Source organism: Lotus japonicus, chromosome 1, assembly GCF_012489685.1.
Source record: "Lotus japonicus ecotype B-129 chromosome 1, LjGifu_v1.2".
NCBI classification, from domain to species: domain Eukaryota; kingdom Viridiplantae; phylum Streptophyta; class Magnoliopsida; order Fabales; family Fabaceae; genus Lotus; species Lotus japonicus.
This window is the reverse complement of record NC_080041.1, coordinates 99,483,110-99,544,057: the sequence shown is the minus strand read 5'-3', so window position 1 is coordinate 99,544,057 and position 60,948 is coordinate 99,483,110. Positions and strand designations below refer to the sequence as shown.

Sequence of the window (60,948 nt, the reverse complement as noted above, 5' to 3'; positions counted from 1 at the left end):
TGTTTGTTTTTCCATTGGTTGACTTGCTCGCTCCTTTAACTTGGACAATCTCATTTACTCGTCGCTTTTTGTTTTGTTTGTCACTAATAGTGAATTTCAGCACACATCTTGTCGAGGACCAAGGTCGTTGATTTCTACGCACAACCGAAATTAGCGGAATTAGGAAACACTTGGTCAAGAACCAAGGTGATTATTTTTGACGCTCAACCGGAGTTGGCAGAATTAGGACACACGTGGTGGAGGACCAATGTGGTTAGCTAGCGGAATTTTCTGAAACAAAGAAGGCAGAGATACACTGTAAATTTTCTTTATGGGCCTTGTTAAAAACTCCCCCTAATAATCAAATAACTAATAATATGATTAAGTTCAATCCTCTTAATCAAAAAACAAATAATATGATTAAGGTCTATCCTCTTAATCAAATAATAAAGAATAGGATTAAGGTCAATCCCTTTAATCAAATAATAAGGAATATGTGGTTCGTTCCCTCAACCGATGTGGAGTCCGATCTTTGGACCGTCTCACTTCAAGTCATATATGTAGGCAAAAGCTAACAAGCAGAAATGTGTACTTACCCTGATACATGTCTAGCTAAGGTTCATTGTCTCTATTGTTTTTTTTTTTCTTTCTTTCTTCATTGTTGCTCCACTCAAGCTTCTGCAACTCACCTTACCGTTGCTACCGCGCCAGCTGCCCTTTCGTCGGTCAATTTTTCGTCACACCGGCGCCAGAACACTCCACCGTCAATCTACGATTCTTCTCCTTCCAGGTTCGTTGTTTTACTTCTTCTATTTCTTTTGTTTTTTTTTTTCGTTTTCCTTTTTTTTTTCTTTTCCATTTCCTCCATTTTTTCTTTTTTTCAAAGTTGATGGCGTCAAGAAACCATCCTCATGTGCTGCTGTTGAGCCCAATTTTTGTTCCCTTTGCATTTAGTTTCAAAATCTCTTTGTGATCCATGAACAAACACATGGAATAGAAAACATGAAATTGACTTACATTTCCCTTAGGAAGACTTCGGGCTTGGAGCAGCTAGAGGATTAGTGCGCAGTCGGGGGATGATTATTCCTTATCGGAGAGTAGTGGTGGGACGTGGTCGGATGAGGATTCGGGATTCAACTTCGATTCATCGGCCTAAGATCGTGACTGTCACTAAAAGAGCATGATCGCTGGCCTCCACCCTCTTTGTATCATCGTATTTATGTACTTTCTCTTTTGATGCTTTTACCTTATGCTTTCTTTCACGGTTTGTAATGAAAGTTGACTTGATGGCCAATCCATTAGAGACTTATGGTATTTCATGTATGTTTGTTTTTTCCATTGGTTGACTTGCTCGCTCCTTTAACTTGGACAATCTCAAGTACTAGTCGCTTTTTGTTTTGTTTGCCGCTGGTGGTGAATTTCAGCACGTACCTAGTCGAGGACCAAGGTTGTTGATTTCTACGCACATCTGGAATTAGAGAAATTAGGACACACTTGGTCAAGAACAAAAGTGATTAGTTTCGACGCTCAATCGGAGTTGGCAAAATTAAGACACACGTGGTCGAGGATCAAAGTGGTTAGCTAGTGAAATTTCTTGAAACAACAAAGGCAGAGACACACTGTTAATTTTATTTATGAGGCTCGTTAAAAACTCCCCCCCCCCCCCTATGGGCAAACAACCGTGCCTAGCATGTTAGTATTGATGAAGGTGAAGTAGTTTAGCACAACTACCACAACCTTAACTTATCTTCACCTAGACAAAATAATTGAGGAAGTTAGAAGCAAAGGTGGAGGCTTGGAATTTTCTGATATGCAATTTGTTATTTGATTTTTCACAATTTTAAATGGTGTTGAGATGATGAGTTTTTCTTCTTCTGTTAAATGTTTAAATTGACTTAGAGTAAACCAGTTTGTATTGTAATATGATTATTTGTAATACTCAGTTGTATTGCTCTTAGTTAGGTTTTGGTCAACCCTCAACGTTGTAATTGCCGCTATGGCTTCGCATTGGCATGATACCTTAATCTTACAAGCAACCTCAATTGACAAAAACATAAACAAAATTAGAACTCAAAAATATTAGCCTTTATTTTCTCAATCCATCTTAGCACAATTAAACCTCTCACTCAGTCTCCCTTACATGCCCCCAATAGAGCAAACTATTTAAAATGTATTTTATGTACATTAAAGATATGAGTATGCATATACATCCATAAGTATCGAAGTTAACAACGCCATTGAACAAAAAACAATTTTGTAACACTTGTAAATAAAAAACCCTCATTTTTCAAAGAATTGATTGAACAAGGTTGCATGCCTAAAATGCAACAGTGATTACCGATCATTAGATTTGGCACCCCAACCATTAGAAATGTCACCCCACTTACGGAAACTCAGTTTCCGAAATATTTCGGAAATAAGGTTTCCGAAGCACTTTTTTACTCAAAAGTGTGGTTTTTTACTCAAAAGTGTGGTGTTAGATGTATTTTGAACTAAAAATCACGAATTAATTTCGGAATCTAAGATTCCGAAATAATTCGGAACTTGAAAATCCGAAAATTAGGGGTGTGAAATCTAATGGTTGGGGTGGCAAATCTAGCTCTCGTGATTACCTTTGATTACTTATATTTCAAAAAATGTATACTCAGTATCTAGGAAGACGGTATGAACCAGATGTTTTGCTATCTGTTGTTGTAAGAGGAACAGTTGAGAACTCAGAACCAGTTTGTTCACCATGCTGAAAATATCCACGAGGGAAAGGGCTCACGTTCTGATTAGTAGGTGAACTAATCGATGCTGATCCAGTACTAAACCGCTGATTGGAAAGTTGTGGAGAAGCAGAATTAATATTTGGACTCTTATCAAGTGAAGGTGAATCATCCATGGGTTCACGCGTGCTTCCTGCCAGCTCCCTCTTCTCTCTTTCTTCCGTTTCCTTGAGAAGAAAATCAACCCAAAGATCTGCAAAGGACTGCAAGGTGGAAAAGTACCGTTCAAATCTAAATTCATGACGTGAAAACTCAATGTCAAAGCAATTGTGTTGAATGTAACAACATCTAGCATAAACATTGAACATGTTCCATGTACAGATACTACAACTGGTTTTCATTTCGGCTCAAATCCCCTCAAAATAAACCTAATAACTATGCCAATAACAGGAAAGAAAAAGGCAATAATGAAATAACAGATGAGAGGAAATAACCTGGTTATCAGATCCCGCATTTGCAGCTGATTCATTTGAACTTCCTCCCAAGATACCTCCAACCAGGCGACCAGGCAACCCAAAAACACCACGGACAACACCTTTTCCTGGACCTTGTTGAGCATGACCTATCCTTTCCTTGTCCTCATTTGAGAATCCCAGCATGCGAACCATTAGATCCAAAACCTGTCCCCAATATCACAGCTTAATGAAAATGATCAATTTGAACAGACAACACATGCACCAGATCAAATGACTCAACTTAACACTGGCAGTACAAGTTAAGGGAAGCAACCACAACATAGAAGAGTAAACATGTGCAAATGGAGAACATAATTTTACAGCCTTCTCCCTTTAATATAATCCTAAAACATCAACTAACAAGGCAACTTCTTAAAATCCTAACCCAGCATGGTGATCCTGTTTTCACATAGTTGAGGACCTCTTCATGAATCTAATAACTACATTTACTTGAACTGAATCTAGCACTCATAAATTCAACAAGCAAATAGTTCAAAAACTGAGTCCATAAATCCACCTCCCCCTACCATGCACACAAAGTTATGGTCATTACATGTGAAATAAAAGAAAAATAATACTTCATCCACCACTCATATTCCACCCACATCCAGAGAGAGATATGTGATATGATAGGAAATCCAGAGAGAGAGATAGGAAAGAAAGTGGATGGAAAGGAGATGCAAGTGAAAGTGAATGTGAATTAAACAAAACCCATAAACGAAAGGGGTTCAGTCCTAAAAATGCATCTAAGGCTGAAACAATTAGAAGACTTCCATACCTCCTTGCTGTGGTTTCTCTGGAAATAAGTTACAAGTAGCTTTATCACAATGCGCCTGGCAAAAATACAATTGAAATCAGTAAAATAATTAAAAACCCCAAATAAAAGCAGCAATAAGCATAATTACAAAAAATAGCATCATGTCTAAATTTAATCCAACTTCATAATTGTGGACTGCAATTATATACAATTAGGAAACTAAAGATACAAAAAAATAATTGTAAACAGAGTCTATTCAAGGATGTCTTTTTTGTTATAAACTTATAATCTAATCAGAGCTGGAAATTATGGGAGCGCCCAAATCACATGACCAAGCTGATATTGCAAGGAAATTGTACTTTGAAGAAAATATGCCAACCTGTCAACGAGAAAATCAGAATCCACTGACATTCTATTTAACCGTGTCATGTTTTGTTCAAGAGCTCGCCTCAATCTAGAGTTTTCTTCCTCGAGCTTGCTTACTCTACTTCTCCACTCAGATTGTACCTTCTCAGATTGAGAAAGCTTGGCGAAGATTTCTTCTTTTTCACTCCTAAATACATCTGCTCTGCCATCTGCATCCTGGCAATAACATAACCATTTAATTCGCACGTTACTTAAATGAGACCAAGAGGTTAAGTTCTCATCCTTTTGAGTTGGGAAAAAATATGCTAGCAATATACTTGAGCAAAATTTTGAGGAATAATGGGGGATAATATAAGATGCATTAGGCTTTAAGTATGAAGGTGAAGTAAGTTTAAAGAGGAGTACAAGAAAAACCAAATACTTGTGTTACAATCAGCTGAGATCATCATAATCTTGTGTTATAATTGAGTAATTGACATAAAGGAACCAATGCTGTTCAGTTAAAATTTTAAATAAAGTATAAGTTGTCTACATATTCAACAGTGAGAGAGAGATTTATACTTTCAACAGTTGAGAAAGCTTAGCTGTTTCTTCCCTTGCACGAGCCAACTCTCCTTCTAAATATTCCTTCAGAAAACAAATTTATAGTGGATATCAGCTTACTCCAAGAATGTAATAATAGATAGACACATACAAAAACAACGACGGTAAAAAGGTGAGGGGGAATGTTAACAGTACAATAATGTTAATCAATTTGTCAAAAAAAAAAAATTAAGAACCTTAGCTTCAATTTCGGCATAATACTGTCCAAGAGCTGTCTGTAGATTTAAAAGTTCAGTGTTCTTAGCATCTATTGTGTTCATACAGTTCGTAAGCTTCTTGTTCAGGTCATCAATGATTTCCCTGGACTTAAGAATTTCATTGCTGTTTTCCATCTTCAGTTTCTCCTGATTTGCAGTTGACTGCTTCAGAGCTCTCTCAAGATTTGAAATTTGATCCTTTAAATAATTATTTCTATCACGTAGTTCTTCAATGATTTTGGTATCCTCATCCATTTTTTCTGATTCTTCAGATTCCTAGACAAAAAAGCAGCAAGATTGAACACCATTAAGTTCACTGCAAAAAGATTAATATACTAAATTCATCTGCAATGTTAGCAATTCTGGTTCATTCACCTTTCACCGACAATTTCATTCTTAAACTTTAACAGACAAGTAAGGGGTCAAAATATTACATAACTACATAAGTCATAAACAATAATTTATGAGATATAAAAGATTAAGATAATTGTTACATTGTTTGTCTCTTAAATATCATGATCAATCATCATTAATTCTACTTCAAAAAATAAAGTAAACATAACACCTTTTCTAACAAATGTTGTTTAAGGCGGGTCAATTCTTGTACTGCTTTGTCCTTCTCCCGCTGTGTTTCCTTCAAATCTTTACTTAGCTTTTGTAAGGATATTTCCATCTCTTCTTTCCCTGGAAAACTTTTGGAAGGATCTGACATCTGTTTCCAAAAGCCCATTCCCCAATCCAGATAAGTGATAAGAAAATAAGACAACCATAATAGCATGACAAATGCATAACCTGTAAAGTGAAAATTGCTATAAAGCTTGGACTCACATCACTGATACTACTTGATTCCTTGTTCTGAATCTGAGAAGCACTAGGTGACATTTTTTGAGAAAAAGACATCCTACTTGCTTTCAGTGCAGCCTCAAGTTCATTCTTTTCCATCTAATAACAATATAAAGAAACAATAATTATATGGTAGAAACTTTTTGTATTACAATGGAATAAAGTAAAACATAAATTTACCAAACCTTGAGAGCGGTGTTTTCCTTCTCTAAAGTTTCAATTAGTCTTTTTGAGCTATCCACAGCATCACCTGCTGCTTCATCTTCCCGTCGAGTCAACTCTAATTGCAAACGTTTTATTTCTGATACTTTCTCATTCAAATCATTGTGTAATTTCTTCATCTCGTTTGTTGTCTTCCAAGCAATAATGCAATAAATGTATGAGGTTAGATAAACAAAAACTATAACCCAACTCATCAATCAGTACAACAAAACCAGTATCCATATTCCTAGAAAGATGTAATCTATCACTCAATGATGCAATTGAGATTTTGAAGCATTGGAAAAAGCTACCTATGTGCTTAGTCCTATAGTTCTCATGAATCCAGGCAATATTTTAGAAATAATAATATAAAACCATTCATGTGACACTTACCCAACAGCCTAAGCTTTTGAGATAATTGGTTGTTTGACAGTTTTTATAGAAAGTTGCAAGTGTCTAGTGAGTAATATACACTTATTTCAAATTTTCAATTCATAATGTATGCATATTTATCATATTTTCATGTCAAATCTCTTTTATGTTGTAAACCATAAATTTGAGTGTAATAAAGGAAAGGTATTGCAGTCATGAACATTAAATTTGTATCTATACTTATATTAACTTACTTTGTCCCTTTCCAACTTTAATAATTTAAGCTCCTCCTGTGTAGACTTGTTCAATTTCTGTTCCTCTGGCATTGAAGAAAGAACTACACTGTTAGCAGTTTCTATTTAAACACACAGAATTATATCATGAAGATATTCAAAATGCAGAATAAAGACCATGGAAATTTAGCTGAATGCTTGCCAATTTATCTCGTTCTTGCTCCAGTTCTAACTTCAATTTTTGTATCTCATGAGCATGTTGTACTTGTACTGCTGCGGTGAGACTATTTTTTCCCTCTGCCAAATCTGCTAGCTCCTAGAAGGCATTCATACATCTGTTGTCAAGTTCACTCATCACTAAAAATAAACATAATTCTTATAAACCAGGTCAAATCAAGATGACCAGACAAAGAAAAGAACTTTTTAAATTATATAGATTTAGAAAAATGAAGTCAAGAATATTTTTATTTTTTCAAAAAGGTGCACATTATGTTAAGGACTCCATGAAAAGTGAACACAGACATAAGAGTAAGACTAAATAACAAATATCACTTGATAAAAACCCAACATAGGCAATGAATATAAATGAACACCACCTAATGGTCAGCCTTCCTATGTTAGTTCATTAATTAAGAATAGCCAAAAAAACTAAGGTGTCGTTACATGTTACCTTGTCCTTTGCTTGTGAGTTTGAATTAGATACCATCGGACTTTGAATTGCATCAGAATCCAGAGAAGACATGGTTCCGTTGTTTATAGCATAACGATTTTTCGTTGGAGTTGTGATCCTATGTTGTCGATTCGATGATTGGTCCTGCAGAAATATTTGTAAGTAATAAACAAGAATCCTTAGTTATCTGTCAAGAACAGAAGACACTCAGCATTGAACTTCTAACTATATCACACAAGAATATAGCACTTATATACCTTTCACAAGCCTAATGAGTAATGAGTAACCTAAAGCGAGAGAGCATGTAGATTACAGAAATTGCTTTTTATTTTTCCTTCACATAAATAAAGAATCTAGTATGCAATGAGAATAGGACATTTCCACCACATTCTCTTTAGTTATTAATTTATTATTACTATAAGCTCACTCTTTTCCCCAATCTGACAAAAAAAGAACCTTTACATACATCTCCATTCCTTACTCTTATCATTATTATCATCATTATTATTATTATCTATAGAGAAAAAATTTATTAGCAAAAAGAGAAAAAGAATTACAAGGAAATTGAAGAGAAAAAAGGGACCCACCAATACCATCACCCAAAAAAAAACAATAACAACAAAAGCCTTTTCCAACTAGGTGACGCTGGCTATATGGATCAAACAATGCAGTTGAGTGTTGTCAAAAACTACAGGACGATCAAATTAGGGTTTTTTTTTTTAATGAAAAATTAAAACAACAAAGAAAAATAGAAAACGCCTAAGAATTGAGGATGAGCTAGGCCTAGTTCATCCCTAAAAGCTAGTTCAAGGGGAAGGATTGCCCAAGTTTATATAAAAAGTACTTTGGTCATATACCTAGCTAATGTTGGGTCTTAACACACCCCCACACCCAAGATCATACATATGGAGCATGAAAATTAGACATCTATAAGCGGCCTAGCCCTAATATCAAGTCTAAGATAGACTCTAATACCATATTAGAACTGAGAATGGGGTGAGCACCTAAGCCTACTATCCCATAAGCTCTTTGGGTTTGGAAAGGGTGGACTGTCCAAGTGTTTGTAAGCAGTACTTAGGCCATATACCTGATCTGAGATCTTAATAACATCAACAAAGTTAAACTGCCAAAACTTCTTTCAATTATTTAGCACAAAATCTTTAGTTTCACTACATGTATGCAACCATGTCTTCTCACTCATTATAAAACTGAATGAGATAAGACATACAATACAAACAGATATTATGTTTTTTTTATTCCTAACTCATTAGTTCAATTGGTCAGAAGAATTTAAGTTACTTATTAATTAGTGGGCTGAACAGGTCAAATATAAAATAACCTAAAGTTAAAGAAATAGCTGTGAGATCTTTTAGGTCAAAACTCAAAACAGCTTTCCAACATCTATATTTTTTCTACAAAAAGACACTGGTAAGAAAAAAATTACCATTGCTGTGCATAGAAACCACAACAACAATTCTATCTCACAATTTATAAGAGTAAATCCCTAGATGAAGATTTAAGCTTTACACTAAATGCATCATATAAGAGAATAAATAGTATATTCTCAAACAAACCTTTCAACACTTTTCTCCCCCCAAAACTTTGGCAATAATTATAATGAATGAATGTGCTCCATAGCAAGTTAGCAACAGGGCAAAAGCCAAACATTGACAAAAGACCATTTTAATGTGGTTACTAGTTATATTAGATCACCACCAACAGTTCAAGAAACATCTTGACCATACAATGAGAAATATATAATCGGTACGAACAACAACAATTAACTGCCACAAGAACATGAATATTAAATATTGGTCTACCCATGTGGCAAAAGTCAAAATTGATAACTAACAGTTTACAAGGTAATTGAATTTTTTCCAATCAGAAAATGTGAAGCACAAGTTATGAAAAGCCATATAGGTACTAAGACATAATAGACATCCTCATCCTCATCATCACTATTGAAATTTCATACAAAAATCATTCAGTACAAGAGACCCAATGTAATGGAAGACTTAAAGAACAAGTTAAAAATTTCAGTAACATTCAATAAATTATCCACAAAATTAGAATATAGGATTACCTTGACTTTGTAAGTGCCATTGGCGGATGCTGGACTTGTAGCCTCCATATTCTGTTTTAATGAGCCATTTTCTTTATTCAATCTATTGATCTGATCCTGTGAAGTTGAAATGGTTGTATAATTAAACTTATAAGGCTGCTAACAATAAAAATCAAATTAATATGCAAGTCGTGAATCCACCGTCTAAGAGACCTCTTCCTAACTCCTAAGATAGATCACAGAAAATATATACTCCTATAAGGTCCATGTGATTATGTAACAGAGTATTAATTGATCCATGTAGCAAACCCACCAAGTAAAGTCAAGATTATAAATATAAGGTTCATAAAGAGCTCAAAAAGCAAAAGCTACATTGAACAAACAGCAGTGCTTCAATGGTGTAACAAAAAATCTTAGCTAGATGTAACAAGATACACATGCAATAGACAAATACACGTATAAATAGATTGGCTAATGGCACCAAATAACTGAATCTGAAATAATTGATTATTAAGTAGCTCCAACATAAAAAACAACAGAAGAAAATTCAGTATATTACTAGGACGTGTATGTAGCCTTACCTCTTTTTCTTTTAGTAGAGCTGCATAATTAATTGATAGTGCTTTAATTTCTGCCTCTGATGCTTGAAGTCTCTTGATTTCTGCCTTATATTGTTCTATCTACAAGAAATACTACGAAATTAAAAGAAGTCTTTAACCAGCCTACCTAATATATTCAACTAGAGGATTCAGGGGGGAAATATAAGGCATAAACACTAAACACATTACAATTACATGCACATGCACTTGGTACAAAAAAAATCTCTAAATTTGCACATGAATGTGCTAATGTGGTAGAATGAGAATGTTATGGAAAAATAAAAATAAAAAGTAAATCGTTACTTCAAAAATATGGATAAAACAGAAAACTATGCTTCCGGGGAAAAATATAAAAGGTAAAATTTGGGACCATGTAATCCTTAGTATGCAACTTAGCTACTATAACAGGCATGAACTCAAATATTAGTCATGGACTACAAGTCTACAACTAAAGCCAGCAGCAACCAATGCTCCTACCTCAATTCTCTGTTAATGTGAAGCTAATTGAGCCTCTGATCTTGATGATATGAGTTCCACGTCTAGAACCTGCCTATTTTGGGGACCAAATTTGGCCTTTTGCAGGTTTAGAATTTAAGCAGTTACTGCTTAAAATTCTACAGGAGCTGAATATCGCAGCCTATCTCAAAGAACTGTTATGGCTCCAAACTCTCCTAGTCGAACTACATGTGCCTACATCACTGCCTTCTCTATTAATTATTGTAAATCATATTGGCTGAGATATTAATTATTAATATCTCAAAAGAGATCCATTTCAATCTTTTCAAAAGAGATCAGAACCAAGTTGTGGAGTGAAACATTGTATACTGGTCACTCATCATCAATTCATTACCATTCCATCTAACGAACAAAATCAGTTGAATACACTTAGGAAAATGCACAACAAAAGAACATGCCGAGAAAATAGAACTACGAAAAAATAAGCACGGGTCAAGTATCATTGTCCATACACATGAAATCATATGAATACGAACAAAGACAGAGCCATCCAGTGTATAACTTATTGCGTGTTCAGCACACGCTAACGTTATTCAAAGTTACACATTGTATCTTACACGCGGTTCTAAGATGGAACGCAAGCAGTAGGTACACGTGTTACCAAACAAGCTATTAATGGTTGTCACTAAAGACTCATTTAAGCTGAAATCTATACGTTATAACATACGGAAAGCTAGTTGCACACGGAAATTTCCTCACATACTTTACATATTAATAAGAAAAGATCAAAAGAGACATAGCCCTATGGTGTATAAATAAAAGAGTACTATAAACTCGAATTCAAGCTGAACCTAATAGGTGGCCGCAACATCGAGAAATGTAGTTGCACAAACAAAATTTTGCATACGTCACACGAGCATGTTTGCCTTTTATCATCCCTCTTTCCAATGCAACTAAACCCAAGTTAACCCGGAGACACGAAGTCAACAAAATTCCCTTTCTCAACCTCAGCATATACAAGGAATGCGATAATTTTCGCGAGTGAAACTAACATTTCCAGAGCTAATTGTGTTAACAAGTACTCATTGATGTTTCATTCTAAATTGTAGTTTCGAATCATCAATTCAACACAATGTCCCAAACAAGCATCACTCACATTCATCATAAATCAAACCCAATGATTTCTTACTCTCCCTTTTCCACTCCCAATTCAAATCCGAAATCTACACAATTCATCAACAACTAATTGAAAAATTCACAAACTGGTATCGAATTTCAGGGAAGCATAGCATACCTCAGAAGCATAGGGAGGATCCGTTGTTGATGTCCCGTTCGACGCCGGCGACCTAGGTATCGATCTGGCACGCGTGTGGCCGTAGGAATTCCGGCGATCGGAGACGGGTGTAGACTCGCCGTGAGCGGGGCTTCCGTACGGCGGGATTCCGACGCCATCATCGTCTTCGTCGTCGAAGTGAACATCGAGGGCGATCTTGTTGAGATTCTCCTTCAAATTGGCAATGGTGCCCCACATGATTCACAGAAACTGAGTCAGAAGGAGAATTGAATCGGTGAGTCTCTGACTCGGTGAGGTTGCATCCACTGCAATTTCGATTAGATCTCACCTTCGAATCTATGTATGCGTTGCAAATTTGCAATTTTTTTCAGTTCGTTTTTTGTTTTTGTTTTTGTTTTTTTTTTTTTTGAGAAAATTGATAGATGGTGATGATAAGCTATGATATATTGATTTTTTTTTTTTTGAAATCTATGATATATTGATAATCTGACTTATTAATGAAAAAATTAATTTTAAGCCACGTACGTGTAGGCAAGTTATTTGAAGATGAGTGCCGACACATCACACAACGTGGTGTTTTCTTTTTTATTTTTATTTTGAAAATAATTATGAAAAAATAAAGAATCTAATATTCTAATGGTTAAAAAATTTTAGGAGATGGAACAATGGTTGATAAGTAATAAGAAGATTAAGCAAATTAAAGGATGAGAAAATTATAAAAAAGAAAAGTTAAAGGAAATCAAACAAGAAAATTGTAAAGATAAGAAATAATTTTATATTTGTTTAAATTGACAAAAAAAAAAGAGGGTGGGTTTTTTATTATCTTTTGGCTAAAGGTAGAAAATAACATAAAAGAGAATGTGTTATATAAATTATCAAAATGTCCGTAGACATTAATGGGAGAATAGAATATGTGTGAATATATTTAATTATAAAAATACTCGGTTGATATTTTTTAATATGTAATACTTAATTGTATGTGATTATTTAAGTTAAAAATATTATAAATAGAGTTTAATTTTTGATGCACCGACGGTGTAAAATTTTTTTACACTGTCAACCAATCAGATTTCAAGGATGTAAGAAAATCTTTCTTTTCATTTAATTTCATTAATTGACGTGGCACATCCTTGAAATCTGATTGGTTGACGGTGTAAAAAAACTTTACACCGTCGGTGCATCAAACTTTTTCTCTTATAAATATATGTCTTGATGTTACCGGAGAAAGAGTTATATGTCGGCACAGGCCTTCCTGGACTTGGCATGGACTTGTACAACACCGAACTTGTGTTTTTAAAAACGTTCACACAAAATGAAGCCAACATCAGAGAGAAGTAGTGTGGTACAAACGTTGGGCTGCAAGCCACATGTTAATGTGGGGCATAGGAGATGGCTATTTTATTTTCAATCTTAAATATACTATAAATTTTCATAAGTGTAGTGTTGGTATATGAACTGAGTTGCAATATTATGTGAAAAATATTGTTCGTTATGTATATATAGCATTGATTCGTAAATTCAATAAAAAAATTTCTAAGGGTTACATGTCACTTAAGTAGTCACCCTCTCTCGATGAGCTCTTCTTTCTGACATGCGTGAGGAAGTCTGAAAAATGGATGGATAGACGATCTGAGACTACATATATTTAAGTATTTGATGAGTTATCATATTTTTATTTATCATTATGATAAGTATAAGTATGCATGTTTAATTTTTAACTAACTTGTTTGTGTTTTTCTAATATTAGGCTCAATACAATGAGAGATTGGCATAGATGAAGTCATGAAAGGTTCAAGATGAAAACTCATGACTAGTTACACAACATAGGAAACTTCTCCATCAATGTTAGGTCCAATGTAACCTTACTTGCAGGAAAGTCTCAGGCTTTTGGCTACAATGACATCGTTGGTGGATCGATCAAGAAACTTTAGCGCGGGAATTTCAAGCTAACGAATCTTAAAATGCACGCCTCAACAAGGCATTAGCTTTGTCGTAACATACAACTTTTGTAGACACCAAATGGTTGTAGTTGCAGAGGCTGCAATCGCATAAGTCGTTTCGAAGGTGGATGGGTTTCTGATTACGGGTGGATCTTTAGTTTCTTTAATGTTAAGTTATTTCATAAAGCATTTAGAATGAACGACCTATAGAAGGTTGAGTTATAGTTAGTATGCATTGTATAGGTTTGTAAAAATAAATTGAAAAAAACACATATAGGATGCATTGTATAGGTTTGTAAAAATAAATCGTTTCGAAGGTGGATGGATTTCTGACTACGGGTGGATCTTTAGTTTCTTCAATGTTGAGTTATTTCATAAAGCATTTAGAATGAACGACCTATAGAAGGTTGAGTTATAGCTAGTATGCATTGTATAGGTTTGTAAAAATAAATTGAAATAAACACATATATGATGCATTGTATAGGTTTGTAAAAATAAATTGTAACAAAACACTTATAGGACAATGCTAACATGGTTACAGTCTTGTTTAATGACGGTCATACTAACGCAAATGTATTAGGTTAAAATATACTAGGATAGAGCCCGTTTCCCGTGCGATGCACGGGTAATTTTTTTACCAAATCAATTGTTAATTATAGTTATTGAGTATTTGATATATATATATATATATATATATATAATACAATGATATACTCCCTCCGTTCCTATTTATCTGTACAGGAAGAGAAGGTTCACACAAATTAAGGAAATCAATTAATTGTGTTGATTTTCATAAAAGCATTATTTGTTTTCCTATATAAACCTTTAGAATGTATTTAATCTTTCTTCATTTATTGTTTCTGTAAAGACATTTCTTGGAAAAATATCAATTAATGCTCTCTTGAAACTCTAAGTGGACAGATATATAGGAACACAATTTTTTCTTCAAAGTGGACAGTTAATAAGGAACGGATGGAGTATTTACTAAAACATACAATTTTAGTTAGCGAAACACTTATATGGAAAAAGGAAAATGGGAGAAATTTGGGGGAAAATGAATTTTTTACTTTATTTTTTGATTTACATGAGAAAATGGAAAATGAGTTGCGATAATATTGAGGTAGATTGATCCTTCCTTGAGGTTTAATTGATTGAACTGAGCTTCTAACAGGATCATGAAGATTGAAATGGTTTGGTTGATTCTGAGGATGTTCTGAACCATCAAGAAAGTCCTATGATGAGATGTTAAGGTTGGTGTCCAGTTTTCAAAAAAAAAAAGGTTGGTGTCCAGATCACCATGGAGGAATATTTGGTGTCAGGCATATGAGAACCCACTTTTTTTTTCAATAATGTTAGTAAATTAATCTCTCATCAGGGTTCGAACCTTGGACCCTGAACCCTTCATCTCACTCAACCCTTATGTCCCCTAATTTTTACCACTTGAGCTAACCTTCAAAGACATATGAGATGTATTCACTTGAATTAATGGAATAAATAGTACTTAATTAGGGAAGAATATGACACAGAATAAAAGGAAGATAGAGGTAGGGTAAAAGACAAATATTCAATTTCATTCACAAAGAGGCACCTATAAAGCCATGGGATCTAATGCCATACCAACCCCAAAGAGAATGTGATCTTGATCTTTTGAAGAAATATCAAGCTGCCTTATATTAAATCAAATAGCAGATTATATATAGGAACTTTTCAGGGGGAACACAAAATCTACAACATTACAAAAAGTGACAACAATAGCATACTCACTTCAAGCAAATGTCATGTAAACTCAAAACATCTCACATGACACATTAACATGTGAGATATTAGAATGACATATACAATAGACTCCATCTGTTTCTTTTGTTAATGTTCCTCTAACGGTCTCTCACTCATACAAGTATAGAAAGTTTTTACAGTAAACTCCACAGTTTTCATCATTCATTGCAATAGGCCAATAGCAGGAGAAATTCATGCTCAATCCGCAACATTCAATCTCAACCGGCAACATAAAACATCAATTCTTCAACCCATAAATCAAAATTAAGAGATCATATTCCCCACATCAACTCTGCTACCTCGCCTTCAAACATAGAATTGAATTACAACACCATCCTTCACTCCCCAACAACAGAATGATATTCTTCAGAGGCTCACACCATTGAATTATCAATACAATTAAGAGACATGTCAGCTTCCTTTAACCATCTCCTGAATTAAGAAACAAAATATGCAGCACTGTAAATATTTTATCTCAGCTCCAGTGAGCATGCCAATAACATCTAATAGAAAATTAAATTATTGTTAAATAAAGTTACTACCAATCGTGGGTAGTCTAATACTCTAATCTAATTAAATACACTCACTTGCAAATGGTTTTTGCCTTCAACATTGGTCAGGCCTTCCACTTGCATCAGTTCTATTATCTGTTAAGGATAGGCCACTGCAATACAAAACAAACCAATTAGGCACACAAAGGCTAAATCATGAATCGAGAAGAAAAACTTATTCAATAAAAACACACCACAGCTCAGATTAAGGATTTAAAAATCTGGTCTTTTACGGGATGAAATAAACAACATGCAGAGGAAATAAACAACACATCACAGCTCTTGCTAATCCTGTAGATCAGTGTGGAGTACACTCAAACTCTCAAATATATGTAATCAGTTTCAGGAGAAATCAACACTTAATTAGGTTCATTCATTGACATAATGAAAGAAATCTTGAGGAATATGTAAGCAGGTATGTCACCGTGGATCACAACATGATAAAAACGTGTGAACTCCCAAACGAAAAAAAAGACATTATGAAAAAAGAGCTTACCCTATGGCATCAAGACAAACTCTGCCCCTCCTTGAAAGAGTTCAATCCATGACTGCTACCAAGTAAGTTTTCATCTTAGTCTCAATTCCAACACCCTATTGACAAAGAAAGAGAGATATTGTAGCAACATAGAGAGGAAAAAAATCAGTAGGTCAAAGCATAGGACATAAAAATTAATAAAACAAAGAAGAAGAAAATCCTCAAAATCATGAAATATACAGCTAGCAGTAACATGAACGTCTAAATTAAATACATAAGCACATCAAGATAATAACATTCTTTCATTAATCATCATGTAGCTAGAGAATTACTGCCATCAACATTAAACTTGCCTAAAACATATGTAATTTTTTTGCTTGAACCAAATTTATACACCTAGTGTTTTATGTACAGGGAAGAGCTTTTATAAATGACTCCCTTCTATATATATACCATCACTTTTAACTGGTTTTTAAGGGGCTCCTACTTATTCATTTATCTTCACTCATTGCAAATAATCTATAGTGACTTCATCCTTCTGAACCATATAGACAAAGTGAAGTTTGACACACAAAAATCTAACATGCCAGTGTCTCTTAAATTTTTGGTGATCTTAATCACATAATTCATATCATGTCACAAAGGCAAAGAAAAGACTAAAGGTAATCCACTGAACATCGAGGGTGAGAATTGTGATTAGGCAAAAGTTTATGAGACACATGTGATCCAGTCACTCGAATGGATGGCAAAAATGAGGATCAATGGGTTTACCAGCTTGAATGAAAAAAATTGAGATAAATATGTAAGCATGACAGCGTGCTCTCACATGAACATGTCTAAACCTCCTAAGTCTCCTTTAGCTAATTTCTCAATTTAGTTTATAAGACACATCATGAAATTGAAAATTATCATACTTATATCATTCAAAAGGGTTTCAACCTTATATACATATTGCACAAAGATTCAACTCCTACTCTATTTCTTCGTGGCAATGTCTCTTAAAGATTTAACCTTCATAACATTTTGTTATCCAATACACTTTCAAGCTTATGATTTTTCCTCCTTTGACCCTAACATAGTTGGGTACAAACACACCAAATTATTCACTTACAAATATAAGAAAACCATCACACCATGAAAGATACCATCACAAGGATCTGTCCTTGAAGATTTTAGTGTTCCGCTCCAACTATAGGCTTCAAGTATAGTACCCCACACACCATCACAGGGCTTTGGTTCTTAGCTAAGTTAATTAATTTAATATTTAAATTATAGCACACACTCATGCTGTGAAATAATTGAATAATGGTTATAGGCTATTAAGTTTGGGGTAAATTTCAAGCTAATATCTTCGAATCCAATCCAATAAAAACATAATTAGAAAAAGCAAGGAAGAAGGAAATCTATAAAGAAAACAAATGGGCCACAAAAAAAACTCAACAACCAAATCAATAAACTATCAAAGCATCATAACATAGATCATCATAAACTATAAAAACAGACAAAAGAAAAGGGGGAAAAACTTGACTTGAAGAAAAGGGTATACTAATAAGGTGCTTAAAAATCAAGGAAAGCTTGTCTGCCATTTATTTGCTCTTCAAATTAGCAGAGATGTCATGTTTCTTGCATAGAGCTTGTAGTCTCTTCCTCCTCATGGCATAAAAGTCCATATCTTCCATCAATTTTTGAACGAAACAAACACCAACCTTGTGCATAGCAACTGTATATGAAGGATTGAGGGTTGGTTTCTCCTTGAAAGTCCATCTCTGTTTAATTGTTTTAAGTTGTAATAAGAAAAAGTTAAAAGTTGTGATAATGAAATGAGGAAGTAATCCAAATATATGAAGAGAATAGTACTTACCTGGCCCTGTAGAATCAAAGAAGTTGTTGCGTTCATTAAAAATCTTCCTAGAAACATTACTTATTGCAACACACACACACAAGCATCCCCTATTTATACAGCAAAACATAGCCACTGAAACAAACCAAGACAATTCAGCCATTGTTATAACTCAAAACAATGAATTCAAAAAAAGGATCAACTCCAGTTTTAGGAACTTCTACCACTCACAAAGCACAAACCAACACAACAAAGACCCTATTTATAAGGATATACGTGCAACAGCTTACATACAATAAATAATTGAAATTGAAAATGAAAATAAAGATCAAATCAACGAAAAGTACACATCACTTACCAAACAATCAAGTGAATACTGATAAAGATGAATCAAAAAAATCAAAGAAAATCAGTATCATTTAAAGAGATTTAGACCGATTACTGACCCAAGGATTGCTCACCCGCGATTTGCTCCTTGGAAATGCTTTCAGATCTAGAAAAAGAGAGAAGGATGAGCAAACAACAGTAGATGAAGGGAGCTGTCGAAATATGGCTGGTTCCTCCATTTCCGGCGAGCGAAATCTCCTTGAGCACGGAACGGCAAGCGTCAGCGATGATGCAATCGAAGGAAGTAGAGACGCGAGATGACGACAGTAGATGGGAAACTATGAGCTGTGGAAGAGAAATCAAGAAAAGAGAAGAAGATGAATGGTACGGTGGAGTGGGTAGAATGGCAGAGGAAACACGTGATTGCCAGCTAGGGTTTGTCATTGATGGGGAGAAACAGTGCCAAAGTAAGAAACGAAGTCGTTTGGCATATTTCGGTTGAAAAAAAAAAGGCAAGGTCAGCAAAGTAGGACACGTGGCGAGCTACGATTGGAGGTCTTGTAGGAATAGTAAAAACCAAACCCATGAATAAGAAGTAGTAGATTATAAATTTATCTTTAATTTATCTCTTTATGTAAAATGAGTGAGTTACGTCGATTTAGAATTAATTAAATTAACGGTTAAGCATAACATCACCTCACGACCGAGTCTGATAGTTAAACTCAAACTAGTTAACAATACCCTGACGTACAGGCAAAATTACATACGTGACCTTCTAATGTCTATTTTCCCAATAAAACACATCCCAACACAGTAAGGAAAAAATAAATTAAATTTTAACACATTAAGCTTAAACGTGGATCAACATCAATTATGACTTAAATTTTCCAAAACATGTGGTGTAAAAGAGTCATGAAAGCGAGCTTCCGTTCAAAACCGTGACTTGAAATCTATATATATTAAAGTAGTAACATTCCAAGCATGTCATTATCAAAAACCTCAGCTCCTGAATATTTTGTAATATTTTATTCCCTTCTAGCTGCACCACAACTCGACACGTGTCCCATTAGAATTATTATATTCAGATTTATTCCTCCATCATTCATTCTCCCTCTTCTCCCACTATCTCCATTAATTTTATCTCCCCCATTACCTCGGCCTAATCATAAAATTATTCTGAGTGTTTAATGTTGGTCAAATTTTTATGTGCAATTAACATTAATTTAGATTCCTTTACTCTCTCTTTTTCCTCCCTTATCTGATATTATTGAAAAACCGTTTATGTATCTGGTCCCTTTTTCCTTAATATTTGAAATTTTTTAAATCATTTAGCCTCCATTGAATGGATTTCTCCATTCCTTATTTTTATTTATTCCGCCCCACTAAGGAATTAATTGTTTCTATTTTCTACGTGCATTTAACTTTAATTTCATTCCTTTTCTCTCCCTTTTTTATTCCCTTTCTCACATTATTTTTTGACGTTTTTATATATGAACCATACTTCCTTATTATAAAAAAAAAATTCAAATTCTGAAGGCTCCATTGATTGGCTCAACATTCCCTTCTCCATTCCCTATCTTTTTTTTCACGCCCCATTAATGGATATTGGGACTTTGTGTTTTGTTTTTCTCTATTTGTGCCCAATAATAGTTTGTTCACCCCCCCCCTTATTTTGTTGTTTCTAATTCTTTTTTTGAAATGAAAATCCAAAGGTTTCAACCCATGTAGAGTCTTCTATATAAGTAGTTGTGTTGCGATGCCCCCATACACAATCCCTTCTAAATTAAGTGTTTATCTTCTTCATAATTTGTTCTTCATTCCCTCCTGAAATGTCTCTCAAAGTTGATGATGTGTCCAAGATTGATGCTTTCAAAGAAACTTGGGCCATTGTTGTGAAGGTTGTACGGTTGTGGTTAACTCCTAGCTACTCTGGATCTAAGCTTCCTTCATCGTTGGAAATGGTTTTGATGGACTCCAATGTTACATTGTTGCCCAATATTCCTCAATTTTCTTGGGTTTATGTTTTGAGAATCCTTTTTTTATTGTTCTTTTTTTATTTTGTTTAGGGCTGCAAAATACATGCTTCAATCCGGCGTACTTTAGTCTACCGATTCAAGAATCAGTTGGTTGAGGGTCGTGTATACCAGATATCATTTTTTGGTGTTTGTGAGAACGGTGGTGATTTCAGGACGACCTCTTATCCATACAAGGTTAATTTTCAAATGCATACCAGTGTTAGGCTTATGGCTAACACCCCCATCACAGGAAAGCCTTTTTTCTTCATGCCTCTGTCTGATGTTGTCTTCAAGGATCCTGATACCTCATTCCTCATAGGTAGATTTTATTTTATTTATTTATTTTGTTCTATTTTGGTATTCAATATTTTTATTTTTCCTTCCGGTTTATTATTTATTCGTTTGATTATATTTTTTTTTTGAACAAATTGTGATTGTGTGATATTTTATTTGAATGAAATCTTCCTTTTGTTTAATAGTTCTATCAATCTCTAAATTATTCACCCCTCTATTTGATTCTGGCTCTTTTTTTTTTTGATCTTTTTACGTAATTTTAAATATCTTTTTATTTTCTGTTAATATATTGATATATAGATTCGTTATTTTTTTTTGTTATTATGTTTTATTTAGTTGTTTATTCATTATATAAACGTTGTTATGACTCTCTAAAAATTTCATTTTTTTCAGATGTTATAGGTATCTTGACTGGCTCCTCTGGGGAGCAGGAGTTTGAGAAGCATGGTAAAGTGCAAAAGAGGATCACACTAGAAATTGAACAGGAAGGGTATGTGTAAATCTGTATCAAAATATGCTGCAATATTTTTATGTGGTGTTTCTTGATTTGGTTTTTTCTTTGATTTCATACTTCTTTGTATCATGCACATTGTAAGTAGAGAGATGTATATTTGAATGTCTTATTTAAACTATTTTCCAATTGTTTGCAGATTCAATAAACTAAGAATGAGGATGGGTCAACGAGCAACAAGTGGAATGCATAAGGATCCTATTTTTCTTTTTAGTGCTTCTATAAATTTATGTAACCTCCCCCCATTGTTAGATTAAATTGGGATTTCATTGTTGTGCAAACAAATCAAATTTAATTTCAATTGTTATCTATGGTTTTGTAGCAGTTAATCGGTTCAATTTCATATAAAATAAATTAACGTAAAAAATTTAGAAAAATCTTTCGCCGTGCAGCGCACGGATAAAAACACTAGTATTATTGTGAAGTATGTATTTAGTACTATATAACTTTTTGTGTAGGGCAAACAAAGTACAATCAAAGGGAAAAATAAATAGCTAGTGACTCAAGATACAAAGCTGAAAATGAGATGCAGGGTGTATCTGTTTTATTGTTCTCTAATTAAGCCCATGTTGTGGTGGTTGAGCTAGCTAGGCAAACATGTCAGTGATGGTTGGGAGCTTGATCTCTCCCTTCTGAGAAAGAGGAATGGTGAAGTTGCCAATGACTGGGAGGTCAATGACAAGACCAATATCCAAATGATAGTCTATGTCCCAATCAGCACCAATGTCCTTTGCTATGCTCAGCAATATGCTGTGAGCTACCTTCACCGGCACTTCCAGCAGTGTTGTGTCACTTGCCTTCAGTGAACCTGGGTCTGGTATGGTGCCTGATGCTATCTCCCTGATTAATTACCAGGTCCAAACAAAAAATATGATTAGGCATATGAAAATCAAATTCAAAAGTATTATTTATTGAAATTGAAATTCTTTAAGACATGAGTAAAGATAACCAAATCACCAACAAGGTTTTGTTAAGGAGTAGGCAAGCTAACAAATTCAAATCCCACGAAAGTAATAAATTAAGATATAGAGTGTTCATGGAACTCGAACTTGATTATCAAACACTTGAGACACTGATTCAAGATTCAATGATATTTTGGGTAATATCAAGTATCAAAGATTTAACCGTAATTAAACCAAAACGATAATTGATCGAATAATATTTTTTAAAAATACATTTATAATTACATACGATGAAAATAACACAGGATATATAACTTTTTAACCTTCAATAGTAAAAGAAATCAAATTTTTAATCTTCAATACATAAATTTTTAACCTTTTATTTTAGGAATGTGTGTGCATAAATGAAACTCGGAAAAGTACAAGAAAATGACTGAACCCATTTATATCGATTTTTATTCGGTTCTAATTGGTTTTACTGATTTTGGACCGATTATGATAAATTATTTGCCATATCGGTTACGAGAGAGTGAATTGAACCAATCAGGATCTTGACTCCTGGTCGGGCCAATCAATTTGGTTCAATTCTTCTAACACTAGTTAAGAGTAAATGTTACACTATTTCCAACTACAACATTGATTCATAGACCACCAGACCAAATAGTGCATACATCAGAACACTTTTTTTTTTCTAATTTTTTTTTTCTTATCACATCACATCATATATCACATTTATCACTTATCTCTTTTTATCTTCTTATCACTTATCTCAAACGGTATAGACCATTAGAGAAATATAGGAAGAGTGAAGAGATAAATAATAAATGTGATATATGATGTGATGTAATAAGAAGAATGAGATATAGAGGAAAAAAAAAACTATTCCAAAATGTGTGCACTATTTGATGGTTGGTTTATGAATCATTGGTCTTTGAACTAAATTAGTCTTGCCATCGGCACTGATAGGTGCACCGTCAAAGAAGAAGAAAAAAAAACAACCAAATAAACAAATTAGTAAAAACAGATCCTGCATAGTTAACCCAACAACTATAATCCATGATCCATGAGTTGCAAATTGCAATTAAAAAATGAACCCAATCAATCAGCAATGCATGATCATCGAGACAATTCACCAAAACAATATATCAAAATCAAACACAAGAATCTGAAATCAAAACCAACACATATAAATAGATGATCAACGTTAAAAATAACAAGAAGAAAGAAGAGATCGAGAAAAGGAAGCAACCTGCCAGCACTTTTGAGGGTGTAGTTGATCTCACAGATAGGAATCGGTGTTGAATAAGGGTTGGAAACAGAGATCTTAGCCAGGTACTCAACACACTCGCGACTCACCTTCTTGAAGTCAACGTCTGTAACACTGGCCTCAGGCATAGGCATGTTGGCCACTTTCTCAGCAACAAAGGCTTTGGCTTTATCCAACAACTGCGACATTTTCAACACTGCAAATATCAGACTCACTCCACTGATAACGCTTAATGACACCAAACCCAGTCTCATATTTATTTATAGTTAGAAATCAGGAAATCGAAAAGACGCGCACGCGCAGGGAAAGCGGTGAGGACACGTGAATGACACGTGGCGCCGCCTCCGCGTTCGGAGAATTGTCTGGTCTGGTGTCGTTTTGGTTCGGAGAATGAGATGAGATTAGATCCGATGATGATAAATGATAATAAGACACTCATCATTATGGTCGCTGTCGGTGTCGTTTTCTTCGGTTTGGTGACGTGTAGATGAAGCACCGTCCCAGTGAGTTTGACATATGATTCTCTATTCTTCTATTACTATTCTTTATTTCATTGAGAAGTATATGTCGGGGAAAAAAAATAATTTATTAGCTTAGGAAAGAAGGAATATGAATAAAGAATAGTGTATACTCAGGTGGTGTAGAATATTAATTAGAGGATATATGAAGGGATGAGAGAGACTAATAGGTGAAAGGTGTTCTAAGGTGTTTATACTATTTGGTGGTTTATAAATTATTGTTGAAGGAACATTAGATGTTTGAAAAATTGATGATTGGTAAATTAGAATCAATTATGGGGAAATTGTTTGTAAGTAGTTTATGAATTTTAGAATTGATTGTGGTAAAAGAAAAGTTCATCTGAACATATTAATTATTTCATTTGTAATTACCGTAAACAACTTGTGAGACTGATTGTGGACTACAAGGGCTTGTGCATGAGATAAAGAAAAGAGAAAAGAAAATGTAATTGAAAAAAAAAAAATTCGATGCTTTTTTCTCTTCTTTGATACAATAGAAAACATGGAGAGAAGAGAAAATGTATGGTGGGGTATTTTCTCCCGTGATGTGAAGAGAACATGTGAGGAGATGAGTATTTTGTGTGATTTAAAAAAATAAAATAAAAATGTATTTAAAATACATAATGATAACTATTTTATAATATTTCTAAAATTATAGTTTGTTTTGATAGAAATCTAATTAACATATTTAATTTTTAATTAAAGATATTTGTGTCATTTACATACATTCTTTTTTTCTTTTCTCTTACTTTTCTTTTCAATCTCTTACTTTTCTTTTCAATTTTTTTGTCAACGAAACAATTCAAAAATCATTTCATTGTCTACTCACTTTTCTTTTCTCTATACCAAATAATTCCTAAGTGATGATTAGAGGCAATCAGGCCTCCATTTGATATATGATTCCTTGCCGACTCAGCTATCGAGTTGTGTTATGTTATTTGAATTAAAACTACTACTATTCATATATACCTCCACAGCGCAATTTAATTGGTCAAATATAAAAATTAAATACAAAAAAATTTCCATCCGAGGCAAAATCCTAATTATGTAATGTTTTCTTATCATTAAGAAATTTCTCTTAAACTTGATATGCCGATTAACTTTGTGTTTTGGATCTGGGAAATCATATTAATGTTTGCTTGAAAATTTGATAAGTTTGGAGAAGTGATTCTATCAAAAATTAGACTTAGCGTTTGTGAGGAAAGATGTGACTCTAACATTATTAAACACGAATCTAATTAAACATGTTATTAGAATGACAATTTCAAGATTGAATGACATTTTTCATGTGAGATTAGCTTAGGGCTATAATCCGCTTCTATTGGGCTAGAGATGAGGCCGGTATAAAAGATTAAGAACTAGCAACGGAATTAATATTTGGAGAATGAATGATTGAAAGCAGAGAAATATGTATGGAAGAAGAATAAGCTAGGTAGAAGAAACTAATGAAAAAAAGATGATTATAGTTTGCTGAGAAAACTGACCTCCATTATTGTTGATGAACGTTGATGAGTAGAGAAGAGAAAGTTAAACTTGAAAATGAAGATAGAATGTGAATGAATTATGAAGCTAAACGTGCTGATCCTTGTAATAAAGGTCAAACAATACCTTTTGACTTTTCCCTCAATTTAAGGGAGCCAAAATAACCACAAAAAGATTTTCTAGTGGCTCTTCGTTTACAAGTTGCAAGTGTACGTTCCATTGGCATTGGTTCAGTTGGCAATTTGTATTTGTGATTCAAAATTATTCTTAGTTAATGGCATTAATATATCACATTTAATTTTTTTTAAAAGGCAATGATTGATTAATGAATCACATTCACATTCACTCAGAAGAAGAAAAGCCATCGGAAAAGGAGGAAATAGGAAAAGATGTTTGAGAAATAAGAATAATAGATTCATATCCAACAATTTAACAAACAGTGTAAAGCCAAAGAAAACAAAACGTGGAATCCAGCTTCGCTTTCGGATTGATATGCGGTGTTGCAATAATTGATAAAAGGTTGAAAATAGTAGGGGTTATCAGAGATGAGATTCCGATAATAGAACAAGAGCCATTGGATACACAAATAAGTGTGTTGTGTATACGCGTGAAAATAACACATAAAAATAAATGTATTGAAAGAGCAATTTGAGACTTGAATAATGTCATCATTGTCATGTTTTATGGATTTTAAAGTTTAATGGTTTGCTAACAATGATACTTTACTTGGGACATCGCAATGACATTTAGTTTTTGAATTTGTGGAGAAAGTTGTTAAATGCAAACTATGGGGTGAGAGTGTAGGCGTGTTTGGTGATGAAGAGACTGTTAAAAAGGGGTGCAGCTGGTGAAGGGATGTTGGAAGGCCGTCAATTACTCATTCAATTGATAATTTCCTCAGGTTAGAAAGGGATAATAATTGATGGTGAGAAATATATATTCAGAAGAAACACACGAATCAAATCACCATTATTTAATTATCTGCGTTAATTCTGTCTAATTTTAATTTTGTAACTACCGACTCTGTTTGCATTTCACCATTATGGTCTTCATCGTTTGTAAAGGCTTAATAGTGCTCAAGTGCTTCTAGACGTGACATCATGCTTTTGAACGATCCACCCCGAACTTGATACATCTTTCAAAGGCTCCTAGATATGGTAACTTGGCTTAACTTTAACAATTTGGAATTTCATCTTGTGGTCATTTTCATGCTTAGGAAATTAAAGAGTCTTTTGAACCTTGAATTATAAAATTTCTAATGTGACTTCGAACTGACCCAACACCTCATCTGAAGTGGTACTTTCCACTAATTTCCTCAAATCACTTCTACCAACATTGTTCAAATGCTACCATTGACTCTTTCAGGCATGGCCTCGAAATGGCTTCTCGAACCTTCTCCCTCTTAGTAAGGTTTTTTTTTTTACTTAATCAAATTTGAAATCATAGCATTAAAAGTTAGCATGCATCGTAACATGTGCCAAAAAATATCATACATACCATGGAGTCATAAGCAACAAACAAACCCATTAGGCACTAGAGTGACAATGAAAAACTCTCATTCATTGAACACTCGAGTAAACAACAATAATGAACACTCTTTTTTTTTTGTCAAAGATACTCAGATTAAACATTCAATGAGTTGCCCAGCTGCACTTACATCATATGAGACTAAATCCTAGAGAGAAACAACAATTAAAATAGAAAAGAATATTATGCACAAGCATGCCTTCTCAAGCCAATAGATCCAGCTCAAACATGATGAAAAACCCTAAAATCCATACAAAACCCCTAAAACTACCAATGTTCACTAGAGAGCCAATTAACTTGTGAGCAAATAGTTTGTTTCTTCCTTTTTAGTCAGCGCTTCATATTTAACAAATCGTTTGGGTCTTCCAGAGTTGCAATCTAGGCAGCTATCTGGGAAGCCAATATCACAACTTTAGCAACACTATAGAGGTCAATAAGCAGCATAAGAAAGTTGTGGAGGAGGATAAATGCGACAACGAGGTAGAAGAGACAAAGGCATAGGTGGACTCGAATTCAATAACGAAGGTATAATAGAAGTGGAAAGGGTCATAGTCATGTAGGAGTAGTTATTGGGGCGAAAGCAAAGGCGGAGGCATCAATAGAGATGACATGTTACAACAACGAATATGAGATGGCACAACCACAAAGATGGTAGGGTACAATGCAGAGATGACAAGGTGGAGTGGTAGAGACGACAGAGCACAATTGTATAGACAACCAAGGTAAAGGTGAGGGCGATATGGTGGAGAAAGTCAGTGGTGGCCAAGAAAAAGATAAGAAGCCTAGACTAAAAGAAGAAAACCCCCACTTATTTGGATAGCTAAACCATCTAATGTGGAGGAAAACCCGACTATTGTGGGTGAAAACGCCTTACAAGGAGAAGGAGAAGCTTCTCTAAAGGAGGGGGAGGCGGCACCATCACTAAAGTTTCTCTCTTGTTCTCGCTTTACTTTGGCAGAAAGAGGAGAGCAATAAGTGTTTTGAATTGTTTAAGGTATACATTCTCTAACCCTATTTTCTACTTCACGATTTAGGCCCCCATAAACTTGAGCATTAAAGTGATATTTGTTGGACCCCTATCAGAGAAACCTCAGAGCGCTAGCAAGTTCGCCGACTTTTCCGCTCAAAGATCAACTTTATCAATCCTCATCCATAGAGACATTGTATCTTTACCCTCAAACACTCTTGTGATTAATTGAGCGTCTTGAGATAATCAATTTATTTGGCTTTATCTTATCTTCTATATGAATCTTCTTGATTGTAATGGTCGTGCATGTCTCATATCGTCATTATATTAAATGATGAAGGTACAATAAGGCTATGAAGAAGTCATATGTTGCCTAAGATGTTGAAATAAGAGAGAGACTAATGTTATATATTGGACTCAAGTTATTTGTTTGAAGACAATGAGTAGCACTTTAAGCTTATATTTGATTTTCTTAGTTTAAATAATTACTTTGTGATAGTGTGAGTGTACCGGTATTGAGATGGAATTGAGAGAAGTGCATGTGCAAGTGCACCTAGGAAATGAGATAGAAGTCTGTATGTTATAAAAGAATTCCAACAATGTGTATTATATGTTGTCGATTTATACAATGGTCCTTTTTTTTTCTTCGGCTTTAGAGTTTCCGAGTTATACTCTTGATTTTTTTGTGTTTATTATTTTCTTCCACAGACTTATTTCCGAACACAGCTTGAAGTCCAAAAGACACTTGCGTGAGAGGACCTGTTATAGTAATAACCGTAAACTAAAATCCTTTTCACTTAGTTTTTAATTAATGTGTTGAAGCAAAGCTTGCACAATTGGATCAAGAAATCTGATCCTGAATGCTAACTCAAGTGCTAAGAGCTGGTGGACGTATGAGGTTGAGAGGGTGAGATCCATAGATCAATTTCTAGAGGGCTATAATTTATCTTTCCGATAAACAAGAAAAAATCAAATCAAGAAATCTAAAGAAAACAATGCTGGAAATCAAAACATTACAGACACATGTATACAAATTGTACGTACAGGGATTTTATTACACACACAAATGACCATATATGGACATGATCTTGGTTCACATACAAAGTCAAATTCACATACACACCAACATAAAACACACCAATATATATAGTGGAGATATAGAGTATACAATGACATAGACAAGCAAAGAGCATTTAAATAAGTTAATTTATGTATCTGTGTTATATATATATGTATGTAATGTGCATTATAGCAGAAAAGCAATATGACATTACAAGCTAGCAAGGAACTGTATTTGCTTGAGGAGAGGGGTTAGGGTTTCCATGAGCTTCTCGCATGGATGGTTGTGAATTCCCTCGTAAGTTGTCACCACAATGCTTGTGTCTTTGGATAGCCTTTGCACTTGTTTCTTCACATTGCATGTGTGATGGGTGCAACGGTAGTAGCTTCTTTAATCATTTTAGCAATGCAAGATGTGAAAAAAGAAAAATTCAGTACTTATCTCATAAATTTAACCAAATATACAAATTAATTCAAAGATCTCATGTTAATTTTGTTGTATGTTTTCATATAAAAGTTGGTTCTAATTTTTTTTTCTACTTATATATACACTAATTAAGTTTCTCCGAAACTTTTATAAAAGAGTTTAATGGTAATGCATCGTCAGTGTAAACATTTTTTACACAGACATTCAATGATAGGTTGCCAAATTAGAAAATAATTTTTTATTAAAATAAAAAGGATCATAAATGCATTTGAATAAGTATCATTTAGATATTGGACGTCTGCGTAAAAATGTTATACACCGGTAGTACACAACCATTAAACTCTTTATAAAATATCAAATAATATCCCTTAGTTTTGTAATATTTGTTTTGAAAAATCATCTAATTAAATGTGTAATTCATATAATGAAATATTCAATGACAAAGTTTTAAGTGAGTTTAAAAGTGCTAATTTGAGCTTATATCTTATTGCATAAACGTTTTATATAGGTGTTTGAAAGAGCTTAAGTAAACTTATGATTTACCTTTAAGTTTGTTTTGAACTTATTTTTATATGCTACTCAGATACGTTCACGGATAAACGCTTTTATATATCTACCTGTAACTTATTTTAGGTATATTTGAATAAACTTCTCAAACTAATTTATGAATTCGTGTTTATATATAAACTCTTATATATATATATATATATATATATATATATATCGCTATAAGCATTTTAATTAAGTTGTTTAACGTACTTGCGCATACATCCACCATAGTTTAACAAGCGTTGAAAAAATAGTTGAACAACGCAGGTTTGTAACCACCACAAACCTGTATGTCCTAATGACAACTTTTCATGAATGTAATCTTTTTCCTAAGGTTTATTTTTTTGACAAGCATCTTTTTCCTTAAGGTTATGTAAGCATTTAGAGGCTCCAGCTTATGGCAATGACCCTAAAAAACACAAAGAAGCAGGAGGTTTCATGATAATATAAGCAACCCGAATGGAATTGCCACTTTTTTGTACATAGATATGTCATTCCCTGCATTTCATCGTAGTAAGGCTTGATGATCCCTTCAATCAAGACACCGAGTATCATTTTCTTCCTAGTTGTAGTATCATTATGTGTTTTCCCAATCCAAGTTAAAGTGTATGAGTGCTATCATTATTTTGTGAGCTCCATAGGCATTATATATCCATGTTCCATATAAAATTACATCATCACCAAGTCCAAGTGCATATGCATGAATATATGCAGAACATAAAAGGAAACCACACGATCAACCCATCATTGCACACACATACCTGGGATACGTGCTATTCTTCACAGCTTTCTGCCCATACTTCCTCCAGCGATACCCATCATCCAAAATATCATCAACGCTTCTCGTCTGAAACGCAAACCTCGGGACCTTTGTCGTCTTCTTCACCCTCCCAACTTTGATCCTTTTCTCCTTCCCTCCCTTCTCACCCTCATGATGATAATCTTGAGCACCTCCACTTTCATTCATCATCAAAAAATCGGACGAAGAACCGCACGGGTCGATCCCCGTAGTTTCCTTATTAGCATGATAATCCCCATCAAGCAACAAGGAGGAACTGCTTTGGCCACAAAAAAGGTTGCCCCAATCAATGTCAGAAAAACCTTGATTATGATCTTGAGGGGACATATTGAAGAGAAAAGGATTAGTCGTAGTAGTAAAAGTGTTGTTTTGGGGTGGTGGTAATAGTAATAATGGTGGTGGTGGTGGGTTTTGGCTCTCCATTGGGTCACCCATGTTGTGATGATGAGAATAATGGAGTTAATGGTCAATGGAGTTTGAAGAGAGAAAATGAGGATGTTGTAGGGTTGAATTTTATAAAGGAGAAAGATGGTGGAGGGTAGAAGAGTTTGGCAACCTTAATTATTCACATAGACACACATGACACATGTGTGTGTGTATGTGTGTAGTGAGAGCATGCATTGATGATAACGAAATGTGAATTGCATATGGGGCACGTTTCCTTTGTATGATCTTATAGGACAGGTGAGCTGAAAGTAGTTGAATTTAGTTGAGTTTTATGTTTGGGTGCAAGATAGAAGATACTGAACGAACCATTAATTCCTATACCATTAATATTAGAATATATCATTGTTCAGGATATAGTATATAGTATATACATTCTGCCCTCTACTTTTATCTCAAACGCGTTGAAATAATGTTACTGTTTACCTTCATTAAAAAAATGTTACTGTTTACCTACCAATAAAAACTTGCACAAAGTAACAGTTTGCTTGCGTCAAATGTTTCACATTCGTAACCAAAAAATGCTCGACAGAGTTGGTAATTAAATAGTTGGATTCTTTAAACATGCTAATAAGGTTTGATAATTAACCGTGTGCAAAGAAATTCATTTCTGTAAAAGGCAAAACCTACTCTGGGGATCTCTATGTCTCGGAAGGGATTAGTCTATTGCTTACAGGTCGCATCACATATACCCTTAGTTAAAAAAAAGGTTTCACTTAATTTTGTAATCTTTATGCAATTTCACTATCAAATTTTCAAAACATAAAATGGGCTTATATTAATAAGGTGTTAGTCCAATGGTAAGTAAGTTAGACACTCATAAATTTTGTAATCTTTATGCAAATTCACTATCAAATTTTCAAAACATAAAATGGGCTTATATTAATAAGGTGTTAGTCCAGTAGTAACTAAGTTAGACACTCATAAAGATGAGAGCACAAATTTAAATTCTAGTAGCGACACTTGTTGGAAGGGAAATGCAACCATTTACCGAACATTTGGCGACATCTGTCAAAGACAAAAAAATGGTAATGATACATCGCCTAATAGTTGACATGAAATAAAGATGAATAATCACCAATTTTGGTTGAGTTTTTTTTTTTTTTTAAAGTTTCAGTTTTATTTAATTTAATTTACTAATCAAACCATGTGTACACCTGATGTCGCTCATAGTACCCGAAGAGTTTTTTTTCTTCTTAAATTGATCTGACGATTTCAACCCGTGGTAGATTAAAAATTTTACGAAGTGCAGGTAATAATGATTCTTTGAGAGTTTGGTTGTGCGACATAGCACAAGTCTTGCTTTTATTAAGTAATTTTGACACAAGTCTTGCTTTTATTAAGTAATTTTGAGAGGAAATAATGATTGAAAAAGTGAAACTTATAATGGTACATATGAAATGAAGAAGTAAAACAGAAATGAGATATATTTGGTTTGAGATGATTTCGTCATTTTTTTAGCTTGCTATTTCAACATTATTAGGACCTATTTTCATAAATCAATCTGAAAATAAAGTGATATTTATGAAATTAAAAGAAAAAAATAATTATTGAGCAAATGCCTTTGCATTTGTTTTTGAGGTATCTCCTAGGAGGTAATATTGTTCAATGGTGGAAGACTCTTCCGAAGTGAGTTTTTTCTATGCACAATACTTGAAATCATGAGATCTCGAAATCTTAAAAGGAATAAAACATACACTACTTGAATAAACTCCATGTTTTGGTTTGGTGCCTTTGAAGATATTTAAGGTTACTTATAGAAGCACTTAGGAATTCAGATGTCTCTAACTATCTGCATTTTCTGATTCTACAAGCTATCCCTCTTTTTAATCATATCAGCAAGTCACCTCATCATTTGGCTTCTCTAGTTTTATATATCCCGGTTTCCCCTCTCCCTGCTATATTTAATAAGTTTAGGGTATAAACATGGTACACATTAGACCAACCGACTTTGATTACCCTTAATATCGAGAATAATGTTAAATTTATTGCGCAGTCGCTACAATTAATTAACAAGAAAACAGAATTATGAGGAATCTAACAAGAGATGTGTAGGTTCAAACTTCAAACTGAGCTAATTTGATTGGTTAAGCTATGACTGACTTCTAAGAGAAGACTAGCTAAATGAGAAAAATTGCATATTTGCTCTCAAAAAACAAGTCTAGTTGGTGAACATGATACAGAAGATAGATATCCAAACACTGACTGTGTCACAAAAAATATAAAGGCAACTTACACTGACAACATCACAATCAACATATTACAGTAGGGCTACAAGTAAACTCAGAAAAAAGTGAATTTTTATAGCATGTTTGAATTCACGTTCAGATCTTCCAAAATCAATTCTAATATCACAAAAAATGTGCAGCAGCTATTTAAAATAAAAAATGAAACAGAAAAAAAGATCAAAGGGAACTAGTGTTGTCAAATATTCCTTGCATAACTCACAGGGCACTATTATATATGAACAGCGGCAAATAGATTTGAATGAGTCCAAAAAACAAATGAGCAACTGGGTATGGAGTATGGACAAACCTGTGTCACAAAATAGACTTCTAAAGCCCCTTGCAATTGTCTACAGTGGAACAAAAACAAATGCAGCAGTGCTCAGTTCAGAGATATACCATGCTAGCCACCTTGAGAAGTTCATTGCTCCGAGGTTCAGAATCTTGTGTAAGAATAGCTGGTAGGGTTTCTTCAACTGCAGAAATCTGGTTTTTCAAATAATTTAGAAGAAAAACAAATGATACTGTTCCAAAGTATTGACAATTCAACATTGAACTCATTCTAAAGTTTGTCTCTAATTGAACTAAATAATCAATTTCCTGCAATCAAATCTCAGATCAATGATATAATTTGAATTAGAAATTGACACTGTCATACAAGTCAAAAGTTTGAAAAAAATTGGAGACACGGATAAACTATATTAAACTTATAGTTTATGCCATTTTGTACATCTAAAACTGTAGAATTTTTTTCCAGTAATTAAATAAATCATATGCCGACCCATTGCCAATTCAAAACTATGACTACGCGCCATTAGGCCAGGGTAAAACAAATAAGAACCCTAGTTTGACACCTACGCAGTTTGAAACATTCTCTTCTATTTAAATCTGGCAAATTACAAGGCATGAACAGCATTATGCCTTTTTCGTGACTCTGTTATACTCGTGTTGAATCAGACTATCATCTCAATAGCACCAGGATGAACAGAAATCTTTTTGGGAAGGAACCCCAAATGCTCCCCATCAGATTGAATATAAACACCGCCCTTGCCTGAGATGTCTTCCACCTCAATAGAAAGTACACTGCAATACAAAGAACACTCTGAATGAGTATAACCACAAACCTATACAAGCCTTAAAGGAAAGGCGGTGAAACAAATAATAAAAAAATGTAGAAAAATGATACATGCATGGCAAGGGAAGACATGACACTTGAAGCTTACTGGAATCATTATTCAAAACATGATTTCCAAATAAGCTAGTATAGATCTTATTTTAATATTGCCTACTATGCTCTTTCATTTTGGGGTTGTATTTCCAGCCCATATAGGATCTAAGGTAATTGGGCATTGATTGTGATTGGGCCCTGTTGGTATTTTAGGGCTTGTATTTCCGGCACATATATAGATATAGGTTATGGGGCTTGTATTCTGGCCCAATTAGGTTAAGAGAATACATTAGTGGGCACAGCACCATGTTGGGCCATTGGTTTAAGCCCAACTCCCATAGTTCCCTCCTATATAAGGGTAGCTTTATGTGTAATTTTGAACCTTGGATTCATTTGTATAGTTAGAGCATAGTCTCTCCCTTGTGTTCTCTCTAGGAACCTATTAGAGAATTATTGATAAAAACCTTGAGAGAACCACACCACAAAAGCTAGCTGTTGTAGTTGGAGAGCCCAAGGCCTTATAAACCCCACATTAGAATCCCATACTTCCAATGTGGGACTCAAGTCCCATACCTTGCAATTGGGTCCTAACAATTATCAAGTATTCACATTGTGGCTTCTCACCAAGGCTTATCAATCTCTCTTCATTTGTTGATTGTGTTGCCTAGAGAATTATCAAGAGATCCTTCTCTTGTGGTTTGTCATCGTTTTTGGCTTACCATTCTATGAATGTGGCGCCTCCACTACCTCCTTTTTCTCATACACTTCAGATTTTCCTTCACCTTCAGTTACTTGTTCTCATGGAGTTTTGGTACCTTAAGCCTCAAGCTAGCTAAATCTAGGAGTGTTTGATGGTGAATTCGTGGTTCTATATGGAGGATCCACATTAAAAAAGAAGCTAAATACTAGCTAAGCTTCCATTGAGCTGCTAAGCGTAGCACATATGGTTAATTGTCTAGAAAACAAAGTCCAGAAACATTGCTACAAAATTTGCTAGGTATTTATTCCATATTTTTTGTTAATTGTAATTCAGTGCATTCAAGGCAGTGAGGCACGTCCCCAGGCTTATACCCAAAAATAAGTCTTAAGAACAATATACAAAAAAAAAACTACAATTTTTTTTGTCCATATTCCAGCATCCAGATAAAAGTAGGCTATAGGGGTCATGAGTAGGTGTCCAGAACGACTTGTATCATTGGGATCATAGATAACTAGGTGACTTGAAAAGAAGATAATTGGCCTTACGCAAACAATATTTAACATTGACATGTCGTGCATATTTGACAAGACTACGTAGTCCAAATTCATTTATCATCTAAATATCAATCTAAGCTTTAGTAGTTAATCATCAAAAATGGTGTATTGGCTACATAGGAAAAGTTTATACCTTTTTGAAGATACATTTTTAACAGAGAGATGTGTCCCATTGTAAAGCTTGTGTAATTTCAGGACAAAATCATACCACTTAAAGTTCTGAAGAATTACAACCTGCAGAATTTATGTGAAACTGTAAACTTCAATAGGAAACATATGAGCAGGATTCAGAAAAAGGTTTAGCCAGCAGATTATTCAAAATAGATGATAACGTTCATCTGCAAGTTTTTACAGAAGAGCATTTCACCTCTAGATTTCCACTATAAGGATCAGCACTTGGTGCAATTTTCATGCCACCACCAAAGTATTTTGCATTTCCAATGCAAATGGCTGTCACTTGAGGATATGTCTCCCACTCACCTTCATTGATCTGCATTTTTTCAGTATATTATAAGACTTGTGTGACACATCTGGTGCACTTACAGAAAGAAAATGTAAGAACTAAAATTATTTAGGAACTTTGTAGAGAATTTGCTGTTACCTTTCATTGCAAGGGCGAAAAATCAATACTGACCTTGATTCTCAGATCCTGATTTTGATGCCCCATGAAGCCTTGCAATGCACCAATGACATAGCATAGTTTACCAAATCTCTTATACCTAGCAGCATGAAAACCTGCCTTTGCACTCCTGCAAAATTTGATCAAGACAGCATTTAGATACGATCCATGTATTGGTATGCTTACTATGAAATTTCTAAGTAAGCCTTACAAATGAATGTCCGCAACATTTATGAAGTAATGGTTTTCGCAACTTTCTTCACTGATAACACCAACATCTATCCTTGATCTTAATCCTGAAGAAGCACTACATCAGCATGTATAGAATGCCAAACTAAAAGAAATCTAACAGATACTTTAGTACCATAAGATTTAAAACCGGCTTCACCAAGCTTGGGCTATAACACAGCTAGACTAAAACAATAAAGCAAACTGCAAAACGAGAAAAAGAAAAAGAAAAAAACCTCTAGCAACACGTTCAATGGCTTCACGGGGATCATTTTTCCTGGAAAAAGATCCAACACATGTTTCCATTCACTTTGATTATATAGAAGTCAAAAGAGGCACAAGAAATAAGAGGCACAAAAAGATCATGATACAAACAAAAAACTAACCATCCAAAAGTTCTTGCAAAATCAGAACCAGTTCCCAAGGGGATGAGCTGCATAAAGCCAGAACATAGTTATCTTTTTAAGTGAGGTTTACAGTCAGGATATTTATCAATCTAAGACCATGGAATTTGAATAAAAATTGATAACATTGCATATTGGTGGAATGTACTCACACCAAGAGCTGTTGAACGTGTAGACTCTTTCATTTGACAAGTAACAGGTTTTCCACCCCAGAAAAACCCATTAACAACCTGCTTGTAATAATTTGAGGTGCATTAGGAGAGCAATCAAGAAATAATGTTCAAAAAAATTCATCAACAATTGTTCTTACTATCAACTAAATACATCTTATAACAAGCATAATAAACAGAGGTTGGTTGAACTCTTTCCTATAAGATAATCTTAGAATTTGGGTTAGGCCTAACTCTACCTCAAAAGTTGGTTTTGGAATCAGGGTTGTTCTACCCTTTATAGGGACTATTTTGGTCATATCTCTATTCTCTAGTGAATGTGAAACTTCTCAACACACCCTCTCAGTCGCGCGCTCGGGCTGGACATCCGGAGCGTGTAGAAATTTGCAAGAATAAACATTCGCGGGAAGCCCATGTATGAGTAGTCTCCAATAGACGGATCTAGGACAGACCCTTTATAAGGACTATTTTGGACATATCTCTCGTAAATGTGGGACTTCTAATTTCTAAACACACCCTCTCACACTCAGGCTGGACATCTAGAGAGTGGAACTTGCAGGAATAATCATCCGCAGGTGACCCATATATGGGTAGTCTCCAATAAACGAATCTGGGACAGACTATGATACCATCTCAAAATTTGGGTTAAGCCTAACTCTACACCAAAAGCTACCTTAGGGTTGAGGGTTGATCTACCCTTTAAAAGGACTATTTTTTGGTCATATCTCTAGTCAATGGCTCAATAGATAGAAGAAGCTTCTTAAGGATTTCACTTCGGTACTTCCTTATGTAGAAATACAAATGCAAGAAATCCATCCAGTAATATCATTAGCTCAATTATTAAAAAAAAGGTTAAAAAGCAAAGAGTCTGCACCTCATGAAGAGTTCCATCACCTCCAACAGCAATCACAGCATCAGCCCCTTCCCTTATAGCCTATATATAGCATGAGGATAACAATACATGAATCATTGGAAGCAATAGAGTTTATACCAATTCATTTTTAACCCTTCAAACTAACCTCTCTTGTTATGTCGATAGCATGACAAGGACCTGAAGTTAAGGATTCACATATCTATTAAAAAACAAGAAGGTAAAAGCTCATGTATCAATTTTTTTCCAAATAAACACAATTACACAAAACAAATCAATTTGCAGATTTTAGCTATAAAACAAACACACATGACTACACAGCAGAAACAGGACTACTCACTCACTCACATTGCATTCTTTACCAAAGCGAGACCGTAGATATGGAACTAGCTTCCTCCATTCTTTACCCGTGCTCCCATTAGCACCTGCAACCCCCAATTTTTTGGTTTCAAAATTTTGAGAAGGTAACTCATATAACCAATTAACATGTCTGAAGTTATTGAAATCATGTTAGAAATGCACATCCCTCTGAATAACTTACAGGGAACTAACAATCGATTCCAGTAACAATCATAGAACAATTTTTGCCAAAAAAAATTAAACTTTATCGCCAAAGAAATAGTGGGTAGTTCTCATTTTGAAGAAAAAACTAATGGGTAGTTCAAATTCCAAAACCCCATTATTCAGTTCAGCTCAATAACAAGAAAAAATAGATTTTTTTAACTTTCTCAGAATCCACAGAGTGAAAGAGAGCAGAGTGGAGACAAGACCGTGAGGGTTGACGACGAAAACGAGGTCCCTTTGACGAGAAGAGGATGATGAATCAATGCCGAGGAAGCGGTCCGGTACCATTGATTGGAGCTCTGATCTGAAAACCATGGTGTTAGCCATGGGCAATCCACCTATTCCCAATGCCACCATATGATGATGATGAAGATGATAATGGCAACTATAACTATGGCACACAATCTTGTGCGAGATTTAACAAAAAAAATAAACAAGAACAGAGAACGGTTGGTCCTATCTGCAGAAGATGTTACTGATCTCCTACGACTTCGTTATTCGTTCTTAGTTACCAAAGCACTGTTTTTGGGGTTTTTGTGATGAATTGGACTTTTTGTCTTGTGGACACTTAAGTTAACACTCATTTTCAAGATGATATCACGGAGGAGATTGCTTTCTACACGTACACCCTTTAAATGCATGCACACCCTATATAAGTTTCTATTTAAAATACTAGGGCTGGGAAAAAACCGACATGGCCCGAAACTGGCTTAACCGAGTCCAAACCGCAGATAACGGGCAGACCAAAATGGGTAAACGGACCATCGGGTGAGAAAATTGGGTTCAACATGTTTGAATCGGTCGAGTTCGGTCAAAGAAACCCTGGTCCAGCAGTGACAGAACCTGATCAAGCCCATATATAGTTTTTTTTAAAGGGCCATAAGTCTAGCCCACATAGATAAGAACTTGAAGCCACAATAGAAACCCTAATGCCCTCTCTCTCAGAATCAACGACAACTGTCGACTACCTAACAAGGGTTAGGTCTCTACTCTCTCATCTCTCAGTTTCTCACATCCACTTTATTGTCTCTCACTTCCTCACATCTCTAGCCCCCTCAGCGTTGTCGATCGATCAAGATCCAAGAACCTCTCTCCGCTGCTCAATGTCAATGTATTTCTCAGATCTGTTAGAGGGGGCAGTCGATGAAGAACCTAGATGAGGAATCGATATTATTGTCATCATCAGATAACAAATCCGTTCTCTTATCTTGCTTTGTTTGGGATCTGACATTCAATCTTTGTGTTTTATTTGTTGGATGATTGTTGCCTCTAACCTCTGTATTTGTTTTTGTATGAGGAAGACCACCTTCGTCCTCCTCCTCTTCTCTGCTTCCTCTGAATATTTTTTTCAATTTTTTTTGTTCTGAAACCCGCGTTAACCCACCATGCTAACCCGAGACTCGTTCAACCCGAATCTGAATTACTCGTGCTTAAATTCGGTCGAAAATGGATTGACAAAATTGAGGATTCAAACCAGCCCACGCCCGAGGATTCGGCCCGAATCCGACCGCTGCCCAGCCCTATAAAATACCCTTATCTTTTAAGATTCTCATTATCAAGGAGTGTATTTAAATTTCATTAGTGGAAGTTGTAGTTTCCTAAGGTTAATGGTCAAAATAGTCTCTGATTTTGTAATGAGTTTGATTTTAGTCTCTCAACGAGAAAATGACATTTAGTGGCGGTAAAAAACGACTAGTAGTTACAAAAATGACCGCTAGCTATGTGGTGAATGTTGATAGGTCAACCACGTGGTGGATGTGGGGAATGAGACTGTGGTTGGCCGCCAATTTTGGGGGGGAGGTACTATGGTAACCACATTAGAATTTTTAGAGGTGGTCAGGTGGAGGGGTGATGGGTCGTCGAGGAAAGCATGGAGGGACACGTCTAAAAAGGAAAAGGGGGTCGAAGAAGGAGGCGGGAGGAGTCTTCCCATAGGGTAGTGGTGGAGGGACGTGACAATTCGTTGTGGAGAAAGAAATTGGAAGTAAGAGGAAAGGTGAATTTGTTGAGGGGTATTATTGTAATTTAACTTTTAAATTGGTTTAGTCGGTACCACAATTATTAAATCATAATTTCTAATAGTTAAAACATTGTTGAAGCATGATATTTCAATCTCTAAGTGTCTTATGCTAGACGTCAACCTACGACTGATTACGGAAAAACAAGTGACTCATCTACTACTCTTTTTGGAGTTGTTAGTGAGAAGATGAGTCTAGTGAAGAAAATTAATTTTTTCACACCTCAATTCCACTCGTAGGAAGGAAAGTGGGAGAAATGAGAGATATAATAGATGATGCAATAGGAAAAAAAGCATAAGATAGAAAGAAAAATGTAGTGAAAATGAAAAGGAAGAGCATGTGACTATATAACAATGTCTAGTGATAGTCTTAAGAGATAATTTTGAAACTCCTTAGAATGAACCCCTTGCCATGAACCGCTCATCGATTAGGAATGGAGGGGCCCTATTGTCCAAAATAGAGGAATTAAATGTGTAATGATTTCAGCTTTATTTTACTTTTAAACATAATTATTTCTAGTCTAAGATACAATTAAAGATTTTACATTGTCAAACAATATTTACCTTTGATATACAAATATTTATGTTCAAATAAATTCACCTTTTTTCCAAGGATGTTCAAATATGGTAGTATGGTAGTATGGTAGTGGAGCATGACCAACGGGTTACAAGTTATTAAACCCTTACTAGTTTCTTTGTGGTGAAATAAGCGTATGTCTTTTGTAAGTACTCTTTAAGTTCACAAATTTTCTATGCCTTAAACTGGAGGTTAGAGCATCATCTCTTCACTCTAAATTTATTTTAACAAAAAAATATATGGTAGTATATTTGTATGTTTGTATTTGGATCAATATATTGTCTAAATCACCTCAAATAGATATGGACTAAAATCAACTTATATTAAATGGCACAAGGTGTGCAAGCCCAAGTACAGATTAGAAAACATAATAGTTAAAAAGAAAGAAAGAAAACGCATAGAAGAACAATGGGGAAAATACAAAGAGGGAAGGGGAAACAGGGGAAACTAAACTATGTTGAGTAAGTGAGCAGCTCAAAAGTCTGGAAAAATTGGAAGCCAACACAGTGGTACTGCAGGGAGGTGGTTGGGCTTCTTCTAGGACTTGGCTTTGTTAGCCTCTGAACAATATTTTGTTTGTTGAATTTCTGTCTGTATGTTTTTGCTTAATGTAGGTACATTGCATGGACACAATTACATAGTAGAAAGGTTACAAAGTGTCTAGTACATTGAACAAACACGTGACCATGCTAAGTGCATTGAATGAGCGCGGTTACATGGCAGAAAGGAAACAAAGTGATAACATAGTTGACAATGTACATAGATGCCTAGCATGGTCGAGCATCCATTCAATGTACCTAGACACTTAACATGGTCGACCTGCCTATTATATAAAGGCAGTCAATCATGCTCATTGTAACTCAACTAATATTGTAATACCACTTTGAGATCTAGTTTCTATTCAGCTTACTTAGACTTAGGGTTCTTTTTAATTCATTCTCTTTCTCTCTATAGCAGAAACTGATTTGTTGGTATTTAACCCCTTCATGGTAGCAATGCTTCGTCCTCTCACTCTCTCTATGACTGTGAAATTATTCCTCTCTTGTTGTACGGTGGTACTCCACAGTGTAGCCCCCATTACAGGTCCTAATGCCTCCTTGACGACCACAAAATCTGCATTTAGACAAAACGAAAACAAAATTTTGCATACTATCCTGATCTGATTGTGCCTTTTTTTGTTTTTTGAAGATATAGGCAGAAACAAATTTTGATGGGTTCTAAGGAGGATAATCATGAGCACCGACCACCTTCTCCGATGGAAGTTGATTTTGATGTGACGACCCTTTCATGAGTCAAACTTGAGGTGTTGCAAACGTACTCCAAATTTACCACCATTGAAGCCACGGACGATCTAGGTGCTCGCATTGTCCTTACTGAAAAATCCCGACTTGCGACTTATGTTTGATGGATGTCATCCCCGAGAGCCGGTTTGTAACCGTCCATCAAAGTCCGATGAAGATGATTATATTTTCATGAATGAGGCTGTCATTCATAGGATTGGCACAAAAGTTCCATTCACCCCATTTGAGTGTGTCATCCTAACTACCTTAAATATTGCCCCCTCCCAAATGCTTCTCAATGGATGAGTGTTCATGTGTGCTTTCCAAGTATTGTGTCGTCTTAACATCCCCACATGCCTTCTATTCTTTTTCTTCTTTCAATCGAAGAAACACAATGAACCCGGCAGCGGCTGGGTGTCCCTTAGCAATCAAAGAAAACACCGCATTTTGCGTCAGTTTCTTATGACCTTCGAATACTTCGAAGTCATTCTTCAAAATAATGGTCACCCCGAAGACTTAATATTTGATGGGGATGACTCTCCTAAATTTTCTGAGTTAATATTTGAGGAGGATGGCTCTCTTAAATTTCCTTTACACTAGACTCTGAATCCTCAAACCAGCCCAACAATCACATTGCAAATGTTAGACGTGATTAAGTAAGAAGTTGTGTGTCTCCTGAAATTCATTCCTCGATCGTGACATCCTTGATGCTTGCCATCCAATCCGTGTAGCAAGAGAAGATGAATGATGCAGCTAAAATTTGTGACTTAAAAAACAAGCTGGTTTTAGAGCAACAACGTAGTGAAACTTTGAAGAAGAAGGTGACTGACCTGACCGCGCCGAAAGATGACTTACACAAGCCACTTGAGAAAACGAATGATAAGATTGAACAGTTCGAGCTTCAGAAAGCAACTGTGGCTGACCTGCATGAAACTAAAGAGCGAGGTTTGCTGACTGACGTCGAAGACCTCCAAGCTAGGCTTGACCTACAAAAAAAAAAGCTACTGCTTTAGCATTTGCCAAAGGTTTTGATAAGGCGGTGACTCAAGTTATGTTTCTTCATGAGAACATCGACATCTCGGCAGCTCATCCCTTCAAAGTTATTAGGGATGGCAAACTCGTGGAGGACGGGTGATTCCTGGAGAGTTCCTATAACGATATTTATTTAACCCGTAGTTGGGTTTCTTCTAGGACTTGGCTTTGTTAGCCTCTAAACAATATTTTGTTTGTTGAATTTCTGTCTGTATGGTTTTGCTTAATGTAGATACATTGAATGGACACATTCCATAGTAGAAGGTAACAAAGTGTCTAGTACATTGAACAAACACTTGACCATGCTAAGTGCATTGAATGGACGCGGTTATATAGCAGAAAGGTAACAAAGTGATAACATAGCTGACAATGTACATAGACGCCTAGCATGGTCGAGTGTCCATTCAATGTTCCTAGACACTTAGCATGGTCGACCTGCCTATTATATAAAGGAGGTCAATCATGCTCATTGTAACTCAACTAATATTGTAATACCACTTTGAGATCTTGTTTCTATTCAGCTTACTTAGACTTAGGGTTCTTTTTAATTCATTCGCTTTCTCTCTATAGCATATATTGATTTGTTGGTATTTAACCCCTTCATGGTAGCAATGCTTCGTCCCCTCACTCTCTCTATGACTGTGAAATTGTTCATCTCTTGTTGTACGGTGGTGCTCCACAATGTAGCCTCTATTACAGGTCCTAATGCCTCATTGACGACCACAAAATCTGCATTTAGACAAAACGAAAACAAAATTTTGCATATTGTCCTGATCTGATTGTGCCTTTTTTTTTTTTATTTTTTGAAGATAGAGGCAGAAGCAAATTTTGATGGGTTCTAAAGAGGATAATCATGAGCACCTACCACCTTCTCCGATGGAGGTTGATTTTGATGTGACGACCCTTTCATGCGCCAAACTTGAGGTGTTGCAAACGTAGTCCAAATTTACCACCATTGAAGCCACTGACGATCTAGGTGCTCGCATTGTCCTTACTGAAAATCCTGACTTGCGGCTTATGTTTGATGGATGTCATCCCCGAGAGTCGGTTTGTAACCGTCCATCAAAGTCCGATGAAGATGATTATTTTTTCATGTATGAGGGTGTCATTCATAGGATTGGCGCAAAAGTTCCATTCACCCTACTTGAGTGTGTCGTTCTGACTACCTTAAATATTGCCTCCTCTCAAATGCTTCCTAGTGGATGGGCGTTCATGCGTGCTTTCCAAGTATTGTGCCGTCATAAACAAGTGATCCCCACATGCTGTGTATTCTTCTTCTTCTTTCAATCAAAGAAAGACAATGAACCCAGTAACGGTTGGGTGTCCCTTAGCAGTCAAAGAAAACACCGCATTTTGCGTCAGTTTCTTCAGTCCTTCAAATACTTTAAAGACAAATTCTTCAAAATAATGGTCACCGAAGACTTAATATTTGATGGGGATGACTCTCTTAAATTTCCTTTATACTGGACTCTGAATCATCAACCCAGCCCAACAATCACATTGCAAATGTTAGACGCGTTTGGGAAGGAAGTTGTGCGTCTCCTAAAATCCATTCCTCCGATGAAATGCACCGACATATTACGTTTAGAAAACCAACCAAAAGCCCTTCAAATGCTTCTTGGTACTTTCAACTATGAGTTTTTGCTTATTTTCTACTTTGTAAATATCTAACAATTTGTCATTGGCTCATCTTTGCAGGAAACATGTCTGAGGTGATTAATGCCGAAATGAAGACTTCTATGCCAAAGTCAAAGAATTGGAAGCCAGCAGTCATTCTACGGTTTACCATTCCGGTGCTCAAAACGGAGACTCATCCACCTCAACAAGGCTTAAGCGCAAAACTCAAGGGCCGCCTGACCATGCTACTCCACTGCACACGCTTCCTTTGGGAGATTTCCTTGACATCCATCCTCTTTCCTAGGACGTGGACATCCCCCTCTCTCATGACTTTTCGGCCATGACATCCTTGATGCTTGCCATCCAATCCATGTAGCAAGAGAACATGAAGGATGTAGCTAAAATTTGTGACTTAAAAAACAAGCTGGCTTAAGAACAACAACGTAGTGAAACTTTGAAGAAGAAGGTGGCTGACCTGACCGCGGAGAAAGATGACTTACACAAGTCATTTGAGAAAACGAATGACAAGATTGAACAATTGGAGCTTCAGAAAGCAACTGCGACTGACCTTCATGAAACTAAAGAGCGGGTCTTGCTAACTGACAGCGAAGACCCTCAACCTAGGTTGACCTACAGAAAAAAGCTACTGCTCTAGCATTTTCCGAGGGTTTTGATAAGGCGGTGACTCAAGTTAAGTTTCTCCATGAGAACATCGATATCTTGGCAGCTCATCCCTTCCAAGTTATTAGGGATGGCAAGCTCGTGGAGGACGAGTGATTCGTAGAAAGTTCCTGTAAGGATATTTATTTAACCCTATGTAGTTGAGTTTCTTCAAGGACTTGGCTTTGTTAGCCTCTTGTTAATATTTTGTTTGTTGAATTTTTGTCTGTATGTTTTTGCTTTGTGTAGGTACATTGAATGGACGCTATTACATAGTAGAAAGGTAACAAAATGTCTAGTACATTGAATGGACGCGGTTACATAGCAGAAATGTAACGAAGTGATAACATAACTGGCAATGTACCTAGACACCTAGCATTGTCGAGCGTCCATTCAATGTACGTAGACACTTAGCTTGGTCGACCTGCCTATTATATAAAGGAGGTCAACCATGCACATTATAACTCAACTACTATTGAAATACCACTCTGAGATCTTGTTTCTATTTAGCTTACTTAGACTTAGGGTTCTTTTCAATTCGTTCTCCTTCTTTCTATAGCTGAAATTGATTTGTTGGTATTTAACCCCTTCATGGTAGCAATGCTCTGTCCCCTCACTATCTCTATGACTGTGAAATTGTTCTTCTCTTGTTGTACGGTGGTGTTGTACGATGGTGCTTCACTGTGTAGCCCCCATTACGGGTCCTTATGCCTCCTTCACACCCACAAAACTTGAATTTAGACAAAACAAAAATTTTCCTACTGTCTTGATCTGATTGTGATTTTTTTTTTTCTTTTTTGAAGATATAGGCAGAAGTAGATTTTGATGGGTTCCAAGGAGGGTAATCTTGAGGACTGACCGCCTTCTTCCATGGAGGTTGATTTTGATGTGACGACCCTTTCATGGGCCAAACTTGAGGTGTTGCAAACGTACTCCAAATTTACCACCGTTGAAGCCATGGACGATCTAGGTGCTCATACTGTCCTTACTGAAAATCCCGACTTGCGGCTTATGTTTGATAGATGTCATCCCGTAGAGCCGATCTGTAAGCGTCCATCAAAGTCGGATGAATATGATTATTTTTTCATGTATGAGGCTGTCATTCAAAGGATTGGCGCAAAAGTTCCATTCACCCCATTTGAGTGAGCGTCCTGACTACCTTAAATATTGCCCCATCCCAAATGCTTACCAATGGATGGGCGTTCATGCGTGCTTTCCAAGTATTGTGTCGTCATCACCAAGTGATCCCAACATGCCATATATTCTTCTTCTTCTTTCAATCTAAGAAAGACAATGAACCCGGTAGCGGCTGGGTGTCCCTTAGTAGTCAAAGAAAACACCGCATTTTGCGTCAGTTTCTTCAGTCCTTTAAATACTTTAAAGACAAATTCTTCAAAATAATGGTCACCGAAGACTTAATATTTTATGGGGATGACTCTCCTAAATTTCCTGAGTTAATATTTGAAGAGGATGGCTCTCTTAAATTTCCTTTATATTGGACTCCGAATCCTCAGCCCAGCCCAACAATCACATTGCAAATGTTAGACGCAGCTGAGAAGGAAGTTGTGCGTCTCCTGAAATCCATTCCTCTAATGAAATGCACTGACATATTACGTTTAGAAAACCAACCGAAAGCCCTTCAAATGCGTCTTGGTACTTTCAACTATGAGTTTTTGCATATTTTCTACTTTGTAAATATCTAACAATTTGTCATTGACTCATATTTGCAGGAAACATGTCTGAGATGACTAATGCCGAAATGAAAGCTTTCTATGCCAAAGCCAAAGAATCGAAAGTTAGCAGTCATTCTATGGTTCCCCATTCCGGTGCTCAAAACGGAGACTCATCCACCTCAACAAGTATTCTTAAGGCCCGTTTGTTACGTTGTGTAGTATAAGACCTGATAGTATAAGGCTTGATTGTATTTGACCTGATAGGATAAGGTTTGATAAAATTTTAATACTATACAACGTTTGGTCATACACTGTATAATTTGGTGGCGACACTGGTGGTGTGGTAGTAGTGGTATTGGAAGGTGATAATGAGGCAATGGTGGTGGATGGCGGTGGTGGTAGTAGTGTCGGTAGTGGCGATGGTAGCAGTGGTGGTGACAGTGGTGGTGGAGGGTGGTGTTGGTGACGGTGGTGGTGGAGGGTGGGGGCGGCTACAGTGGTGGTATGAAGGTATCAACGATGGTGGCAGTGGTGGAGCATGGTGGTGGCATCGACAACAATGGTGATGGTGACGACAACAGTGAAGGTGGCGGTAGTGGCAGCGGTGATGGTGGAGGGTGGTGGCGGCGGTCGTGGTAGTGGTAGTAGTGGCGATAACGATAACTAGAGCGTGGTGGTGGTGGTTGCGACGGTGGTGGTGGTTAGGGGTGGAAATAAGCCAAGTCAAGCTTTGCGTGGCCCAAGTCTGGTCTGCATTGTGTTTCCGTGGCCCAAGCTTGGCTTGTGGCCTGTCAACAATCTAAATTTTAAGGCTTGACTTAGCTTATTATAAAGCCTTGCTTGACATACAAGCCTACTTAAAAGCCTCACAAATGTCAGACAATTTCATCTAAAGAAGGTCAATAGATTTGCGGGCTAATAGGCCAGCGGGACTAAGACGGTGGTGCTTGTGACTCACAATTGTGGAGAATAGGTGAACTTTGGCCACGACAGTGGTGGCTGGTTACGACATGTGTGCTTGCCTGCTGTTGTTGTGCCTCCTATGCTATGCTAAAATTCTGAAAGGCTTTTAATCTAGGTTAGAGACTTAGGGTTCTAAGTTTTATACAAAGTAAAGTAAACATCAGTTTTAAAAAAATCAATATAGTATATTATTATATTATATTTATTTATAATATTAATAAAATAATAGATAAACAAGTCGATCTATCAAGCCAAATAGGCTTTTATGATAGCCTGGGGCTGACCTTTTTAGTTAATTAAGCCTTTTAAAAAGTCTAAGTCCAGCTTTTTTAATAAAGGAGCCAAGCCAAGGCAAGCCTATGAGGAGCCAAGCCATAATCTCCTGTTGGGCCACCTGGCTTATTTGGCGACAATGGTGGCGATAGTGGTGGAGGGTGGTTGTGGTGGTAGCGACGGTAGCAGCGGTGGTGGTGGCGGTGGCGGTAGTGACGGTGGGGGTGGTGGCAGTGGTGGTGGAGGGTGATTGTGGTGGAGGTTGATTATATTCAAGTAGTTTATACATTGTACTCTTATCATACCTTATCCATCATCTATATGGTGGATTAAATAATCCACCATTTTGATGTATAAGAGGTGATTGATGTATAAGCTAATACAATACAATGTGAGCACCAAACAATAGGTAAGTCTATAATGTATTGTATAAGCTTATCCTATCATGCCTAATACAGCGTACCAAACGAGCCCTTAAGCGCAAAACTCATGGATCGCCTGACCATGCTACTCCACTGCACACGCCCCTTTGGGAGATGTCCTTGACATCCCTCCTCTTTCCCAGGACATGGACATCCCCTCTCCCATGACTCCCAGGCCATGACATCCTTGATGCTTGCCATCCAATTCGTGAAGCAAGAGAAGATGAAGGATGCGGCTAAAATTTGTGACTTAAAAAACAAGCTGGCTTTAGAGCAACAACGTAGTGAAACTTTGAAGAAGAATGTGGCTGACCTTACCACGGAGAAAGATGACTTACACAAGTCACTTGAGAAAACGAATGGCAAGATTGAACAGTTGGAGCTTTAGAAAGCAACCGTGGCTGACCTTCATGAAAGTGGGTCATGATGACTGACGTCGAAGACCTCCAAGCTAGGCTTGACCTACAGAAACAAGCTACTATTCTTGCATTTGCCGAAGGTTTTGATAAGGCGGTGACTCAAATTAAGTTTTTTCATGAGAACATCGACATCTCAACAGCCCATCCTTTTAAAGTGATTAGGGATGGCGAACTCATGGAGGACGAGTAATCCCTGGAGAGTTCAGGATATTTATTTAACCCTATGTAGTTGGGTTTCTTTTAGGACTTGACTTTGTTAGCCTCTGAACAATATTTTGTTTGTCGAATTCATGTCTTTATGTTTTTGCTCAATGTACTTGAACAAATCTATTGTTTTGCTTTTAACGCTTTTTCCTTACGACTGATCATAGTATAAAGATATTGTCATCAGATTGCCATATTTAAGTCATCGCATGTTTGACGCGAAACTTAGCAAAACACATAGTCTAATGTGATCATTAGGATAGTCATGATCATTAGGATAGTCATCATGCGGCGCGATGCTAGCACGGGAGAAAATAAAAGAAATAACAACCACGGCCAAACCTGACATATTTCAAGAAATATATAACTACAAAGTACAAACCTTACATTTAAATGTGAAGAAATGAAAATTCTAGCAATTCAGAAGAAAAAAACAGTTCAAAGTTCAAAGACAAGTGAAGTCAAGACTATGAGATAGGGAGAGAGGATTTGCAATATCGATCAAAATAGAGGTTTCTTTCCATTTAACATTCCCAACAAATGATCAAGGACTTTGCCCCCTCCATCACGCAAGCCAGAATGCATGAACTCATTAGTTATCCATGGCCTAATCCCTGCTATTTGAGAAGCTGTTTCCATGGCCAGCTTAAAATTCACGTACATGTCTTCATAGTAAACGGCAGCTGCAACAGGTACCTGTCAGCATTGAAGGAAATGTAATGTGTTAAGAGAAAAACTTCAGACACTAGCCTTCATCTTCATAAACATAATCAGTTATTTTGGATTTATCTATCATAGTTCATAAATACTGCTAGAAATTTTATCAGTAAGGACATTCTGATCCATTCAGCTTTCTCTTTTCTCACACAGACACTATATCAGCTGAAAATAAAGGAAACACAGTCACAAATTCCACTAAAGAAGAATTCTTCATACGGAAATAATAGATACTCAATTTTATATACATGATTTACTGTTGTCAATCCAAACACTTGATTTACAATTTTGAAAATATTTTTAACAAGTTGAGAAGTGAACTTTTTGTTAATTAGCTTTCACCATAAATTTGATCTAGTAATTGGAAAAATGAGATATGAAAATAAAAAACTTTGACTTATGAAGGAGGAGAGAGTTTAAAGTATGTCAAGTTAATGATGATGTTGTACACACTATCCATAATATTGATACATCAAGCATGTTTTTTTTTTGATAGGCAAATGTTAGTTGTTAGAAACGTTAGTAAATTAGTCCCTCCTTCGGGTTCGAACCCGGGACCCTTCACCCTTCAACCCACCCAACCCTTCTTAATGTTTGATACATCAAGCATGTAACACACTCAAACTAGCAGGGGATGAATGCAAAGTAAAGTACCTTGTTGTTTTTTAGAACTTGAACATCATATAGTGGGGGCCAGTCCTGCTTCTCTGCCAATATATGAGCCACATCTTTGAATTGTTTCAAGGCATGAATCTCATCAAACATCCACGGGAAAATCATCTATTATAGAAAATGAACATGATAAGCATTTACTCATATCATAATAGTGATAATACTGAACAAAAATAAACATAATAGCTCTGATTTAGTAGTCAATTACCTATATCGGAAATGCAATGTCATGTATAATGCTCCACACCCAAAATATGCATGCCAATTGTAACCAAATCAAAACCATGTTTCATCAAATGAGTGCACAACTCGATTACAATTACTATATATATATATATATATATATATATATATATATATATATATAAGGCTTGAATTATTTCATATCAAACATTAAGAAAGTTACAGAAGCCTATGTTTGGCTACAGGTCTCCATCATTTAAACTTGTCCCACTGTTTTATTTCATTTTGTGATTATCGCATAATGCCGAGGTCTTAGTTTCCTGCTACTGGGGTATGTGGTAGAGTCAAAGCAAGCCATGTTAGTACTATGCACAGAAATGCCACTCTGAATAGCATTGAAGTAATATTTTTGCAGAAAGTAAATATGCTTTCTGCAAGGTATAGAAAAATGATATTCTTTACACCCTACCTCTCCTGTAAAAAGTACAGGGAGTCCTTCTCTAGCAGCTTTGACTGCATCAAACTTGTTTTCAACTTCAGTCCTTATTCTATTAGCAGACCATCTACTAGCCGAACCCTGTAGAGAGAATGATGACCAGTGATTAAGGAAGCCATAGATCATACATAAAAAAGAAACCAAAACGTTTACCTGACAATAGATGGATTCATGTAGAAGAGCATAGAGTGGATTAGTATCAAAACTTAACCGCTTCTCAAACTGCATATAACAAAAAATGAGAGGTTGCTTTTCAAAAGGAACCTTGAAATTTAGGATCCGTAACCGTAATCACAGAAAAAAAATATTCTCTTACAGAATTTAGAAAATAGTAACTTATTCTCTTAGGTGCTCCCGGAACTAAAGTAGGATCCCACACTCTCTCGAACCTAGAAACAGAAGAACAACAAAACAATGAGAGGATAATTTAAGTTCAAGATAGTTTTAGAAAACACAAGATAATAATGCATTACATATAGTGCAAGCTCTCAAAACCAGCTCCAGATCCTAGGCTAGAGAGACCAAGAGTCTGAAGCCCTCTTGGGGTTAAGATGCCTCCAGATGGAAGGGCCACCTGTGCAAAGAGAGAAGGAAATAATGATTTGAGAGAAGGTAGCTTATATTTTCATGTTTCACAACAATAAGAAAATTTGTGAGGCACATAATCACCCCTCCTCCTTCACTTTCAGCTAAATAATTAACAAGTTCTTGAACAATTTTAATATCCTGAGGGTATCTCTTGTAGTACTTCTCATTTTGATGTATAACTTGCTCAAATCCTGCTCTGTACACTGAATCTGCAGTACATCCACTTCCAATTGGAGGAATTCCTCCTGTTAAAAGGACTTGCTTCAGTCCTTCTGGTGCAAAACTCAAATATGTGACCCCACAAAATCCACCATAGCTCTGCGACCATTAAAAAAGAACAAGAGAAAAAGGGTAAGCAAGCAAGGAACCAAATGCTCCTAAAGCAACAAAGCTAAGACAATAACTACGGTAAGACAGGTAACCATCAACTTTCAAGTTTCAATGAGAGAAAATAATAATAATAATAACAAAAAATAAAGAAGTAATGGATTATAAAGTCAGACTACATAAATACCAGGAGAAAACAATTTCATGAATACCTGTCCCAAAATAGTCCAAGGTCCAGCATTTGGAACAAGGCGTACTCGAATAAACTCTGCATCATTTACTATATTATCCGCTCGAAAATGTTTTAAGAAGTCAGCTAATTCATCTGCAGACTTGAACTGTGACATTGATGACACAGTCAAAGGAGTTGATAAACCTGTTCCTCGCTGCAGGGAAGTGCACAAATAAAACAGATTATACGTAAGTTGTCAAAAGACCAGAAAGATAATGATATTAATGTGCAGCAAATCATGCCTGATCCATTAAGATGAGACGAAACTCTTCACAAGCCTTTTGAATCCATCCACTAGACTCAGTTGGCCGCTGGCACTCAAACCCAGGTCCACCTTGCAAATATAGCAAGTATGGCAACGACTGCTCTTCTTTCCCAACTGCAACAAAACTATAGATTTTTCAGGAAAAGTATGGGAATGTGATGAAGGAGTTGATTTACAAGAATAAGCATGGGTGAACCTCATCCATGATCCAACATACAATCTTTAAAATGATAATTTATCATAAAAAAGTGGCTAGTCCAAAGCTATTTTTGTTGAACAATGACTAACTAACATAAAACAATATGAACATTAAATTGAGAAATCTTTATGCTTCTGAACATGAGCAATGCAGTGTCCTCCAGTTGCTAACATACCCATCTTTATAATCAAAACTAGAATATAGATACAAGTTGCCTCCTCCAAAACAAGGGACATTCTATCATGAAATGCATGATCCACATCTTACAAAACAACCACATTCCTCACAAAAACATAACAATTATACCAGTAGGAACCGAATAATTGCCCAATGGCGGTATATGACATATATAACCAGTAATCCGATCTAATGCTGTCTTGTTTATCCAAACAAACTCATGTCAACTTCCTTGCCTGCCCTCGTCCCAATTACATAGTTTTAGCACCACAAAAGGTTTTATCTCTGTTCCTTGAAAGAAACTCAAGTAATCTATTTAGCTCCTGTGATTTTTAAACAGCTTGATGAAGAAGAAAGATAAACAAACACACTTTATGGCAACTTTGGCCTTGTTTTTTATTATCAAAGCTAAAATAATTTGGGTTACCTTTTCTTAAAACTATATGTAATCTAAAAAGCCACCAAGCACTTTCTGAGAATCCAATACTTTGGATTTGGTCCCAGATACCCCATTGAACAATATTCAACACAATCAATCAAAAACCCCATCTGGGTTTTCCTTCATTTCACCCAGAGAATCACTAGTCACTATCAAAATTACATTTTTCTTGTTCTCCACACACCCAAAAAAACAACAAGAAAAACAAACAGTGATTACATAATCACGAAACATCCATGCAAAAACAAATCCGAAGGCAGATAAGAAACACCAAATGCCAGAGCAAACGATTGGCGTCAAAATTTGAAACTATGAGTAGTTGAGTACTGTTACCTGCAACGACCTCACGAGCGAAAACGGAGATTTTGGGAGAAGAATGCGGTCCCCGAGAGTAATCAAGAGGGACGGTGAACCGGTGCTCTCGAAGACGAAGCTCCGGCACGGAGTACCAGTCGCCGGAGACGTGTTCCGGCGAGTCGGCGGCGGCGAGGCTTTCTCCGCTCATGGCAAGGAGTGAGGCGCGGCGAGAATGCGAGAGTGAAGGGTTGCAGTGACAGTGAGAGATAGAGAGAGTTGTGAAGTGTGAAATTGATGATAGAGCGTGAGAACAAAGAGGACGATGGTGGTAATGGAAATGGTGAAGCAATGTGTTGAGAAAGGGTAGTGGTGGTGGCGCGTGAGATAACAACATTGTTTGAAGTGGGTTAGGTGAGGTCAAAGAAGGTAGAAATGTCAATTTACTTAATTTCCCTTCTAGTCCTTTTAGTTTGGGCTATATGTAATATTGGTCCCTATAATTTTTCACTACCTAATTAAGTCTTCTACCTTTGATTAGGGATGCACACGGGCTGATTTGGATAAGATTTAGGTTGGAATCAAATCAGAACCGATCAAACAGGGTCGGTTGGATTGGATCAGATTTCGACATTTTCAAGTATGAACCTGTAGTAAATTGACTGTTTGTTCGTCAATTTGCAAACTCACGAGCAAACAGTTAATTTAGTATAAAGCAAGTCATTTTCGTCCATCTAAGTTCGTCACCTTATCTCTTAAAGATAAGGTTGGGGGTTTGATTTTCACATATGAAGATGAAGCACATTTCTTGATCACCCTTTACCTTCTGGTTTTCATTTTCTAAGATAAAATATATGTTATGAAGACTATGTAAGATCAAGTTTTGATCTAGTAGTACAACTCTATGTTTTGATGATTACAAGTTAACCTTTTGATATGAACAATTGTGGTACTCTAACGTGTTTTTCTGAGTGTGCTATTTACAGGCTCTGACCTCAACTCAATCTCACACAAATCAGAAGCACTGTGTATAAAGGGTAACCCAAGCAACGCTTTCGCATTCACCATGTTCAGTATGAACAGTGGAAAAGCTTCAGAAGTTCTGAAGCTATACAAACTCTGATGAGGACTCAGTCGCTAGAAGCTCTGAAGATCCAGAAGTTCTGATAGCCAAGAAACACTGAAGGTTCAGATGTTCTGATGGTGTAGAAGACTCTGAAGATCCAGAAGCTGAATAGTGGAAACTCTGAAGTCCAGAAGCAAGAAACTCTGAAGGCCATGTTCTTCCCTCTGAGTTCAGAATCAGAAGATACAATGGTCAGAGGATCTGTGCTTTCCCTCTGACTCTGATCAACCGGCTTCACAAGTTCCAATATGAAGTATTCCCCTGATCAGAAGTCTCCTAGGTTAAAAGGTCAAGTCGCTATCCAAGTACAAAAGCAAGTGTACCTTCCTGACGACCTACCTAACGTTCTCAGCCACAGCAGAAGCTGGATTTTCCAGAACTGCCCTCCAACGGTAGCATTTCCCATGCAACGCTCAACCCTAATCCTTGGAGTATATATAGAGGCTGAAGATTGAAAGAAGCGGCAAGAAGAATAGCAAGAAGCAATACACACGCGCAAGACATATTCAAAAATATTCTAAGCCTTCTTTCATCTTGTAATTTATTTAGTTTACACTCAGCTTATTTAGAAGCAAACCCTTGTAAACACCAACCTCAAACAGTTGTTTGATTTTCCTTAAGGGACCGGGTAGGTCAGTATCCTTAAGAAGACTAAGAGAGTGAATCTTAGTGGTAGTTCCTTTAGGAGATCAAGGTTGATCGGATCCTAGAGAAGACTAAGAGAGTGAATCTTAGTGTGAGCTAAGTCAGTGTAATTGTTAGTCACTTGTAGGTTTCAAGTGCAGTTGTAACTCTTACCTGATTAGTGGATTGCCTTCATTCTAAGAAGGAAGAAATCACCTTAACGGGTGGACTGGAGTAGCTTGAGTGATTTATCAAGTGAACCAGGATAAAATCCTTGTGTGCTTTTCTATCTCTTATCTTTAGCATTTAAGTTCTCGAAAGATTTGTCAAAATCTTTAAGGTGGTAGTTTTGTACTGAAAACGTTATTCAAACCCCCCCTTTCTACCGTTTTTCATACCTTCAATTGGTATCAGAGCGCAAGTTCTGATTACCACACCTAACAGTGTTCAGTGATCCGGGCCGGTGTGAAAAACAATGGCTGCCACCACCAGTGAAACTCAAAGAGATGGTTACAACGCAAAGCCTCCTATGTTCGATGGTCAAAGGTTCGAGTATTGGAAAGATAGACTGGAAAGTTTCTTTCTGGGTTTCGATGCAGATCTCTGGGATATTATTGTGGATGGCTACGAGCGTCCAGTTGATGCAGATGGCAAGAAGATCCCAAGGTCAGAGATGACTGCAGATCAAAAGAAGCTGTACTCACAACATCACAAAGCAAGAGCAATTCTTCTAAGTGCTATTTCCTATGAGGAGTACCAGAAGATTACAGATCGTGAGTTTGCTAAAGGCATTTTTGATTCTCTGAAGATGTCTCATGAAGGAAACAAGAAAGTCAAAGAATCAAAGGCATTGTCTTTGATCCAAAAGTATGAATCCTTCATCATGGAGCCAAATGAGTCCATTGAAGAAATGTTCTCCAGATTTCAACTGCTTGTAGCTGGCATACGTCCTCTCAACAAGAGCTACACAACAAAAGATCATGTCATAAGGGTCATCAGGTGTCTTCCTGAAAGTTGGATGCCTTTGGTGACTTCAATAGAGCTCACGAGAGACGTTGAGAATATGAGTTTAGAAGAACTCATCAGCATTTTGAAATGCCATGAGCTGAAGCGCTCAGAGATGCAAGATCTGAGGAAAAAGTCCATAGCCTTGAAATCCAAATCTGAAAAGGCTAAGGTTGAGAAGTCAAAGGCTCTTCAAGCTGAAGAAGAAGAATCTGAAGAGGCATCAGAAGATTCTGATGAAGATGAGCTGACTCTGATCTCCAAGAGACTCAACCGCATCTGGAAGCACAGGCAGAGCAAGTTCAAAGGCTCTGGAAAGGCAAAAGGCAAGTATGAGTCCTCAGGCCAGAAGAAGTCTTCAATCAGGGAAGTCACATGCTTTGAGTGCAAAGAATCTGGGCACTACAAAAGTGATTGTCCAAAGTTGAAGAAAGACAAGAAGCCAAAGAAGCACTTCAAGACCAAGAAGAGTCTGATGGTGACATTCGATGAATCAGAGTCAGAGGATGTTGACTCTGATGGTGAAGTCCAAGGACTCATGGCCATTGTCAAAGACAAAGGAGCAGAGTCAAAGGAAGCTGTTGACTCTGACTCAGAATCAGAAGGAGATCCAGACTCTGACGATGAAAATGAGGTATTTGCTTCTTTCTCTACCTCTGAACTGAAACATGCTTTGTCTGATATCATGGATAAGTATAACTCTTTATTGTCTAAGCATAAGAAGCTGAAAAAGACCTTATCTGCTGTTTCTAAAACTCCTTCTGAACATGAGAAAATCATATCTGATTTGAAAAATGATAACCATGCTTTAGTTAATTCTAACTCTGTGCTTAAGAATCAAATTGCTAAGTTAGAAGAAGTTATTGCCTGCGATGCCTCTGATAGTAAGCATGAATCTAAGTATGGAAAATCTTTTCAAAGATTCCTGGCTAAAAGCGTAGATAGAAGCTTAATGGCTTCAATGATCTATGGCGTAAGCAGAAATGGAATGCATGGCATTGGCTATTCTAAACCAATTAGAAATGAGCCTTCTGTGTCTAAAGCTAAATCCTTGTATGAATGCTTTGTTCCCTCTGGTACCATATTGCCTGATCCTGTACCTGCTAAAGTTGCTAAAAACCCTCTTAAAAAGGGATCTTTCTCTATGACTAAATATCATGCAAATATTCCTTTAAAATATTATGTTGAGACACCCAAGGTGATCAGAACCTCTGGGGTAACTAACAAAAGAGGACCCAGAAAGTGGGTACCTAAGGACAAGATTATCTATGTTGCAGATATCCTTGATAGCTCCACTGAAACACCAATCATGGTATCTGGACAGTGGATGCTCGCGTCACATGACGGGAGAAAAGCGTATGTTCCGAGAGCTGAAACTTAAGCCTGGAGGCGAAGTTGGCTTCGGAGGAAATGAAAAGGGTAAAATTATTGGTACTGGTACTATTTGTGTAGATAGTAGTCCATGCATTGATAATGTTTTATTGGTAGACGGCTTAACACATAACTTATTGTCTATAAGTCAATTAGCTGACAAGGGTTATGATGTTATATTCAATCAAAAGTCCTGCCGGGCTGTAAGTCAGATCGATGGCTCTGTTCTGTTTAACAGCAAGAGGAAGAACAACATTTATAAGATCAGATTATCTGAGTTGGAGGCTCAGAATGTGAAGTGCCTTCTGTCTGTTAATGAAGAGCAGTGGGTATGGCATAGACGGTTAGGGCATGCCAGTATGAGAAAGATTTCTCAGCTGAGCAAGCTAAACCTTGTCAGGGGCTTACCCAATCTGAAGTTCGCTTCAGACGCTCTTTGTGAAGCATGTCAGAAAGGCAAATTCACAAAAGTCCCTTTCAAGGCAAAGAATGTTGTCTCAACCTCAAGGCCGTTAGAACTTCTGCATATCGACCTGTTTGGACCAGTGAAAACTGAGTCTATAGGTGGCAAGAGATATGGGATGGTTATTGTTGATGACTATAGCCGCTGGACATGGGTAAAGTTTCTAACCCGCAAGGATGAGTCTCATGCTGTGTTCTCTACCTTCATTGCTCAAGTGCAAAACGAGAAGGCTTGTAGAATTGTGCGTGTCAGAAGTGACCATGGTGGAGAGTTTGAGAATGACAAGTTTGAGAGTCTGTTTGATTCCTATGGAATTGCACATGATTTCTCTTGTCCCAGAACTCCTCAACAAAATGGTGTTGTTGAGAGGAAGAACAGAACTCTTCAGGAGATGGCTAGAACCATGCTCCAAGAAACTGGCATGGCTAAGCACTTTTGGGCAGAGGCAGTAAATACAGCATGTTACATTCAGAACAGAATCTCTGTGAGACCAATTCTGAATAAGACTCCTTATGAATTGTGGAAGAACATAAAACCCAACATTTCTTATTTTCATCCTTTTGGCCGTGTTTGTTATGTTCTCAATACTAAGGATAGATTGCATAAATTTGATGCTAAGTCTTCTAAGTGTCTATTACTTGGTTATTCTGATAGATCTAAAGGTTTTAGATTTTATAATACTGATGCTAAGACTATTGAAGAATCTATTCATGTTAGATTTGATGATAAGCTTGACTCTGACCAGTCAAAGCTAGTTGAAAAGTTTGCAGATTTAAGCATTAATGTTTCTGACAAAGGCAAAGCTCCAGAGGAAGTTGAGCCAGAGGAAGATGAACCAGAGGAAGAAGCTGGTCCCTCTAACTCACAAACTCTGAAGAAGAGCAGAATCACTGCAGCTCATCCTAAGGAATTGATTCTGGGCAACAAAGATGAACCAGTCAGAACCAGATCTGCCTTCAGACCCTCTGAAGAGACCTTGCTGAGTCTGAAAGGATTGGTGTCCTTAATTGAACCCAAGTCCATAGATGAAGCTCTTCAGGACAAGGATTGGATTCTGGCCATGGAAGAAGAATTGAATCAATTCTCCAAGAACGATGTTTGGAGCTTAGTGAAGAAGCCTGAGAATGTCCATGTTATTGGAACGAAATGGGTATTCAGAAACAAGCTAAATGAGAAAGGAGATGTAGTCAGAAACAAGGCAAGGCTAGTTGCTCAAGGCTACAGCCAGCAGGAAGGAATAGACTACACTGAAACATTTGCTCCAGTAGCAAGACTGGAGGCAATCAGACTATTGATTTCTTTCTCAGTAAATCACAACATAATTCTACATCAGATGGACGTAAAGAGTGCCTTCCTAAATGGTTATATCTCAGAGGAAGTCTATGTTCATCAACCCCCAGGTTTTGAAGATGAAAAGAAACCAGACCATGTGTTCAAATTGAAGAAATCACTCTACGGTCTGAAGCAAGCTCCCAGAGCATGGTATGAGAGACTTAGCTCATTCCTTCTGGAGAATGAGTTTGTAAGGGGTAAAGTAGATACAACTCTCTTTTGCAAGACTTATAAAGATGATATCTTAATTGTGCAAATTTATGTTGATGATAT

General features: G+C 36.3%; 6 protein-coding genes and 1 long non-coding RNA gene across 14 annotated transcripts; 1 reads left to right on the top strand and 6 right to left on the bottom strand.

Annotated features, from left to right (window-relative positions):
• Window positions 1–2,042: 2,042 nt before the first annotated feature.
• LOC130728311 (golgin candidate 3) lies at window positions 2,043–12,265 on the bottom strand. Of its 2 annotated transcripts, none has more exons than XM_057579739.1 (15): window positions 11,856–12,265; window positions 10,088–10,186; window positions 9,528–9,623; window positions 7,445–7,588; window positions 6,952–7,090; window positions 6,796–6,860; window positions 6,154–6,321; window positions 5,954–6,067; window positions 5,691–5,837; window positions 5,105–5,401; window positions 4,887–4,952; window positions 4,339–4,541; window positions 3,981–4,035; window positions 3,182–3,367; window positions 2,043–2,950 (listed from the first exon to the last, which is right to left on the bottom strand). In XM_057579739.1, the coding sequence occupies exons 1-15, from the start codon at window positions 12,090–12,092 to the stop codon at window positions 2,624–2,626; spliced, it is 2,343 nt and encodes a 780-aa protein (XP_057435722.1). In that variant the 5' UTR covers window positions 12,093–12,265; the 3' UTR covers window positions 2,043–2,623. The 2 variants fall into 2 exon arrangements, with proteins under 2 accessions (XP_057435722.1, XP_057435723.1); XM_057579740.1 differs by having other exon boundaries at window positions 10,088–10,182; window positions 11,856–11,994.
• Window positions 12,266–15,440: 3,175 nt separating this feature from the next.
• On the bottom strand, window positions 15,441–19,241 carry LOC130728310 (uncharacterized). 4 transcript variants are annotated; one of them, XR_009015643.1, is made up of 6 exons: window positions 18,884–19,236; window positions 18,459–18,572; window positions 18,126–18,363; window positions 16,619–16,713; window positions 16,159–16,235; window positions 15,511–16,003 (listed from the first exon to the last, which is right to left on the bottom strand). It is a non-coding gene; the product is annotated as an uncharacterized LOC130728310 (long non-coding RNA). The 4 variants fall into 4 exon arrangements; XR_009015642.1 differs by having other exon boundaries at window positions 18,144–18,363; window positions 18,884–19,235; XR_009015640.1 differs by having other exon boundaries at window positions 15,441–16,003; window positions 16,619–18,363; window positions 18,884–19,241.
• A 441-nt stretch (window positions 19,242–19,682) lies between these two features.
• Window positions 19,683–21,862, top strand: LOC130728308 (uncharacterized). Its single transcript, XM_057579736.1, has 4 exons — window positions 19,683–20,725; window positions 20,831–21,098; window positions 21,467–21,563; window positions 21,724–21,862. Exons 1-4 carry the CDS (start codon window positions 20,594–20,596, stop codon window positions 21,839–21,841), a joined length of 615 nt encoding a protein of 204 aa, XP_057435719.1. The 5' UTR covers window positions 19,683–20,593; the 3' UTR covers window positions 21,842–21,862.
• A 101-nt stretch (window positions 21,863–21,963) lies between these two features.
• On the bottom strand, window positions 21,964–25,907 carry LOC130728309 (desiccation protectant protein Lea14 homolog). 2 transcript variants are annotated; one of them, XM_057579738.1, is made up of 3 exons: window positions 25,756–25,907; window positions 23,736–23,932; window positions 21,964–22,424 (listed from the first exon to the last, which is right to left on the bottom strand). In XM_057579738.1, exons 1-3 carry the CDS (start codon window positions 25,759–25,761, stop codon window positions 22,172–22,174), a joined length of 456 nt encoding a protein of 151 aa, XP_057435721.1. In that variant the 5' UTR covers window positions 25,762–25,907; the 3' UTR covers window positions 21,964–22,171. The 2 variants fall into 2 exon arrangements, with proteins under 2 accessions (XP_057435721.1, XP_057435720.1); XM_057579737.1 differs by lacking the exon at window positions 25,756–25,907 and having other exon boundaries at window positions 23,736–24,110.
• A 3,336-nt stretch (window positions 25,908–29,243) lies between these two features.
• On the bottom strand, window positions 29,244–31,694 carry LOC130728307 (probable WRKY transcription factor 56). Its single transcript, XM_057579735.1, has 2 exons — window positions 31,044–31,694; window positions 29,244–29,695 (listed from the first exon to the last, which is right to left on the bottom strand). Exons 1-2 carry the CDS (start codon window positions 31,514–31,516, stop codon window positions 29,518–29,520), a joined length of 651 nt encoding a protein of 216 aa, XP_057435718.1. The 5' UTR covers window positions 31,517–31,694; the 3' UTR covers window positions 29,244–29,517.
• Window positions 31,695–33,682: 1,988 nt separating this feature from the next.
• LOC130728306 (sphingoid long-chain bases kinase 2, mitochondrial) lies at window positions 33,683–39,594 on the bottom strand. 3 transcript variants are annotated; one of them, XR_009015639.1, is made up of 14 exons: window positions 39,235–39,594; window positions 38,813–38,889; window positions 38,613–38,666; window positions 38,468–38,527; window positions 37,576–37,653; window positions 37,406–37,452; window positions 37,256–37,296; window positions 37,003–37,087; window positions 36,807–36,921; window positions 36,540–36,662; window positions 36,306–36,406; window positions 34,672–34,833; window positions 34,150–34,236; window positions 33,683–34,060 (listed from the first exon to the last, which is right to left on the bottom strand). XR_009015639.1 is itself a non-coding variant. In XM_057579734.1 (13 exons), exons 1-12 carry the CDS (start codon window positions 39,383–39,385, stop codon window positions 34,704–34,706), a joined length of 1,062 nt encoding a protein of 353 aa, XP_057435717.1. In that variant the 5' UTR covers window positions 39,386–39,594; the 3' UTR covers window positions 33,683–34,236; window positions 34,672–34,703. The 3 variants fall into 3 exon arrangements, 2 of the variants coding, with proteins under 2 accessions (XP_057435717.1, XP_057435716.1); XM_057579734.1 differs by having other exon boundaries at window positions 33,683–34,236; XM_057579733.1 differs by lacking the exons at window positions 33,683–34,060; window positions 34,150–34,236 and having other exon boundaries at window positions 34,364–34,833; window positions 39,235–39,593.
• Window positions 39,595–50,484: 10,890 nt separating this feature from the next.
• LOC130728305 (uncharacterized) lies at window positions 50,485–55,166 on the bottom strand. Its single transcript, XM_057579732.1, has 10 exons — window positions 54,794–55,166; window positions 53,623–53,759; window positions 53,361–53,534; window positions 52,903–53,139; window positions 52,707–52,807; window positions 52,550–52,622; window positions 52,387–52,455; window positions 52,207–52,314; window positions 51,537–51,662; window positions 50,485–50,861 (listed from the first exon to the last, which is right to left on the bottom strand). The coding sequence occupies exons 1-10, from the start codon at window positions 55,149–55,151 to the stop codon at window positions 50,667–50,669; spliced, it is 1,578 nt and encodes a 525-aa protein (XP_057435715.1). The 5' UTR covers window positions 55,152–55,166; the 3' UTR covers window positions 50,485–50,666.
• Window positions 55,167–60,948: the final 5,782 nt, after the last annotated feature.

What these genes read in the sequence shown, in the direction of transcription:
- LOC130728307 (XM_057579735.1), bottom strand. Translation starts at nt 31,516, where the DNA reads ATGGGTGACCCAATGGAGAGCCAAAACCCACCACCACCACCATTATTA. An exon ending in AAGAATAGCACGTATCCCAG is followed by an intron (nt 29,696 to 31,043) that starts GTATGTGTGTGC and finishes AAATGATTAAAG; the next exon opens with AAGCTACTACCGTTGCACCC.
- LOC130728309 (XM_057579737.1), bottom strand. Translation starts at nt 24,007, where the DNA reads ATGAGACTGGGTTTGGTGTCATTAAGCGTTATCAGTGGAGTGAGTCTG. An exon ending in ACCCTCAAAAGTGCTGGCAG is followed by an intron (nt 22,425 to 23,735) that starts GTTGCTTCCTTT and finishes GTAATTAATCAG; the next exon opens with GGAGATAGCATCAGGCACCA.
- LOC130728305 (XM_057579732.1), bottom strand. Translation starts at nt 55,151, where the DNA reads ATGTTGTTATCTCACGCGCCACCACCACTACCCTTTCTCAACACATTG. An exon ending in GTTACTATTTTCTAAATTCT is followed by an intron (nt 52,456 to 52,549) that starts GTAAGAGAATAT and finishes TGTTATATGCAG; the next exon opens with TTTGAGAAGCGGTTAAGTTT. An exon ending in AAGTTCTAAAAAACAACAAG is followed by an intron (nt 50,862 to 51,536) that starts GTACTTTACTTT and finishes CAATGCTGACAG; the next exon opens with GTACCTGTTGCAGCTGCCGT.
- LOC130728306 (XM_057579734.1), bottom strand. Translation starts at nt 39,385, where the DNA reads ATGGTGGCATTGGGAATAGGTGGATTGCCCATGGCTAACACCATGGTT. An exon ending in TTTCGTCGTCAACCCTCACG is followed by an intron (nt 38,890 to 39,234) that starts GTCTTGTCTCCA and finishes TGGGGGTTGCAG; the next exon opens with GTGCTAATGGGAGCACGGGT. An exon ending in GCTTTGGTAAAGAATGCAAT is followed by an intron (nt 38,667 to 38,812) that starts GTGAGTGAGTGA and finishes GTTTTTTAATAG; the next exon opens with ATATGTGAATCCTTAACTTC.
- LOC130728308 (XM_057579736.1), top strand. Translation starts at nt 20,594, where the DNA reads ATGTCTCTCAAAGTTGATGATGTGTCCAAGATTGATGCTTTCAAAGAA. An exon ending in TGATACCTCATTCCTCATAG is followed by an intron (nt 21,099 to 21,466) that starts GTAGATTTTATT and finishes CATTTTTTTCAG; the next exon opens with ATGTTATAGGTATCTTGACT. An exon ending in CTAGAAATTGAACAGGAAGG is followed by an intron (nt 21,564 to 21,723) that starts GTATGTGTAAAT and finishes AATTGTTTGCAG; the next exon opens with ATTCAATAAACTAAGAATGA.
- LOC130728311 (XM_057579739.1), bottom strand. Translation starts at nt 12,092, where the DNA reads ATGTGGGGCACCATTGCCAATTTGAAGGAGAATCTCAACAAGATCGCC. An exon ending in CTCTACTAAAAGAAAAAGAG is followed by an intron (nt 9,624 to 10,087) that starts GTAAGGCTACAT and finishes TCAACTTCACAG; the next exon opens with GATCAGATCAATAGATTGAA. An exon ending in AACAACATTTGTTAGAAAAG is followed by an intron (nt 5,402 to 5,690) that starts GTGTTATGTTTA and finishes TTTTTTGTCTAG; the next exon opens with GAATCTGAAGAATCAGAAAA.